This window comes from Ochotona curzoniae, unplaced genomic scaffold (genome assembly GCF_017591425.1).
Source record: "Ochotona curzoniae isolate NIBS_2020 unplaced genomic scaffold, NIBS_Ocur_1.0 contig_3498, whole genome shotgun sequence".
NCBI classification, from domain to species: domain Eukaryota; kingdom Metazoa; phylum Chordata; class Mammalia; order Lagomorpha; family Ochotonidae; genus Ochotona; species Ochotona curzoniae.
Window position 1 is genome coordinate 41,178,037 of NW_024465885.1, and position 72,089 is coordinate 41,250,125.

Below are 72,089 nucleotides of genomic sequence, written 5' to 3' on the forward strand. Positions count from 1 at the left end.
GAAACCTCCACTGCCAGAACTGAGCCAATCCAAAGCCAGGAACCTCTTCCAGGTCTCCCAAGTGGATCCAGGGTTCCAAGGCTTTGGGCCATCCTCGACTGCTTTCCCAGGCCACAAGCAGGGAGCTAGATCGGAAGTGGGACTGAAGAGATTAGAACCAGTGCCCATATGGGATCCTGGCCAGTTCAAGGTGAGGGCTTTAACCGCTAGGCTATTGCACCGGGCTTGGCTATAAGTGTTCTTAGCCATATCTCAATTACATGCTACTTATCTTTGAATCTATTCCAAATATTATTCCTATTAGATACATTTCCTGGTTTCTCAAAGTAAGGGATATATAATAGATATATAATTCAACATGAAGAACACTACATCCCCAGGTCATCATTTTAATAATCAGACACTTATTCAATATAATGTTTGCAGTTAAAATTTAATCAAACTAGTACACATAACACAGAGATTTTCTGAATAATATACTTCCCTAGGGAGTAATGAGGAAACATTATCTTATTTTTTGGAATATATTGAATAGGGGGGTTTGTTGGGAGATCGATGGTTATAATGATGACTGTCCTTGCATCCCAAATCAAAGTGCTGTTTATCATTATGGTATAACACTTCTGATTGAGCTAACATGACAGGAAACACAGCGGATGAAGGTTCAAGTAGGTGGGGACTCTCATTCATGTGACAGACTAGAATGATGTTTGTGGCTTCTGGCCCAGCCCTGCCAGTTGAGGCCTTCTAAGGAGTGAAACAATAGGTGCAAGATCTCTCCCTCTACAGCTGTTGCTCTGATTTTCAAATCAATAATAAGTTCATCTCTAAGAAAATGTATATAAAAATGTTTCCACAGCACAGATTCGACTCATTTTAGAGACTTCCTAAAACATCATGTAACTGATGACATGGATAAAAAGGTCTTGCTACAAGTGTTTGGGGCTGAAGTATATCACATTTGGAAACATTCACATGGACATTATGAGATTCTTTGAGAAATGGGCCCAAGTTGGACCAGAAGGCTTGTTTATGTATCAATAAAACCTTATTCATATAGACTAAGGTCATTTTATATAGTACATTCAATGCCCCTTAATGTTTTAACTGTGACCTGTCATGAGATAAGATATGGAAGTTCTTATCCATAGTATCATACCAATGTTCAAAAAATTTTAGTTTGGGGCAGTTCAGACTATTCAATGTGTACTGAAGAAAAACCTTTGAGCATGTATTCTGAGACCAGACTTAATAAAATATAACAGAAGGACATTTGGAAAAAGTGTTCATCTCTGATGAGGTAAGCATTAAAATTCAAGTGCCTAGAGTTGTTCCAAGAGAGAATGTCCTATGGATGTTGATCCATTAACTCTTGAAACTCAGAATTTCAGACTAGCTGGTGTACAGATGATTGGCACCTCTGGATCTACGTGTGGCCAGCAGACACTTATCATCTATATTAATTGCAGCGTTGTTGTATTCCACAGAAGAAAGCAGCTGGTCACCATCGTTGGAAAAACGTGATGGTCTAGTGCTAATTGTTTGAAGAGTGAGATGAACTTGATGACAATTGAAATCCTCCAAACTACATCTTGTTACTAGAATAAATAAATACATCTACATTCTAGGACATGTATTTTCAAAACCTCGGAACGAGGGAAGGTGCTTTACCCTGAGTGCAAATAACATGGTTTCAAAACAAAAGTCATGAGTTGATTCTAAAACGATCATTTCCTTACGCAACATCACGGATAATCATGATATTTAGAGATTTTTGATTCCCATTACTTTGTAAGCATTTCATAACGCTGCTATCCTGTAGTTAGAATCCATTGTGTTATATTTAGGGATATCTTTGTTTACAGTTTTTGATGATATGATATCTTTTCATGTGTGTTCATATCATAAATCTTAAATCCTGGTACTTGTGCATATATCAAAGATGAACAAATGTTGCAGATAAAATGCAAGTTCATAATCATCAGAATTTGAGGAAGTTATTTTGGATTACATGGGTAGGCATGAAGTAATTCTAAGTATCCTTAAGAGTGGAAGGCAGAAAGGAATGACAGAGAGCTGTAATATGAGAATTGCTTGACTTACCACCTTTGGCTGTGATGCTAGGGGATCATAATCAATGCATTTATGTAGCATCTGCCATCTTTGAAAAACATGTTATTAGGTTTTTCTGTGGATCCTCTAAAAAGTATAGCCCATCCAGAAACATTAGTTTATCAAGATAAGAATATAAGCATTTTAGCCTACACAATTATAATAAAATTTTAAAATCAGTAAATTTTATCCAACGTGTTATGGTTAAAATAGAAAATTAAGACACTATAGAAACTCTTCTACTTAAAAAAGAGTGACATGCTGACACATTGATCATGAGTAGAAAACATTACATGATGGAAATGCATGTAATAAACCTAACCTACTTCACATTTAATAAACTTGAGCTATATCACATCATATCTTAGAAACTAAGTGGAGTCCCTTTTGGCTTATTGGGAGCTTCAGCCCATTGATGGCAAGAACAATGAAAAAAGATTAACTGCATATTGTCAGCATGGGAAATAAGTTCAAAGTTGAATTTCTACTTAATATATAAGTGTTTTTGACATAGAATAGTTTAAACCATGTAAAACACAGAAAATTTGGGATTGTCTCTTGGATTTCTGAAAGGCCGGGAACCACATTTATATCTGTAATCTGTAAGCAAGAACAGCGAACTTAGCATCAGACAGCAGCAGAGACCTCAGCCTGGCCATGAACTAGGACTGTTCCCCATGCAAACACTCCCTCTACCTGTGTTTTGGACTATGAATGGGCTTACCTCTCCTGGAGGGATATTTACAGCAAGGGCCAATTTGGTTCATTTAAATTAAAAATAAAACATTGAGTTTTGTGCATGCCAAGTTTACAAGGGCTTTACTTTTACCATTTAAATATTTTAAATATAATTTCTAGTGAATTTTATTCCATTTTTCTCCCGTTTTCCCACTAACTGTTCAGATAGCATGCTTGTTTCCTGTGTTTCCAATGTGAGTGACAAGGATAAGAAAGGAAGGGAATAGAGAAGAGAGGAGATAAGGCAGAATGTCATAGTTGAACAGAACCAGTAAAATAAATTGGATAGAAAAGATTAGTAGTTCTACTCATAGCTCAATATGTTGCCATGTATTTTACAATTTGAGCTCTGCTGTTTCAATTTCTACTACTGCAGAATCAGTGTATTGAATTTGATAAACTCTGCAGTTCCTTTAGTATTTCATATTTTAATACTTCAGTAATAAAATAAAAGTAAGGAGAACATGATATTATGAGTGTCATATAGATATATAACTTTTTGCCAAGTATCTTATATTCTCCATTCAGTTTCTGGTTTCAGAGAATGTATGAAGATGTTATAAAATAAAGAAGAGGGAAAATTGGACATTCCCTGTTCTGAATAAATATTATAATTTTTATAATATATACTATCTCAGTACTTTATTTTCTGTAACAATTAAATATAAGGGAATAGAGGGCATAAATACATCCCATTCAATTTTATTTCAAAGCATAACTGAAGCCATTATTTTTATGACATTCTTGGGTATATCAAATTTACATGTTGGTAAAAATTCAGGTGCAAATTCATACTAGGCCTACTTTTTTCCAATATAGTGTTTTTATCTATTTAATACAATTAGACATTATTTCAGAAATTTGCAATAGTAATTTGAGTAAAGGGAATTAACTAACTAAAATAGTAGTACTATACACTATGAATACATATGGCACATGTGCTTTGTTTATATCTAAACATTAATCTTTCATTTTAATATCTTTCAGACACAACTTCCAAATTTCTTTTAAGTTTGAAGTTGAATCTTGAACAGAGAAAACATATTGATTGAGTAGACAAGCACATTTAAGGATGTTTAGGTTTTGATTAACAGAAAGGTTAACCTTGGAAACAAGGCTCATCCAGAACACTTCTGCTTAAAGAGCAGAAAATACCTAGAACCCAACCAAAGTGTGTGCACGTATGCCACATCAAAGTTTCAAAGTACAGCAGTAGAGCAATGGCAATACAAATCCTACTCAGTGCAACACATATCAACAGTGTTAATATCATATTTGAAGATGGAATGAATACAACAATTTGACGTCCAACTCATTCAAATACAACTTTCTTGTTTGACACAATTACTGTATCAAACAGCGTTTGAGAACTAAGGAGGAAAAAGATGCTGGTGATCAAAATTATGATGAAAGTTGAATGTGGAGGAGCTCAAGCTTACGGAACTGTCTACTTTGCTTGAGTGTGTTAAGTGCAGTGATGTGACTGCCATTGGAGACAATCCCATCCTATACTTCAATGCCCGTTCCAGTCCCCTCTCTGCCCCGATTACAGCTTCTTGCTAGCAGTCATTCTGGGAGATGGCAGCCACAGCTGAAGTCCTCAGATCACTGTTATAAGGTGACAGATCTGGAGTCCAAATCCCTGGCTGCATCCTGATTCAGGTCCTTGGGGACTGGGCCAATAAATGAGAAACCTATCTCTGTTTATCTCTATTGTTGCTCTCTTAATTCCCCCTCTCTTTCCCTCTCTCTCTCTACTTACTCAAAAATAAATAAATAACCTAATTGCTAAGATTAGATAGATAAGTAGATAGATAGATAGTCCATTCCTAAAAAGACAGGACCATGTTACTACCTATGCATATTAACCCTGAATGTGAAGGGATACAACTAAATCAAGCAAACATCATAAAGTAGCAAACCAGATAAAAAAAATCCAGATTCATATATCTATTGACCACAGAAGACACATATCACCAACAAAGATAGGCAGAAATTGAACCTGAAAGGATGACAAAAGATATTACAGGTTAACGAAAAGGAAAAATGAGCAGTTATACTCATTCTTATACCAGATAGTACAGACTTTGAAGTGAAAAATATTAAAGGAGATGAGAAGGGGTACCACATAACAATCAAAAGATCCATTCAGCAAGAAGATATCACCGTAATATCTATACACACCAAATCCAGGGCACCTAGCTATGTGAGGCAAATATTAATGGATTTAAGGGGAGAAATACACTCCAATACAATAATAGTGGGTGGCCTTAGTACCTCATTAACATCAATGGATAGGTTGATAGGACAGAAACTCAGCAAGAAAACAACAGAGATTACCCAGACACTACAGCCAATGATAATTGATATCTGCAAAACCTTATATCCTACATACAGAGAATACACTTTTTTTTTCATGAGTACATGGAACTTTCTCCAGGATTGACCACATCATAGGCTAAAACACAAGCCTCAGTAAATTTTAAAAATCAATATTACAATATGCATCTTTTCAGACCATTATGGAGTGAAACTGAAGACCAATAGCTCAAAATATCCCTGAATACCCATTTAGGCAAATATAATGGAGACTGCATAATATGCTACTAAATGAACAATGGGTTATAGGGGAAATCAAAGGGTAAATATAAAAAGTTGAAATAAATGATGGCATCAACACAATATATCAAACCTAAGGACACAGTGAAGGCAGTGTGAAGAGGAACTTTCATCTTAACCAATGCTTATGTTAAGAAATTGGAAAAGTATCCATTAAAGGAGCTAACCATACATTTGAAGGAGCTAGAAAAACAGTAGCAAGGCAACCCCAGGATTAGCAGGAAAAAAGAAATAACCAAGAAAAGGGAAGAAATAAACCAAATAGAGACCAAAAGTACAATACATTGGATTAATGAACGGAAGAGCTGAATCTTTGAGAAAATCAGCAAAATAGATTTTTGGTAAACTAATTAATCAGAAAAAGCAGGGAGAAGATGCAATTCAATAGCATTAGAGACAAAAGCAAAATATAACAACAGATACTTTGGGTATACACAGATTTATTAGGATCTCTTGCAAGCAGCTATATGTCAACACATCAGATTACCTAATAAAAATAGATAAATTTTTGGATTCATACACGAGCAACATTAAATCATAGGCAATTAATAATCTAATTAGAGCTATAATCAAGACAGGGATTGAATCAGTAAGTAAACCCTCCCAACAAAAGAAACCCTGGAGCAGAAACCTTCAGTACAGATTTCTACCAATGTTTCAAGAAAAACTTAACCTAATCCTCCACAAATAATTCCAAACAGTAGAAGGGAAAGAAATTCTTTACATTCTATGAGGTTAATATCACCTTAATACCAAAGGCAGGTAGAGATAGAACAGAAAAGAGAACTACAGACCAATATCCCTGATTAAGAAAGATGCAAAGAGCAGCAAGAAAATACTAATCAACAGAATCTAACAGCACAGCAAACAGATCATTCACCTGGGCCAGGTGGAATTTATCCCTGGCATGTAGGGATGGTTGAACACTTGCAAATCAATAAATGTGATTCACCATTACAACAAAAAGAAACATAACATCTGTATGAGCATCTTAACAGATGCAAGAAAGGCATTTGATAAAAAAGAAACTACTTCTATTTTCATCTCTTTTTCTCAAATGGATCACAAGTTGGACAGTAGATACAAGATGTACATAATGGCCACTAACAAACTAAATGGATACTTTGGTTTTACTTTTTAAAATCTATTATTTCTACATGACAGTTCTATTAATTATAGGGTTCTTTCCCTCTCTCTTCTACATCCTTGCTAAATCATTTTCCATTTGCCCCTGTGCCATACTTAGTACAAATAGAAACTTTAATAGGAAAGCATTCTGCAGTTTAGATACTGGATTTGACTTATGAAATGGGAACCACTGACTCTGTATTTCAAGAATCTCATGCCACTTTGTCCACAGCCCAGTACAATTCTGGGGACTGGCCTCTCCTGGATGCAAATTTTTAAGTCACTTGAAACCAGATAGTTCTCACAGAGCCTGAGTACATGCCAAGCTTGGTCCCATTACCAAAAGAAGTAGATTTTCCAAGAAAGGAATGCAGATTCTCAAATTCCCACATCACATAAGAAATTAAACATTGAAAAGCAATGAAGACCAGTAAGACAATTATATTTGTGAAAGTGAATAAATTTATTCTGGTCAATACAAGTAAAGCTACATGCATTTTGATAGAAGAATTTATATATTAATGAACATTTGTTTCAAAAGTACAGATATTTGGCTCTAGATTTCATCGTTAAATTCTCAAAGAACTAGGCTGTCCACCACCACTTAATGCCAAAAAAAGAATGAAGAACTGATCATAAGAAGATTCACTTAATGTGGCATGCTAAGTAAACACTGAGATAGGTTGTTTAAAAAGTATGAAAATTCAGCAAGTTGGTCTACAATAGGATGACATATTGCTTGATGTATAAGAAGAAGACTGGCAGCTCCCTGAAGCCAAGGATGTTGGACATGAGATTTCAGATCCATAGCCCAAAGAAGGGAAGCCAGAAGCTCCACAGCCTAGGGATCTGAAACAACTGGGTCTACGGCCCGGGAAGTAGCAGCTCCTTGATCCATAGCCCAGGGAACAGGAATGTTTGGAGCCATGGCCCATCCAGCTACTGCTGCTGGACCCAAAACCCAGAGAGACAGGGTAAGTCGTCTTGTAGGGACTGCAGGGTGTGGAGGTTCTCAGGTGGTAGCGGGATGTCTGGCAGGGGCTGGATGACAGGCAAGATGGCTGGCAACCAGTAGGTTCAAAGCAGGTCTCGTGGCAGTCACTGTAGAGAGAGGAGCTTGTCTGGTAGTTGCTGGGAAAGCAGAGGTCACTGCTGTGAACCAAGCTGCTGGGGTAGTAAGACGTGCAAGAAGAGGCTGGGTAGTGTAGGGACCTTCCAAATGAGCTGGAGGAGAAATTTCTAGCACAGCAGTTGGAAGACATGGTGAAAGACGATGTGAGTCCAGTTCAATGTAGCCGAGAAGATTCTCAGTTTGACTGCCACCTTTGAATAGGAGCATTTATATACTGTCAGTTATAGGTGTGGTACTGAAACAGATCATCCTTTGCCTATTTGTGCTCACTCACTACCAGGCGTGTAACTCTGTAATTGCATTTGAATTATTTTCCACTTAAACAGTATTTATGAGCTCTGTAATGTCAGCAGCGCAGTAAAAAGCCAAAGAACTACTCCTGTGTCAGGGATGCTATGAGTGTTTTACTGTTAACACTGATTCCCTCCCATCCAGGAATGTCCCTCTTTTTCCTCTTGGCATAATCTCCAAGAGGTTTGTTGCTGGCTGTTCTGCATTCTCTAAAGTGTTTACTTGTTACTTGACATTATTGCTTGTGTCTACATCTAGCACAAGGGACAAATATCAGTCCAGACAAAAATGAATAATGTAGATGCACAGGACTAGAAAAATCCTAGACAACTATTTGGAGACATGACAGTGAAGGACAGAATTAGCACAGAGTCTCAAGTGGAAACCAATGTGGGCTCTTACAAAGAGAACTGGAGCAGTAAACCTTGAGATGGAACAAGTGGTCACAGAGTCGTGGACATAACATATCTGACAAAGGTCCTGTGGCTCTGAGGGACTTACATCTGTATTTGTACTGTCCTGTAGAATTCACTGTATAAGTCTAAATCTGCAGGAAGCTTAATTCATAGTTATCTTTACTTGTTGCTTTATAAAAATGAAACATGCCATTGTGCAGAAACCTCTAATCTGGGGCTGCTCTCACGCAATTACTGAGCAGAGTGGGGAACAGGATTGTTGGGAGACACTGGGCTCCTTTAGTGGTCCACTGGCCTCAGTTTCCCCAGGGATGTTGGAGATTGCTCTAATCTGCTCATTCTGCAGAGCCTTCTTTCCCTATGTTCTCTTGAGAACCTCTCAGTCTGACAACTTTAAACTTCTCTCAGGTAAGCTTCTGGAGAGAAAACAAGCAAATATAAAACGATGTGACTGTATTTAATCTTGCTAAGTTTGGGGGTGGGGAAATAAACAAATTGGTTGGTGGATCACAAAGTGTTCAGACTGGAGATTTTAACTTGAGCATGGCAGCCAGAGTTAACCAAGGTTGTCTCAGGGAGAGTTGGTCTACAAATTAGGGTGCCTGCAACCCACCTTAGAGATCTTAGAGTTGATTAACATTCTGGATCCTGTCAACACAGAACTTGCTGCTAATGCAGCATCTGATCGGCAATAATTGCTCAAGGAATCGAGTCCTTGCCAAACTTCTGAGAGACCTATATTGAGTTCTGGCCTCCCAGCATCAGTCCATGCCCTGGCTGTTACAGGCATTTGAAGAGGAAGCCAGTAAATGGGAGATCTTTCTCTCTCTCTCTCTCACCTGCTCTCTCCCTCTCTCTCTGTCTCTATCTCCTTCTCAAATATTCTTAGACTAGACTGTTAAAATCATGACATCTACCATTAGCAACAAAATAGTCCCAAGTGCAGGCCACTCTGCTCAGTGAAATAAGCTAGTCCCAAAGGGGCAAAATCTGTACGTTCTCTCGGATGCAAGGCAAGATTCATGCAAAATACAAAACAGACATATAATAACATGTTTGTACATATGTTCTCATAGATAAACTGTATAATGGAGACTAGCCTACCAGGAAGCAGGACACATTACACCTAAACGAAAGAACTCCCCATGAAACTGTTAAATATACATTGACGATATACAAGATTTCTACTATTCCCTATGCTTACAATGCCAGCATATGCTTAAATAGCAGAATGCTGGACTTGTGACAGTTGCTCAAGGAGTCTACTACCGTAATAACATGGGAGATGGTGAAGGGGGCAGATGGGAAGAGAGTGAAAGGGGAGGTGGAACCAGGAATCCCTAGACCTGCAAGATGATGTCATGGAAAATAATAACAAAATAATACAAAAAATAAAAATAAATAAAAGAGGAAAAAGAAAATTATTTCTATTGCTTAATGATCTAAAAAGGAAACAGCAACCCAAACTTGGAAATCAGGCTTTATATCTGTGTGCAGATTGTCCAATGTCTTCTGAAGAATATCTTTAGTCACCTCCAGTTCAGACCATGTCTACATGGGCTTTCTCACTCTTAACTTACATGTAAAGTTTATGCTTTCTTCAATGTTGAGAAGTTCTCAACTGTAGTCTATCAAAATATAATTTCTGACCCCATTCTTCTTTCATTTCTTTTTGCAGTCCAGTCATGTTGGGTACACTTTTTAACTAGATTACAAAAGAAACTGTTTACTCTATTTTTAGTTTTCTCTTTGTTATTTAGTTTGAAAATGTCCTTCTGTTCCAACATCAATTTACTAATTATCTCTGTAGTTGTTTCATCTTGTTGAAACCCATTCATTACGATTTTAAATGGATTCATTATTGTAAACTTCTGCAATGTTGATTAAGTTCTATTATGCAGAGTTCAGCTTCCTGTCAATATTCGAACCTCATCTTTCATTCTTTAAATACAGTCACTCTATAATAACAGCCTCTTTCCAGTTGTCATTATGAAATTCTTTGTGTATGATTTTAACACCTGGTTTTAATAGGTGCTTTGTACAAATTTTGAGACTCCGATTTTATTTTATGGCGTTCCTTTGTGTTTAATCTTGTCATATTCTTTCTACATTTTGAAATAATAACAGATACTTTGTATGAAAGATGTGATTTTAGCTACTTAGGAGAGAACTCACTTATTTACTCACCCACCTTTGTTTTTCCGACTGCTCAGGATATGGATACCATATTTACGGCACTTTATTCTGAGCAGGGATTCAGCTCACCTAAACCAAAGCTTTGGTTTTCTTATGAAGGTGTTTGAAATTCAATTTTGCTTCTGAGCTTCGATTTTTTTTTTAAGTCTGGGCTTTTTCTCAGTGCCAAATCTCTTTCATAAGCACTAAATTCCAATTTTGCTTCCCAATGAGTCCATAGACAATTTTCTCAGCGGTTAATCACTGCTCTCAAGATCAGATATCATTCTGAAGGAATGGCAATGTGTTCTTCTTTGTCTTTGGTTTTGTCTTACGGTATATCTCTGTATTTGCCAGGATTTGGCATTACCCTTCCATTTTTTAAAAACGTACATATATACGCATAAATGCAGACACACACAAAAATGTATGTATTTTATCAAATACCTCTATTGTTGAGAAGAGTGCAAAATTTTAAGCAACATGCAATTGTTGATTTTATGCAATTTTGCTATATTTTTGTTCAAAGTATATAGGAGTGATTGAAATAAGGAAAAAGCTACCATGAAGATGATTATGTAAAAATTCACTGTTAAAGGGGTCTCTATTGTGACACTTGGGTAAATGCATGTAATGGAAGCGTTCTATATGAACACCGCTTCCTGTCCTGGCTGCCTCCCTTCAGATCCAGTTTCTTGCTAACGTACCTGAAGAAACTTTGAAGATGGCCCAAGTGCTCCCACATGAAAGACATTAATGAAGTTTCCTGTTCCCGGCTTTTGCCTGGGCCATCCCCAGATATTATGAACCTTTGCGGAGCAAACCAGCAGGCAGAGGATCTCTTTCTGTCTACCTTTTTCTCTCTACATTGCTCAATTGTCAAGAGTAAGCCCTTTAAAAAAAATCGTTTTAAATGCTTCAGCAGTTTAAGTGGTTGTAAATTAACTACTACAAAAATTCTGAGAAGTCAAGTGGTATGAGTATGTAATGAGTATGTAACCTGTCTTTATAGTTCTGCTATTTCATTATTTTTTTCCTGATTTTCTCTCTCTTTCTCTCTCTTTCCACTCTTTCAAAAGGCAGAAAGACAGTTTTACCAAGATTCACCATCTACTGTTCACTTCCCAAAGGAGTGTGTTTTTGAATACATCAGATTACAATTGCCACAGTTAGGTCGGGCCAACGCCAGGAACCAGTACTTCAGTTTAAGTCCAACACATGGGTTTCAGGAACCCAGCTAGTTAAGAAATCACTAGCTTCCTCCCTGGGGGTTATTAGCAGGAAACTTTAATTGATAATGGAGCCAGAATCTAATTCAGGCACTCTGATATAGAATGGTGTATCCAAGAGATGGCTTAGCTTCTTAACCAAATGGCTGGCCTCTCTTACAGTTCTTATATACCTGCTTTACATGGTGTTGCCATATGATGTAAACTCATTATGTACCTGAATTTCATTCTACCTTTTCCTTCAATGCCATCTTATTCCTGTACATATTCACTTATGCTTTACAAAGTGACAACCCATCCCTCTACAGTGCCTGTTAAGCCCCTGCCTGTATCCCAAAAAACATCACAGGGACATGCAATAGACTCAGGGTATTTGAAGATATTTGTATATTTCTGGTCTTACACTCTGGCATCTTTTGAGTGTGGTGAATTCTTGCTCAGGGAATTTTCCACTAGCATAGTACTCTAATCTCCCAAAGCCATCCTGGTTTAAATAGCGTGTCCTATAATATAAACCTCCCAATCTGTCAGGTATTTTTGAGACTATCTTCTAAAAATCTGGTATTTAAATCCAGGTTTCCAATTATTGCTTCTGGACAATTCATACAATAAGAAATGTCTGTGTGTCTCATTAATTCATTTGCTGGGAAATATTCACTGTTTGTTTTTTTTTTTTTTTGCAATACATAACATTTTAATATGAATATCCCTAAAGAAACAAAGGTTATTTCACCAAGAGAAATGTGTCTTTGTGTTGCCTGTCACGTATATTTCCAGTGAAAATGTAATTTAGAAACTTTCAAATTTACATTGGGTTATAAGAAATAATATATTTTGAGGCAAATATTAGCATACATAATACCAATTAGAAGAGATCTTTTGCTGTGTCAAATATTGGCTTTTGTTTATCAAGTTTCTAATGTGTATGATTTGTAAATGCAAGGTCACCAGGAAGTTAGGGGTAGATAGACTGATAATTGCACCAGAGAAAATGGGAAGATGCCCCCCAAAAATGTAACTTATAGTCATAGAGGCCATTCTAATATAAATACATACAAGAAAGGCAGAGTTAAACAGAGTCAAGGAGACACAGAGCTTCCATTTGCTGTGTCCTTCCAAATGGCCAGAATCACTGCAGCAAGAAACAAGTAGTTTCTGCCAGTTCTCAACTGTGGGTCCAAGGAACTAAGGACTCGTGCAAGCCCCTGCTGCTTTCCCAGGCCATTAGCAGGGTGCTGGGTCAGCAACCAGGACTAAAACCATCACCCACATCAGATGCTTGGACCACAAGTGGAGGCCTAGCCTGATACAGCATCGCACTGACCCCAGAGGATATGTATGTTATACAACAAATAATTTGTTGTCAGAGATTAATTATGTACAAAGTTGCATTTTAACAAATTCTAGATCTCATCTGCATTTGATGGAGGTGAAGTTCTAAAGACTTAAAGGTCAAAGGAATAGAAGAAAACCTTACATATTAAATGACTGACTGAGAAAAGGATACTTGCACAAAAAGACTGGAGTAACTGAGATCAAATTCATTAAATAGGAGGGCTGCTGTTGTGGCTCAATCGGCTAATCCTCAGCCTGCAAGTACTAGCACCCACTATGGATGCTCATTCCTAGCCTGGTTACTTCACTTCCCCTCCAGTTCCCTGCTTATGTTCTAACAAAGCAGAAGAGGAATGCCCAAAGACTTGGGACCCCACAACTGTGAGGGAGACGGACAAGTGCCCAGCTCCAGGCTTCAGATTGGCTCAGCTTTGGCGGTTGTGGCCACATGGGGAGTGAGTCAGTGGATGGAAGATCTTTCTCTCTGTATCTCCATCTCTCTGTCAATGTGGCTTTCCAATTAAAAAATTAAAAATCTTTTAAAAATTTCCAAATTTTGCACAATTAATCATGGTCTCTAATTAACCATCCAGTTTTAGATTCAGATCGTGTTGGAGTTATATTTGGAGCAAAAAAGATTAGAGGAGGAATAGTGTTCACATTATTGTTGGGATGGGATACTCACGGAAGAGAAATCAAATAACATGCAGATTCTGGTTTCGAAGAACAGAAAATATGAGAATCAGACAGAGATTTGTGTGCTCTGTGCATACATAGAAAATTGAGAAATAAAGTTTTTCTTTATCTACGCAGGAAAATCCAGAGTGGTGCTAGTGGTACAGCTGTCAGAAAAGCCAATGAAAATTGCTGTGAGAACCAGCTGGGGAGTGGGAGTGGCCTAATAGGGAAATAGTGAGCACCTTCCTCTTGGGTTACCACTCCCACTGGACAGCATGAACACCAGGACAGGGACGGGGTGCTAGACAGAGAGGCACCTACCAGTATGTGTGTGGACTGGATAGAAGGGCTGGTTGGGTGGAACTAGGCTTCAATGCCCATTGACATGTACGAGAGCTAAATGGCATGTGGGACAGACTGAACAAATCTGTGGCATATACTGGCAACATGGGAACCAGGATAGGGGGCAGGCCTGGTGGGGGTGATGGGGAGTCGCCCTGTCGAGGCTGCTGCTCCCACTAGTTTGCCTTGGGACCGAGTATGAAGTGGGCAGGATGGGCTGGACTGCAACACCCATTGGTTCGCGTGGAAGACAGGGCTGGAAACAAAACTGACCCAGCAATTGAAAAGACCAGCGTGTGCATAAGCTGGTTGGGGTGACGGACTGTGCCAGACCTTGTACTGGCACTCACACACAAGAATCACGTCTGGGATCACCTCAGGCAAAGTTTCTTTGGAGATTCCTCAACTGAACTGCTGATCCCAGAACCCCAACCATGAAGAGATTATGTCAGCCAGTGGATCCTGAATAGATTTCATCACACTTGGAATGGCAAGATGGGCAGCAATTTAGAACTGCTGAGCTTTCAAAACTGCTTGAGTGGGACCTTCAGAGCATGCCCCACATAGGGGACCTGGGATGGGTGGGAGGTTGAGTGGGGCTTCTCCCTTTGTTTCTCCCCTGACCCCAGATACCGCGGGCAGTGGTGGGGATTAGTGTGGAAACAATGGTCTTACCCACTTTCCTGTAACCCTTGACCCTTTGTGCCCTAAGATTATTAAAACAAAAAAAAAAAAAGGAAAGGGAAGGAAAATATGCTGTGAGACGGTACAGATGGACAAAGGAGATCTAGGCCATAGTTAATTAGAAATGTCAACGATAAAACGGACAATACATCAAAATTCATAAAACATGCTAAATTTAATATAGTTTTATTTACAGGTGCTATGAGTGTATCAGAAACCTTTTTCGGGCCCAGCGCCATGACCTAGCGCCTAAAGTCCTTGCCTTGAACGCGCCAGGATCCCATATGGGCGCCGGTTCTAATCCAGGCAGCTCCACTTCCCGTCTAGCTCCCTGCTTCTGGCCTGGGAGGGCAGTCAAGAACGGCCCAAAGCTTTGGGAACCTGCACCCGTGTGGGATACCTGGAAGAAGTTCCTGGATCCTGGCTTTGGATCGGCATAGCATCGGCCATTGCGCTCACTTGGGGAGTGAATCATCGGATGGAAGATCTTCCTCTCTGTCTCTCCTTCTCTCTGTATATCTGACTTCGTAATAAAAATTAAATAAAATTAAAAAAAAAAAAAGAAACCTTTTTCTACTCTCCATGAAGTACACTCAGCCCACATTGACCTCCCTTGTAAACGTTTACCTGAACTTTATTTAATCATCTTGCCTTTACATATGGGTAGCTGCAGTGCTTGGTGCATTTGTTTTGTATTGTCTTAAGACTTTATCTCAACTTTGGAGAATGGAAATAAATAGAAACCAGGTGAATAGTTTCCATGAGGATTTGCCCCCAGATGAACATTGTTGAATTGTTTCAGATGAAATAACAAAATCAAAGCAACAGACCTTCTCTCGTTCCTTACTCTTCAAGAGGAATGTATCCAACAGCAGGCCAGGCATATCTACAGAGAGAGAGAGAGAAGTCAGGTGCATATCACATGGGGGAAGTGTGGAACACCCTTGCCATGATGGGGCAGGCATTCATATAAAAGAGTTGCCACATTTCTGGCATGGGAGTGCTTCCTTACTGCTGGCTGTAACAACGGATTTATGATATCCTTAAACACAGTACGTGGAAAACTATTCCAGTGTGACTGCAATTACAGGAATTGCAGTGTTATCCTTAGGAAATGAGGGCGTGGAGATATGTAAGAAATGACCCTTCCGGGTGCCACGCCTATCGTTGCGACTTCAGAAGCGGCCTTTTGCAGAAGGTAATCAGTTGTGTTCAGCTGAACTCACATCTCCTGCTCCATGCCCTGTAACTATTGCTCTTAAAACTCCTCTGACTCCATTGGGAATGTCTGTGCTACTCAGTCTCCTCTTCCTCCTGTGTTTTGTGCCACCACCAGCCTCTTCTCTCCAAGCAGAAGTATACCAAAGTCCTGCTCCAAGCCCATCAGTTGCCGTGTGTTCTGTGCGGTGTCCAGCCCCTCCCAGAAGCCCTGCTACCCACCAAGGACGCCCATGTTCTTCTGCAGGCCCTACAAGTGCACTTATGCTGGTTTCCTGGAGGGTTGGCTTCAGCAGCTGCTGCATTCCAGGCTGTGCATCAAGGAGCTGTCACTCTTCAGGCTGTGCATTCAGTAGCTTCAGATCCATGAGTTCTGGAGTCCATGGCTTCCTCTCTCTGAGATACAGATCCAGACTCTATTCCCCAGGATATTTCCCTAATAGCACCTGCTGATCTTTCTGTGACAGACAAATCTGTGGTTCCTGCTGCTTTTGACGGTCTTGCTTGATCTCCACCCTCACTATGGCCACTAGTCTCATTCTCACCTCTTCCCAGTCTCCTTTTATTTTCATGGTTATCATTTGCATCAACTTCTGGTAGACCCTAAAATTAATGAGTAGCCACAAAGTAGTTCTAATATCTGAAAGATTGATAGATGTATGCTATTCTGTTTTCATCCAAGATCATTTGAAATCAAAGATTTTTTTATGAGAGAGATACATTATCTAACACGCAAATATATTATCCTAAATCATTATTACTTTGTCCATAGTTTTCATATTCTAGAATTTGGGGTGTTTCGATTCTCATCAATGTGATTTTCTAGTTAGGATTTGGGCACATATAATGTGATGGCTTGGAGAACACTCTTATTGGCACTAACTAGGTGCCCAACAGAAAGTAATCATTCCTTGTAACACATTGTACTTGCATGTTTAGTCTTGAAACCAGCAATGAGGATTACTTGAAAACTAAAAACATAACGTGTTGTGGATATAGAAAAACAAGTAATTTGGCAGATAAACTGTAAATATAGAAAATAAAATAGGATATCCTTTTCATATGAGCTGTATATTTAAATAAAATGTACCAAAACATTTGATATATCTGAGTGTGAATTTTAGCAAAGAGAGAAGTGAGTGCTCAGCAGTTTTCTGGAAGGGTAATTTGTTCTTTCTTGGTGGGTGAAAGCTCCGGAATTTCTGCCTGCCAGAGGTGAGCTGGCACCCGGCCTCACCTCCTCATATGTGAAAGGAACTCACAGGGGTCATACTGGGAGTAAACTGGGTCTGCAGGTGAGAGTGAAAACCTGCTACTTTCAAACCTCAGTTGCTATGGAGCGAAAAGCAACACAGTCTGAGAAGTGTTACAGAAACTCCTGCAGATCTAACTTCCTCTCATTTCTTGTCTCCCTGAAAGGCAGAGCTAACATTAATGACCTAGGTTTAGTACATTTTGCATCAATTCCTAAAAAGGATAAGAGATCATGCTGATGACAGAATCAAGAAGATTTAATGAAAGACAAGCTTTTGAGGTAATTTTATGCTGGGAAATAGAAAGTCTTGCATATATTATTGTTAAAAGTGGAGATATAAAATGAATCTTGGATTGTTTCACCCCACAATCTCATCAACAAAGTGAAGCATTTTCTGTCAACCTCTGTTTCCAAAGAAAATAGTGAAACTGCCAAACACCTCATTAATAGCTCCAGACAGATTCCTAGTTCTGTGGGTCATATTGAAAGAGAGGAGAGCCTGGCAGGACAGACTTAGGAACAAACCTGAGCTAAAGGGGCACCAGGGAATACAGGCGCAGTATAGGATGTGGAAAAAAGATTGCCGACCATGCAAAATCACGTGTCAAGCAAGAAACATAACACTGCTCAATGCTGTTTCCTTATAAAACGACACTACTAATGATTTCACATTGACAAAACAAGAGTTTAAAAGTAATAATGTAACAGGCAAAGGTGAAAGCAAAGAATTACAAAAAGAAAAAACTGGCAATATATGTTGGAGTATAGAAAATGTTTCTAAATTTTAAAATGCACAAAATTGTCTAACTTGTACAGTATTACAACTTGGATAAAAATCAGGACATTTCATTTCCATGATGGCAAAAGAATTTGTTCTCTATACATTTTTTAAATTATATTTTTATTTATATTTGTTTAAAATACCTTTAGCTGATTCAATGTGATTTGTATAAATAATAATAGCATAATTACATATTCTTCTTCCTTCCCAATCTCTTTGTTTCTCCCTCTTTCTACTTTTTAGAAAAATATTTGAGCTAACATTTAAAATGTAATATACATTTAAATGTATATAAATGCAGATTTAAATATATTGTAATATTAAAATAAGATGTAATGAATGTCAAATAGAAGTTGAACAAATAAAAAGCAGAAAGACCTTAACTTAGTGGGAAAATGGACAGTGGGTAAAAGCAACAAGCGAATGTAAAAATGTAAAAATGTAAAAATTTACCTATATAGTAAATTTTAAAGAAATCAGATTATTAAAGCTACAGATACATAACATTCTTAACCACTGATATGACAAGGATATAAAGCAAAATTTTGCAAAACTATTTGGAATCAACCAAGCTATCCACCACCGGATGAATGAACAAAAAAAATGTGTTATGCAACCACAATGGAATATCATTCAGCTGAAAAATGAACTTCCATAATTTTATTTTTAATTCTTATTGAATTTGAAACTATATTATTGAAATATTGCTTTTAAAATGAGCCTAAGGGTACAGGTAAGCGCACAGATTCTTGCTTCTTGATAACCCTTACAACCAATATTCAAGTTAAGAACAAAGTATTACTGGTACCCCTCAAGAAACCTAGCTACACCCTTCCTTCAACTCCTTTTCTCTAAGTGGAAGAGGTGTATACTGTCATTTACTTGATTCTGTGAAGCAATATTTAAATAGCTACCAAATTATATGACATGAATACACTCTTCATACTGCCTGTATATATATGAACTACCACAAAAAAGAAAAAAGAAAAAATATGTGATAGGCTCTGTTGGATCTGGCTTATTTCTGGCTTATTTCAATCTTCTGTCTTCTGTTTTGTTGCAAGTGTCTGGATTTCATTCATTTTTTACAGTGGGGAGATATTCCATAGCATATATATATATTTTTTTCTTAATCCCATCATCAGGTGATGGACATTAGCTGTAGTAATTTGGGCTGCTTTAACAAGAAAGTGCAGGTAACTTTTTGATGTATTCCCAGGACTGGGCTAGCTGGGTTATATCATATACCTGTTTTGGGCTTTCTGAGCACACTTCATAACATCGTCCGCAGTGGCTGGACCAGTTCATGTTCCCACAGTGTATTAGGAATCCTTTGTTCCACATCCTCACAAACATTTCTGGTTTTTGGAACACAGCCTGTAGCCAGTCTGACTGGGATGAGGTGAAACTTCATTGTTGTTTTTATTTGCAGCTCCCTCGTGGCTAATGATCCTGGACATTTTTCCATGGACTATTGGTCATTTATATTTCATCCTTTGGGAAATGGCTTCACTCACTTTAAGAACAGCCTAGAACAGCAGGGCTGCATTTCAAGAGGGTAGGTTGTCCCACAGTTTCTTCTGAGCAGCAATGCGAAGTGGCAGTCCCCCAGCACGCACCATCACAGCTGCTCTCCACTGTGCTGTGGACACCGAGGGCAAGGCACTTGGAAGAGGATGTCCAGCATGATGCCCAGTTGCAGTTGGGAAACTTGTGTTTGTCTACTACTTATCTTCTGATTGGAGGGATGGTGAGAAGTCTGCTGGAGGCCACAAGAGGATGGGGAGGTTTGCAGGACGCAGAGCGGACCCCCTTTGCCCTGCGCCTTAGTTGTGGACTGTGGCTGTGTTCAGTACTCCCATACGGCCTGATTGCAAACTCAGATCTTGCCTGCTGGATGGATCTCCTGTGGGAGTTGGGGTGCACATGGTGGAGGAGGTGGGGATGGTAGGGGGTGGGTGGATAGTGGGGATGGTCGGAGCTCTGGAGGCTGCACACGGGGGCTCAGGGAGATGCAGAGGCTCTGAGAGCCAGCAGGCTCGTCCTGGCACAGAGGACTGGGATAGTGCATGATGATGCCCCAACTCCTGACTGTAGCCAGAGGTGCCAAGCCATGCCTAATCTAGGGGTTACCTTGGACTCTGCTACCCAACAAGTGCTGGTGCTAGTTCCTGATCCCATTTAACACACCTCTGAAATTTAAAAACAAATTACCAAAGGAGACATTCATATATAGAAACATAAAAAAGGAAGGCAATATGACTTCTTAAAAAGAATACAACACAATCATGTTGCAAAAAAAAAAAAGCAGAATGATTTTAAAAATGCCTGAAAAATAATCTGAAAGAATTATTGTCAAGTTCTTAAAAATCACAAATAGCTAAAGGTAATAAAAATCTCAGCCGATTCAAAAATCAAAACACAATGGATCAAGGATGCAAATTTGAGACCCAAAACAATGAAATTGATACAGAACAACGTGGGGAAAAAGCTGCAAGCATTTGCCCAGGCAGACTGTTTGGCAAGAAGACAGAAAGATAGGCAATAAGAGCAAAATGGACCGATGGGAAGACACTGAGTTAAGAAACTTCTAAACTGCAAAGGAAACCCTCCACCAAGTGAAGCCACAACCTACAAAATGGAAGAATATAGTTGCATGCTGTTCATTCAATAGAGAATTAACATGTGGAATTTAAAAGAATCTCAGCATTCGAACAATCTAGTTAAGGAAAGGGATTTGCTACCATTCACAGCAAAATGGACTCAATTGGAATATATCATGTGAAGTGAAATAAGTGGAGTAGGAAAGACAAATATTATCTGTTGTCTTGTGTGTGGGAGCTATAATTAGAAATAAAACAAATTAAATTTAAAAAGGAAGAGGTGAGGTGTATATCAATATTGTTGCAAACGCAGTTTTCTATGGAATATACTTGCAGGATGTGGGAAAGCCAAGTGGTAGTTTAACCCACTATGCCACAGTGCTTGCCCACTGACTTGTTTAATCCATAGAGGTTTTTGTCTTTAAGCACAGGATCATAAAATTAATCGTTTCTTCAGAGTTTGTTTTATAGTTGAACAGGGGGTCTTAGGATTCAATGCAATAGTTATTCTACAGAAATGAAAATGCATGCACTAAAATATCATATCAACACACCTTTGCAGTGCTGACGAGAACTCTTCTTAAAGGTGCTGTTGTCTTTTGAAGTAATTCGTCTTATGTCCGCTGTAAAATCCTGTGTTTTACTTCACGTGTCAGAGACCTTTAACCTCATGCTAGATACCACACGTTCACTGCATCTTAACTGCGATCTCATTGTTGTGCAAATTATTCCCCCCAGAAGCTTGCTTCAGCAGTAGAAACTCGATAATTATCTAAAATGAAAAACGATATTTTATTTTGTGCTCATCACTCTTAAAAGGATTTTTTAAAATTTAAATAATAAAACAAACAGTAAAAGAGTGAATTTCAGCATGCTGATTCAAAAACTACCTGACGTCTTGCATGCCATAACAAGGGCTCGGGTTGGAGTCCCATTCGCACTCCTGACTCCAGCTTCAGATGGGATGCTCAGACGGAGCCCCTGGGTCCTGGGATTGGACTCAGCCGTGGTTGCCCTGAGGAGTCTGTGAGTAATCCAATGGATGAGCGCGCTCTCTCTCTCTCTCTTACTCTGCACCTTAGAAATGAAGTGAAATAAAGAACATAAAGAAGTGGAATAAAGAACAAACTAATTATGTATTTAAGTAAAAATTCTGACAAACCCCCCTACCCGGAGCGTTTAGATTATTCCTTGTTTGTGGCTGCCACAGTGTCTAGGTTGGAGGAAGGCTTAATGGAAATTTCAAGCTTCTCACTACCTCCACCTCGTGGTGGGTTGGTGAATGTAATGTATTTTGCTGTGCTTAGATTGTTGGCTCAGCACCACTGTTCGGACAGGTTTAGGGAAAACAAACAAAACCATCAGTAGTTGCACGGAGAAGCTGCCCTGTCAGTCGTGTATGATTGTCTTTGTTTCTCATGAGCTCTTTCTGCAATCTCTTTTTGACTTAAAAATGATTATTCTATTTTGTTCGTGAAGGGCAAGGAATGAAGAAATTCTTTATCTTTCAGGTTGCAGGATTGATTGAAGTAAAAGCGCTATCCAATGTACATGAAACTTCTACTCTGTTCCAAGATGAAACCATGTCAAAAGAATACAGGGGCTGCAGTTTTAACATAAGGGACTAAGTAACCACACATGATGAGATCGTCCGTATCAGTGGTCCCGGCTGCTCTGCCTCCAGGTTAGCTCCCTGATAACGCACTTGGGCAAGCAGCAGATGGTCCAAGGACTTACAGCCCTGCCGCCACAGGTGACCGGAGTGCAGTTCCAGGCTTCCGGCTTTGTCCAGGCTAATCCAGATTTGTGGCCATTTCAAAGTGAATCAATGGACAGAAAGCTCTCTCTCCAAACCTCTCTGTTTCTGTCTTTCAAATAAATAAAATGAATGTTTATGTATACATTCAGTGTATTGGTATACATAATATGTAGATATAGAAATATATATTTATGTAATATGTATACCCCACCTGCTCCCCCTCCAAAACAAACACACACACACACACACACACACACACACACACACACGCTAACACAAATGTCATTGCTGAGATAAAATTAAACAGAAACAAGTGCTTACCCTATGGCTGAAGATCTAGATTATTCGCACATGTAATAGCCCTGCCCTTGGTAAAATGTTTGTGGTTAACTTCTGATTCACAATTAACAGCTGCCTGAAGGTTTTGTTAAATCCTGAACAAGATGACATTAGCATTAGCTTTTGAATTTGCGTTTGCTCTGTTTTCACCTTTTCTTTAAGATGTATTGTATTTATTTGAAAGATAAAGTGCCAGAGAACGAGGAAGAAAGAGATCTTCCATCTGCTCATTCACTCCCAAAAGGCCACAACAGCTGAAGCTGGGCCAAGCAAAGCCAGAGCCTTGTCTAGGTCTCCCGCGTGCCTACAGCAGCCCAAGCACTTGAGCCTCTGCTCCCTTCCTGTGTGGATTTCCGGCTTAGCAGGCAGCAGCACACCACATTATGCCACAGTGCTGGTGTTGTTCTGATTTCAAGCAACAGCTGTCAAGCCAGCAAGTAGAAAAGAGAGAGAGAGAGAGAGAGAAAGCAATTTGAAACACTCATGTTTATTAAGCTGATTGTGTGGCAAACTTGGGTGTACTTGCTAATCAATATTGGATGGTTCATCTTATTTGCAGACTGTCTTGTCTGTCAGAAAAGCTGGGAACACTGGAATCTTAGCAAATTTAATTCACTAGCATTATTTGTTATAATATATAAATGATTATATATTGTCAATTTAATTTATGACATCATTTAGGTTATATTTTCTAAAATTAATTTTCCTTCCAAAATTATGCAAGGTAATCAGTTTAACACTCATTATAAATGATAAACATTTTAGATTAAACTACTGACATTTCCATTTACTTTAAAGTGAAAGGCCACAGTTGATAGGTTGTTTATAGTCTCAAAATGTGTATTCTGCCGTTGACCACGTGAGGACATTAACAGACACAATACATGATGAAAAGGTTTCTTTCAGATCAGAGAACAATTTGGGAAGATTTATACTGAAAAGCTGAGATCTTTAAATGTTAACTCCAAGGTACAAACAAAACCAGATATTTTTAAATAACTTTGGTGGCAGAGAAAAACATAAAAAATAAAACAAATATGCAAATATGATGCAATAGGATTTTATTTAAAGTTTCCATTTGTAAACTTTAATACAACTCAGCAGGAGAAAGAACTAGGAGATGCATTAAAAATAATGGATATTTCTGTCATTAAAACAAAGCAATTTTGGCAACTTTTCCCAATGGATCCATTTTCCGAAGACTCAAATTCAAATTATTCCTGGTCCTTGATGAGGTAACAGCAGTCAACTTTGTAGACTAGCAGTAGGATAGGAGATTTATGGTATAGATCTTAATATCGTGAGCATCGGTTTAAGTTTCTGGCTCCTTAAATACGTAATCAATAGAAGCTAGATCCACAAGCTGGTTGGTGAGAAAAAGATTGGCAGCTTCTAGAAGAAAAGAAGGTTGGACGGTAAAAGTTGGATCTGTAATTTAGAGATGAGCAAGTGCGGGGCCCACAACCCAATGAGTTAAAACCATTGGATCCAAAGCCCGAGAACAGGGAGCCACAACCGAAAGAATGAAAGCCCCTAGACCCACAGCCCAGATGCGCAGCGTAAGTCGCTTGGGAGGGACTGTAGAACACCGTCCTGGGGCGGTAGTAGGATGAACTGCAAGGGCTGGACGCCACGTAGGACTCCTCGTAGCTGTTGGGATCGCAGTAGGCCTCCTGACAGCTGCCTTGAAGAGAGGAACCCAGCTGACAGCTGTTAGGAGACTGAAGGTCCGTGCTGAAGAAGACGTTGCTGGGGCAGGAAGAGCCGAAGGAGGACCCGGGGTGGCGCAGGTAACCGCCGAACGAGCGGGAGGAGAAGTTTCCAGAGCAGCAGTTGTAGGACATGGTGGCAGATGTGGCTGAGAACGGCAGGGTTGTGAGTGCGAATGTCACATCTGAGACTGGGGCCTTTATATATCCTGATGACTGGATGTGTCATGCTCATGGCACATGAAAACAAGTTACTTGCCGCTTCTAATTGAACTGAGAAGATCCCCATAGTCATGCATCTGTAGCTTTTTGTGGTTTGCAAACTGCAAAGTGCATTAATGTTCCTGCCTTGGAATTCAGGCAGTCGCGTTGAACCTTCAAAGCCATTATTCATCCTCGCTTAGCAAAGGTCACTCAGAGAATTGCTTTAGGGTTGGACAGTATATAAGCTTAGAGAAGCAGGCTTAATTAAAAATAATTGATACCCGCTTTCACAATCCGTCTCAACACTGCAGCCATCTACTTAACCAATCTGTTCACTGACTTATTCACAGTCACTTCTTTTAAACAAAAACATACACTGGTGGTCGCAGCAAAGTGGCACGCTTCAATCACAAACAAACCGAAAACATCCGTGGTGATACGTAAGACAGTAGAATTCTTAGAACTCGATCTGAATAATGTTAGTGAAATTTTAACCGAGAGATTTATTTTGTTCTATTCCTGTTTAAAATTGTAAGTGGATAATTAAGAACCCATGTTAGATTTTCTTTTTGTGTTTGTGGTAAATATTATGCATGCTGTATGATTTTTTGTTTTTACAGTTAAAGATAATCCCTCCAAGATGCCGGGGAAGCATTCAATAGAAGAACAAAACATGCAGCAAAAAATGCCCGAAGTTTTCCTGTCTCGAATCTGTGTTTCCCACTAACAAGATTCCCCAGAACCTAGAAGTGTCCTTGTTCCACAGACCGTTTACGAGGAAACGGCCTTGACACATGGGCTACAAGCAGATTCTTCTTTTGCCTCCGGAAGCAGCATACATCACTTTGATTTAAATTGTTCTCAAGTGTTTCTGACAAGTATTACAAAATCCCTACAATTGTAGCCATTTTTTTTTCCCTGCTATATGATTTGTACTCCACTTCCATGGATGGGTGAAATGAATTTATCTATCTTGAGGTAGAGGAGAGATTGAAAAAGGTTTATCTTACTAGGGCCGCTGTGCCACTTGACATACACATTTTTATAAAGTGTACAACTTCCTAACAAGAGGGTGTGTGTGCAAGGCGACCTCTTTCCTCTTAAGAAAGGAATGTTCAAAATCTCTTAAAACTTGATTTCATAGAATATTCTTCCAGAGACGAATTATATCCGAAGAGGTGACATTGAATCAAATAAGCAAGTTCAATTTAGGTGAGCTGAACATCGGCGTGAATGTTTCGATGTGCGATGTTTTATTGACAAATAAAATAGAAGGTTTGGAATTTACTAGAATGGTGTTTGCAATGCCTAATTGAGATTCCCAAAGAGATTGTTCTTATATAAACCACAGGGAAAACCATGTTGCCTTATAAATGAAACATAATGAGAAACCAATTTTTATAATCAAAATATTCAGACTCATGCAGACTACCATTTGGAAGGGGTTTGTACAATTATCTGCAGTCTCGTATCCTATTGGAATCTCATTTATAATATCCTGATTAGGAGTTCCCAATCCAAAAAGAAAGGTGAAAATGGTATTATCTGAAGAGAGAGTTGCTTTAAATGTTTCGGTAAAATTTCTGCCTAAGATTTCCTAGTTTGTGCCTCAGCTTGTTTGCATTCTGCAAGGTCTTAGCTGTAGGGATGATTTCCTTCTGAGGTCAGCCCACTCCAGCAGGTTCTTTATGGGAGTTCTTGGACCCATACTGTCTCTATTTACAGCTCATTCTCCAAGGCTTGGAGAGAGAACAGAAAAAATCCTCATGCTGTCAGACTTATAGGAAGAATGTATGAGGACATATTAAAAGATTCATGGAAAACAGAATTAAACAATAAGCTTGTTTCAGTGTGAATTTTTGAAATTGATAATTTTTTCAATCACATACATCTCCCTGAATGTTTAAAAAATTTACACAATATCCATGCAATATTTATATTTATTTATGGCATCCCAATTAGTACAATGGTTGTTGTTTAAATCAATGTAACCAACTTTTTCTTGTTTTTTTTTCTTTCTTTTTTTTTTTTTTTTGCTTTATTTTATTAGTGGAAGCTTGGACATCTTTTATTTTTTTCATAAACTATATAGTGGTTCATCATCAGCCATGGTCCCACCGCTGCCCTTTGTAACACCAGGACAACATTCTTAACTCTGGTTTGGTCTCCATTATCCAGATTCCTTCCCCCCCCCCCATTCTTCCAAGCCTCCTGTATTAGTATTCTGTGTTCAGAAGGAGATTTCTGATTCCACAGAGGTGAGTCAGCACACGGTGCCTGTTTGTATCTGCTCTTTTCACATAACATCTTATTCCCCTGTTCTATCCTTTTTAGTAGACATGGTGGAACATCATTTTGTGGCTGACTAGTATTCCATTGTGCCTATGCACCACATCCATTCATCTGAATGGCCATCTTGGTTGAATCAATGTCTTGCCTATAACATAGTGAAGCAAGTATCATTTTAATACAATGATTTCATTCCTTCTGGATGCATAATTGATAATGGAATTGTTGCATAACAAGACAAATTTATTTCTTATTTTTCCAGTTAGTTCTGTTTATAATTTTCCACATTTTTAATCCCTAACATTTATCACTACCTAACATTTGGGTTTATACAAAGACACTTATATTTGAAGAGTTCTAGCACTGCTGTAAGCTATTTAGAGATATTCTGGTTACTTAAGGAGCAGCCGCTCAGCTTTCCACTGTGAATGTACTAATTTCTCCAGATCTGTGTCATTGTTTGTTGCTTTCTGTCCTGGTGATAGCTGTTATAACAAAGGTGAAATGGTAATTTCATTTTGGGTTTGATTTGTAATTCCCTAATGGATGTGATATTGAGGATTTTCTCCATATATTTGCATCAATTTATGTAACTTCCTTTGACAAGTTCTTTTCAAGTCCTGCGTATATTTTTTGGTTAGGCTTTTTTTTTTTTTGAGTCTCTAGTGTGCTGTGAATATGAAAAATTTGCCAGATAACTTTTCTTTGGTTCTGACATTGTCTCTTCACTGAACTTTTTGAAGAGTCTTCATGTATACCGATTCAGGCATGTGCACATCAGCCATCTACAATGCATTCTCCTTCTGTTTCATATTGCCCTCTCTGATACACTTGTCCCACTCACATTTCAACTTATGAAGGTCATTGGCAAGTAGCAATACCCCAAATCTCTCATCTTTTGGTGAGGTCCATATAAGGTAAATATGTTCGTCTTTTTATGCTTTCACTTTAGCAGAAACAATCCCATCCCATCTTCTGAGAGGAAAGAAAGAAATTAAGGTTCATATGTTATGTATAGTGTTTTTTATGTTTTTGTTATTTTTCTCTGTATAATTTTAATACCACAAAAATTTATTTATGGACATGGGTGATATTTCTAGTCAATATTTTTCGTAAGTTATTTCAGGGAACAAGTGACACTAGGAAACAAGAAATTTCTGGACTTGCAATGTAATTAAAATTTTTTTTTTAAATACTGGACCTTTCATTTTTGAAAATTTGTGTACTTTAGAGTACCGGGGCTATTTGTGTTCTAAGGAAGCTTGAACTGTATGTGACAGGCACTCCTTTGGTGTTCCTACCAATTAAAATTATTGGGTGATGTCTTGCAGAATGTTCACAAGATGTGGCAGAAGGAACAGCTATAGAAGACTTCTTTTTCCGTTCTCAATGGAATTCCCTTATTTGGAGCAATATGAATGTCACCTTCACTCTGCAGAATACCTTTCAGAGCTTTAAACGCAAAAGAACGATTCTGTTGTCCTCTTGACCCAGTACTTGAAGGACATGGTTAAGGAAACTTCAATCTTACAGGTACAATTATGGTGGCTTTCATTTTGGTCAAGCTAGATGAATGAGAAATGGCATTTTTGTTTCATGAACAAGTGCTTTGACAAACTAATGAAATTCTATCACTTAAAAGTCTGCATTCATAAAAAAAGGTCTTTGAAGGTTAACACAGTTCATTTTGACTGGAGTCTAATTAAGTATTCTCATTAAAACAGACACAGGATCCTACACTCGCGGCTGGAGTATATAAGTGTTCCTCTGCTGAAGGTAGCCTTCACAGTCACAAACACCTCACTGGAGCTTAACTGAACTCAGAGCTCTTAGCAACATGTCTTACAGCTGCAGCTCTGGAAACTTCTCCTCCTTCTCCTTGGGAAACGGCCTGGAGAACTCGGTCTCCCCTTGTGATTCCTCCCACCCCAACAATGTAGTCTACTCCCCTGGAACCTACCAGGTGGGCTCCTCTCTCCAGGGTAACTGTCAGGAGACATTCTCTGAGCCCACTGGCTTCCAGGCACCCTTTGCTGTGACCAGACCCTGCCACACTTCTTTCTACCGTCCAAGGAATTCCATCTTCTTCAGTCCCTGCCAGACAAATTGCACTGGATCTGTTGGATGCGGGAATACTGGTTTTGGATCGTTTGGTTGTGGAAACACCGGCTTCCACTCTGTGGGTTGTGGGTCCAACTTCTTCCGCCCAAATCATTTTTCATCCAGAAGCTGCCAGTCTACCTGTTATCAACCAGCTTTTGGCACTCGCTGTTTTGGATCAAGTTACTAAGTATGTCTCAATGACTTATGATTATATTTCTGCACGTTATGGAGTTTAACCATAATTCTATGCAATATTTGTGTTTAATGTCCGTCTTCATCACAGGACTCACCATCATCTTCTATGAAGTATACAATTTGGACAGTATCTTTGACCAGAGAACTTTCCTAAATCTAAAATGCTGTGCATTTTGAGTTTTAATTCTTGTAACAGGGTTCAGAAAGACTTCTGCTACCATCTTTCACAACTCATGCGCTTATCATTCTAAAATTATTTGACTCAAGCTTATTTTGCATAGATGCATCTTCAATAAATGAATTATCTGGCATGAATACTGACATTTTCTTTTCTTTTATGAATGTAATGCAGTTAGAGAAAATAACTCATATCTAGCCTGTGTTCTCAAGGTAAACATTTTGTGATTTTCTCCGTTTCATATCTTTCACTAATATTTGGTTGGACAGGAATGGGGAAGTTTGCAACAAAAATTTAAATGTATAAGATATCTCATGTCTTTGGAGATGAAGCTCTCTTTCTAGGTGCATCTGTTAGCATAATTGTTTTAGATTTTTAGATAGGCATTCATAAAAATGTGTGAAACTTCTCTTAAAAGCAGACATTGTGCTCAATGGATACAGTCTCTACCCTCAAGAGGATTGTAAACGTAAAATTCAAATTTACTGTCATTTGGTCAGTGCAAAAGTGGGAACAAAAGCAACAAGTGAGTTAAGGCACTGCTTGCAACGTTGGCATCCCATATGAGTGCCAATCCTTGGTAATGAACTTGTGAAAGCTGCAGAAGACAACCCAAGTGATTGGACCCACATACCCAAGTTGGAGATTAAGATGAAATTCCTGTGTCCTGGCTTAAACATGACCCAGCTATAAACATTAGGGCCATTTGGAGATTGAACTAAAAGATGGGAGTCCTTTTTCTTTCTCCCTCTCTCTATAACCTCACTTTTCAAACAAGTGAATAAAATAAATCTTGAAAAAATTTAGTAGGAAGACAAAATAAAAGATTTCAAAGATTCTGATAATTACACAAAATTGTTGTAAAATATAAAAGAATGCATTGCTAGTTCATTGAAAACAAACACACAAACAACAACAACAAAAAAGCCTGTCTAATCCATTGCTTCAACTGGAATGCTTTACATCACATTCGGCAGCTGAAGGCGAGACAATGAAAACGCCGATCATGGAAAATGAGGAGGCGGTTGCAGAGCCAGTGTGGTGATGGGCATGTCTGGTCTCCATAAAGAACACAAGGAAGGAAATGAAAAGGACAGAACTGGCAAAAATACCTCTGGGCAATTCTAAGGAAGTTTCTGCAGCAATCTATCAAAGGAAGTTCACATCTAGCAACAATGACCTTAGTTCTATTTCTATCCAGGTCATCCAGTGCTCAGGTGCAGAGAGCAACATAGCCTAGGATATGGAGGCTGCTGGAATTGTCTGTCATCAGTACCTCTGGAAACAGAAGTTATGACATGTGCATTTTCATAGTTCCTATATTTATAATATTTGTTAACTGGATCACTGATGAACAATAGTGAAATTAAATGGAAATGTCCATAAGTTACATATGGCAAAATTCAGTTCTCTTTCTTTGATCAAAAATTTGTCCTATCACACCCTATACAGGCCCTGCTACTTTAAAATCTACCACTGAAACTGGATATGAGAGCTATTTCAAACTTCTTAAATGACTATGGCTTCAACTGATATATTCAACAGAAGAGTTTCAATAGGGCAGAATTAAGAAAGGGTTTCATTTTTCTGACATTAATGAGCTTCATATTTGATGTGGAGACTTTAACTTCCCCAATTCTCTGTACAAAAGGAAAAAAAGAGCAACCCCAGGACCATAAGATCTTAAGAAACATTTCCATTTCACATTAGTACTTAAGTCTAATCGTTTATAAATAAAAACAAACCAGTTTGGTAACCACATGAAAGCTACTCCCATTTCCCTAAGCTCTGATCTGACATGGGATTCCACAGCACACTCGTGCTTTAGAGGAGGTTGGCAATATTTTTACACGTCCATCCTATGCCTTCACATTGACGTACATGCTGTTCCTGGCTCATCCTTTTGCAGCCAAAAAGAAATAATTAGAGGAATGGAAATGACAACCGGGATTCTTTGTCTCAATATGGTACTTTGACCTCATGTGTCAACATGATTTTGTTGTTTCAAGAAGCTTTTTTTTGGAAAAAGTGAAGATGAAATAGATAATTTACTTCTCTGTACACTTCAGAATATTCCTACAGATTGATTAAGTAAACACAGTTGCCCACATGGCAGGGCAAACAGCTCCCTGATGAAGCAATAGTAAGCATACCCAGCAAATCATGTCTGCATCGTCTCTGCTATGCACAATAGCTTTCAGACTTCCTGTGCATAATACATGTTCCCATTTGCACTTATTGTCCACCTTCTATCTATTTTAACCATTTGAGCCACACATCTCACTTCTAACACCCCACTTCGGAGTGAAGAGTCAATCATAGTAGCATCCCTCCTAACTACAGGGAATTTCATGTGTGTGGTTTAGCCTGTTTCACAGATTGATAATCTACACTAGTTGGGGACTGAAGTATTCTCAGTTATCACATCTCTGGATTGAATTTGTTTCCCTTCCTCCAATGTTAAAACTCAATATTCTGGAATTTGAAGATGGTGCTTTCAGAGAGTAATTAACTTATCAGAATGAAGTGCTTTTGTTGGGGTTAGCACCTGCATAGGAAAACTCATGAGACAGTTCTCTTCCTTTGCGTCTGGGCTCCCCCATCCAAAGATACAGAGAGGCACCAACAGTGAAAACATAAGAAGGCCCTGAACAGAAACTAAATTGGTCAGTATCTTCATCTAGCACCTCCCAATCATCACAATTATGCAAAGTCTATTTCTGCAGTTTGAGAATATTAGTTGGTGATATTTTGTTACAATAGTACACCCTGACTATGGCATTACAGATATCCGGAATTTAGAATCTTCCCTGGTGGAAAATTATTTGTTTTCTAGACGTTATCTTCTTACTACTTTACTCTACATTTATAGTTTGAGGTTTTAAGCTAGGCATAAAACACTTTGCTGTTGAAATACAAGATATATTTTATGTCATGGGACTTGTGTTTCATCAGGGATTATTAATTCACATAATTGCTTCCAAAATTGACTTTTAAATTCCCCGTTTACTGAACAAACTCCATTGAGCATCCAGAATGTATATTGTTTTATTGGACACAATGAGTTACTGTCCTCTCTTCTAGCAAGAAACATGCTTGGGAAGTGGCACTTGCAACCTCCTTTGACAAACAAAAAGGGACAATCTGTGTGTGCTTGAAAGACATGGCATCATCCTACCACAATCAAAGCTGTTTCAGGGAGCTTCTCTCTTATACAAAAGTCTATACTGTGAATCAGTACAAGGTTCACAAGGACCGTAGAACTGCTCTAGCCATCTCTTCTTTGGAACCGTGACCACAATTAGAACATGGTACAATTACAAACCTTTCCCATTGGCTTTGAGAATTCTGCCAATCTTGTATCCAGGCAAAATATAACGTTTCATGTATTTTTATAAAGCTATTCAAAGGAACTCAATGTACAAACTCAATATCTATGAAGTGATATAAATACTACAACTTTGCGTGAAATACCTTGGAAATTCCTAAGCATGCAGCAATGGCCAATGGGATACTATCAAAGAACAAATGATTTTCTGCACAACTTAGTTCTGTGTCACAGGGACAACCCAACAGCTGATGAGACAAGTGTAGTCACCACCAAAGTTCTATAGATAAAATCTTCTGAAACACAGCCACAAATATTCTGTATGGACTTCATGACAAAATGACAGAATTGGGTAGTGAAGAAAAAAAATCTAGTCTCTTACAGCCTAAAATATTTGCAATGTACTATTTTCAGAGAACAAAAAATCCTTGCCACCCTTCTTATATTGAACCGAATACAAAATTTCTACTCACTATAATAAAAAAAAATCAACTAATTCTTCTCACCCTGTTTCTTGGCCTCATATGTAATTTACTATATCATTTGAAGTCTTCAACTTTTAGGTAAATAGTTGTCATGTTCTTTGAGATTTTGAGTTGACCAAATTGATCAATAAAGTGTTTCCTGGTCATTACATTTTTCCATTTGACTGTTATGGTGTGTGCTTTACAAAGTGGGCAGAATTGGGCCTGGCGCAGTGGCGTAGCAGCTAGAGTCCTCATCTTCAAAGCGCCGGAATCCCATATGGTCGCCAGTTCTGATCCCAGTGGCCCCACTTCCCATCTAGCTCCCTGCTTGTGGCCTCGGAAAACAGTGGAGGACTACCCAAACTCTTGGGACCCTACTTCTGTGTGGGAGACCCAGAAGAGAGCTCCTGGCTCCTGACTTCAGATAGGCACAGTATTGGCCGCTGTGGTCACTTGTGGAGTGAATCATTGGACAGAAGATCTTTCTCTCTGTCTCTCCTTCTCCCTGTTTATCTGAATTTGCAATAAAAATAAATAAAAAGTGGGCAGAATTGCTCCTAAGCATGGAAAATTAGAATGTTAAAAAATATAATGCACCTATATAGGTGTGGAGAGCAGAGTGGAATGGCTCCCTGGGGAATGGCACAGGTAGTAGTGATTGATGACTGTTGCGTTCATGCCCAGGGAAGGAATCTGCTGAGTGACTTCCATGGTTAAGGCCACTGTATGTGTATGTGAGAAAGGGGCTGAGACCAAATGGTTTGGAGGGAGGACAGGAGGGCCTTTAACGAGCAGGTCAAAGTACGAGCAGGTGTGAGATACCTGAGCTGGGGTAGTTAGCCTCAATCACTATCAAGCACCACTCACTGGCACACACTAAAGTTAAAGCTAGGGCCTGCTAGTGAGAGTCAGAACAGGGGATGAGTAATGTTAGCATGGGCCATGAACATAGCTAAGACATGAGAGAATCGGATCTGGTAGCAGAATATGGGGGGGATATTTGGGCTCACCCCTGTGGAACTGCAATCTCCGTTAGCACACCCAAGATCTGTGAATTGTGGCAACAGGTCTGGCTGGAGAGTTAAGGGGACGCTCTAGCTGGGCTGTCACTTCCACTGGAGAGGACGAGAGCCGGATTGCTAGCTGCAGGCTGGGGTGGCATGGCTAGAGCCTCTAGTGGGACACGTGTGGACTGGGACTGAGGATTAGCAGGCTAGGCTAGACTCTAGCTCCCACTGATATGCATGATAGTCCAATTGGGTGTAACATGGACTGGGCTAGGTCTTGACTCCCACCTAACCATGTGAAATCTGTGTCTGGGCACGGACCAGATATTACTGGGCTGCAACACCCAATAGTAAGAACCAGAATGGGTGTGGGTGGGTTGAGCAAGGCCATTGTTCCTACCAGGACAGGAGGCGAACAAAGTCAACTTGGGCCAAGGACCTACCGGTACGTGTGAAAACTGTCACTGTGAGGAGACCTGATAGAGGAGCTTGGGAAACTGCTTTAGGATGCAGTCTTTGCAGGCAAGTACAAGAATCAAGGTGAGGAAAAGCTCAGACCATGCCAGGGGACAGTACCTACCAGCGTACATGTGGGTCAGGTCTGCGAACAGAGAAGGCTGGGCCAATTCATAACATCCACTGGCTGATCTGAGAACCAGGACAGGTTGCAGGAAGGAGCCAAGTAGGGCTGCAACACCAGCCAGTTCACTTTAGGGCTGGGACACGGAACAGGTTGTGTTGAGGTAGTCTGTAGCACCCAACAGCAGGAGATGGAACTGGGAGCAAACTAGACTGAGCCAGTCTGCACAAACTGGTAGTGAATGCTGAGGTGAAGTGAGTCATGCCAGCCTGGGGTCAGTGGGTGATGGATTCATGAGCCCCAGGGGCAAGGGCTTGGGTTACCTTACCTGGATCCTGGGTCTCTCTGTGAGGTGGGTGTTTGGTTCATAAGCCCCAGGGGTGGGGGATCCAGCGGAGCTCAGGTTGCTTGTCCAGGTCTCTTGGCCCACCTGCGAGGTAGTTGCCAGGTTTGTGAGCCTTGGGGATAGGCCATCTGCCTGGGCTCTTTGTGCCAGTCTTGGGTCTGTGGGCACACCTGCAGGAGGAGTACTTGGCTTGTGCGCCCTGAGGACAGGGGATCTAGTGGGGCTCAGGTCACCTGGTCTGGATCTTTGAACTCACCATGCAAGAACAAGCCTTCCTCAGTAAAAAAGGTGGAGCAGTGGATGCAGACTCTGACACACATGGAGAATATGGCAGCCCATTTGGTATCATAGCAGAAGAAGGAGAACAGAACAAGTTAGACAACTACCCCAGCCAAATGATGACGGTAAAAATCTGAGTAAAGGGATATTTGAGGTTGACTGTGCCAGCCAATGAACATTGGGAGGGCCGCACATCCTTGGATCAGCAAAATTAACAGCATTTCAGAACTGTCCAAACCGCTTGTTCAGAACCCTTGTAACATGCACATTCCAGGACCCTGGGTTGATATTAGGTAGCAGTTCCCAACCCCTGGTTCCTGGGAAATTTGGGAAGCTGGATATGGCTATCCTCTTTATCACCCTCCTTCCCCCAGAAACAAGAAGGAATAACAAACAGAAATAATGATTTCACCCACTTATCCCTAACCCTCAATCCTTTCCACCCTAATCAGCCATATAATTATCATGAAATACACACACACACATATATGTATACACAAACATGTATATATGTGTATATATATATATATATATATAATGCATTTTTATTATATGGTAGGAGCATATGGAATATGTGACATCCAATCAGTTCTTTAAGACACATTCAAAGACCTCTACTTTGGAGGTGAGGAAATGGTGGTTTAGGTTGATTAAATCAATTTCCCAGAAAAACAGCTTGACAGTTTGCTTAATCTCTTTTTATTTGTAATGGAAGCTGTGTTGTTCACTGCAATACTTGATAACCATTTGTGAATTTTCCCAATATAAATTTCTAGTGAATGACTCTAAGAGAGAACTGATTAATTTTGTTACTCCATACATTTTTTAAACTTTCATTTCTTTGTTTTAATGATAATTTCCATCAATGTTATCTTTCACTTCTTTTTTTTTCTTTTCTATTTTTAATTTTCTGGTACAATTATACAGGTTCTGATATTTCTTCTACTCCCTCTTCTAATCCCCTTCCCCAACTGATTTCCCCCACATTATTACACTAGTTTAGTGGTTCATAAGCAGTCATAAGTCCATCATTCTGTTATGTAAGTGTGTCCTGACATTGCTGGTACAGACAATGGCAGACAGGCCACTTCATACTTAGATTCCTGAAACTGATACACATGCTGTCTCTTGATGTTGAACATGCTAGTATCATAATTCAAATAGATAAACCTTATAATTTATCTAATTTTGATATTTAGTTATGAAAATAAACATGGGCTGAGAGATAATTTCCTTGGGTTTCTGAGCAGGATTGTTGAAAGAACTGACCTTACATTCCAAGTCAACACTCATTTATGTTTCTTTCAAAGGAAGGCTAATAATATTGAAATTTAAAGAATTATTTTCAGTTCAAGACTTTTTTTTCTGTAGAAGGAAAAGTTTAATGAAAAAATTGGTGCCCCACAAGAAGGGAAATCCCCAAATGTTCCAGGAAGTTCTTCCATAATGATATGAACTCACGCTGGTGTTGGCAAGGAGTACTTGGGGTCTTTTGGAATTACAAATGTTTTGTGCATTTGGGGGGTATATGCTAAATGACTCTACAGAGGTCAAAGTCAATAGCAAGAACATTTTATATGTCAATATCTTGAAAACTCTTAAGAAATCTCCAGTTTCACCCTCCTTCTTCTAATAATTTCTGTGTTGATAGTATGTTCTCTCCATAGCGTATTTCATGTTTCTTTCATTCTCTGTCTTCTTTCAAACCTTCTTTTATCATTCTGTAGTGTTCCTGTTTCCTGAATGAATCAATCAATCTCTCTCTTTGAAATTCCTATAGATCTTGGCACTATCAACACTTGATACTGGATTTTTTTTTTCTTTTGCCCAGTTTGGACTGTTTTTTATACTGTGAGATATCAGTCAGTGACTCCCAGGGTCTTCTAGTTAGATACAAACTGGTCTATCCAAAGTGGTCTCCAGACATTATCAAGTGTTCCTTGAGTGCATTGTTTAATAGAATCACCGAATATTAATAGATTATGTGGAGTTCAGAGTTGTGAACACGGTGGTTAAAATATATTATTGAACTGTACAGATATGATTTTATTCTGTCTCATGAATAAATAAATTTAATGAATGACTACAGAAAAAATAAACTTCAATTTCATGAATCTTAAATAATGGTGAAGTGCTTAATCAATATTATTTCATGATGTGTTCATGCTTACAGCAAAGCAAGTTCTATTGCCATCAGAGAAAATGATTTTTTTACATGATTCTGTATTCTAAAAGTGTCTGCAATATCTAACGGGGTCAAACAAATTCATGATTATATTAGACCAATGTTTGTTTCAGATCATTATCTCAGGTTGTTTCAAATAATCAAGTCCAATTATGACAATTTACGCAGAAACACTGAGACATACATTGAGATGCTGAGGCTATTAGGTTTAGAAGAAGGGTGAAGTTTCAGTGGATGAAGACGGGTGATAGTTTCAACTAGAAAAATTATTTGGTCATGAATACCAGATTAGAAACTTAGATCATAGCATGAGAAAGAGAGGATATCTTTGGAAATTGCAACTTGCTAAGGAATAATTTCAGTCTGTTACCTAAATGTAATATAAGCAATTATTCACTCTCTACCTGTTTACAATGCCTGTGGTTGGGTCAGCTCCAAGATGAATCCCAGGGCCCCAAAAGGTCTCCCACAACTGGCAAGATCCAAATACTTCATGGACAGGACTGCTTCTGCGAGTGTGCATCAACAGGAGGATGGAACTGGCAGCTGGGCCACTTTCTGAGTTCAGAAACTCCAATATGGGTGCCAGTGTTCCATGCTGCAGTGTTCGCATTTGGCCACATGCTGATCTCTGGCTCCTGCTCTCAATGTAAGTCATCTGAAGTACAGAAAGGCTCGTGTATTCAACATCACTGAATGAGTCAGTGGTGCATGAAAAGCACATGTCTACTTTAAAAATGTTTTGTTTCTTTTTACCAAAGCATTCTTCTGCAGCAGAAAAGCACGTGCGAACCAAAAAACCGCCATTGTAATGACAATGAAAAGTCACAGTCTCCTAGGGAACAAAATATCTATTGTTATTTACATTTCCCATTTCAAATAAATGTTGAGCACATTGGCTAGAAGAGAATGCAGTTATTGCAAATCTGCACCGTGAATAGTTCCATTTTACATAATCCATTGAGTTACAAGATGGATACAACCGTATTTTAAGGGTCCAACAGCCATACATGGTGAAGTAGCTAGGACACACACACACACACACACAACATCAGTGTGAAACAATGCAGAGTGTTACGCAATACTGATGCGATTGTAGAGAAGTTGTGCCTAAATTGTGTTGTCTTCACCAACTCAGAAGAGGGGCTCATGCAGAAAAATCAAGAGTAAGCTTGCCAGATAACAAAGAACACACTAAAATCACTTGGTGATTACATTCTTATAAATATTCCATCAGAGATTTCTAACTGTTTTGATATTAAGCAATTGGAACTTAGCTAAGCAGGGAAGAGGCACAAAGGAACTCTTAGCATAGGAGTCAAAATTCACTTTTGATATTAGCCTTTTATATGCCATGTAAAGAATATTCACTTTATTGAGACAGCAATGAAAACCTGTAGCTGTAAATTATATTTTTCAAGTTCATAGTAGTAGGCTGTTCCTATGTCCTACCCAATGTATTGAAAATTCTTACTACTCCTTTCAAACTGTCCTTTAAATAAGAATTTTGCACAAATTCAATCATGAGGAATTAAGTTCTTTCTATACTGAGTTTATTCGGTACCTCCACAAACCTCAAAGATGCAATATATTTGAATGGATACATAAATATTATTTGTTTTGTTTTTTATTCCGTTACACATATAATAATTTAATATTTAAACATTTCACTGGTGTGAATTATATTAAAAGAAAAGGTGTGCCCTTCTGAAAGTATGTTCTGGAATTCACAAAACTAAATAAAAAAAATTAATATGTATTTATTGAGAGACTAGGAAGTTTAGTATCCTCTGAAGTGAGTTATGGTAGGGTAATTTAATATTCCCTGTCTCGCTTTCCATACATTCTTCTGGAAAATCTATTTAACTGTTTATTTTTCTTTTAAACTCAGTTACCAAGTGTGAATTTTTTTTTGGTAACATATGAGCAGGTGATATGTAATAACTTAGCTCCTAGATCCAATTTCTTCATTTTTGTAATTGGATAAAATCATCTACAGGCTTACCTCACTGATATTTCAACCTTCAGGCCAGAGCAGTGGAATACAGTGAATATTACAATCAAGCGAGTCACATGAGTTTTTTTTTTTTGTTTTCCTTTCCTCGTGCATAAAAAAGTAATGTTAGTCGGGCCTGGCTCGGTGGCCTAGTGGATAAAGTCCTCACCGTGAACACACTGGGATCTGGTCACCAGTTCTAATTACGGCAGCCCCGCTTCCCATCCAGCTCCCTGCTTGTGGCCTGCAAAAACAGTCCGCATGGGAGAATCACAGGAGTTTCTGGCTCCTGGCTTGAGATCAGCACAGCTCTGGCCAGTGCGCTCACTTGGGGAGTGAATCATCAGACGGAAGATCTTCCTCTCTGTCTTTCATCCTCTCTATATATCTGACTTTCCAATAATAATAAATAATTTTTTTAAAAAAAGAAAGTAATATTGGCACATATGCAGTGATATATGTGCAATAGTATATGCCTAAAACTGTGCATACCTGAATTAAAATATTTTAAATACTAAAGTTATGCAAGGTTTCAACAAGTTACATTATTTTTGCTGTTGAAAGTCTTGTCTCCAAGCTAGTGGTTACTGACTGGTCAGGCTGGTGGCTACTGAGGCGTGGGCTGGCAGTGGTCACTGAGGCTTGGGCTGGCAGTGGTCACTGAGGCGTGGGCTGGCAGTGGTCACTGAGGCTTGGGCTGGCAGTGGTCACTGAGGCTTGGGCTGGCAGTGGTCACTGAGGCTTGGGGTGGCAGTGGTCACTGAGGCTTGGGCTGGCAGTGGTCACTGAGGCGTGGGCTGGCAGTGGTCACTGAGGCTTGGGGTGGCAGTGGTCACTGAGGCTTGGGCTGGCAGTGGTCACTGAGGCTTGGGCTGGCAGTGGTCACTGAGGCTTGGGCTGGCAGTGGTCACTGAGGCTTGGGCTGGCAGTGGTCACTGAGGCTTGGGGGGCAGTGGTCACTGAGGCTTGGGCTGGCAGTGGTCACTGAGGCTTGGGCTGGCAGTGGTCACTGAGGCTTGGGGTGGCAGTGGTCACTGAGGCTTGGGGTGGCAGTGGTCACTGAGGCTTGGGCTGGCAGTGGTCACTGAGGCTTGGGGTGGCAGTGGTCACTGAGGCTTGGCGTGGCAGTGGCAGTTCTTTAGAAGAGACGAAATGATATTGGTTGAATGAACAGACTTTTCACAAAATGTTCTCTACTACTAGCAATGCCACTTCACAGTATCTTGTGCACAATACAGTTTTTCCCAAGCTTTAGTGAATCCTCAAATTCTGCAGTGCTTGTATTAAATAAATTTATGCCTTATTCTAAGTCATTTTCTCAAGTCATTGATGTTTATAGCATCATCACCAGTAGTACATTACAGCTCAAAAACTGATAAGAAGAAACTTCTCATCTGTAAAGTTCTACCATGAGAGAGCAGCTACTCAGACATAGCTTGGATTTCTAACTCCAGTTCTCCTGTTATTTCCACAACAATCGCTTTTACTTCTTCCACTGATGTCACTCAAAATCACAATCTTCCCATGAAGGTGGAAGTCAACTTTCTCCAATTTCTGATAATGTTGATATTTTGACTTTTCATAAATATTAATTATATATGAAATAAGGTCTATATATTTATATAATACATATTTTATATATATATAATCATATAATAATAAGCATATAATATATATCATATAATATATAATATGCAACATATAATATATGTAATGTATAATATATAATGTACAATACATAATATATAGTATATTTTTGTGCATTGTATATTTATATATTATACAAGCATATGTAATATACAATCTATAAACATATATTATTTTTTCTTTGAGGGAGGAAAAGAGAGAGAGACCACATACTAGTTCACTCCTCAGATCACCATGATGGTGGGAGGAGGGCAAGGCCAAAGTTAGAAGTCCAGAACTCCATACTCCATCCAGGTCTCCCACGTGGGTGGCAAGGACTCAAGTACCAAGGACAGCTTACATCTTGTGTTGCCCTCCCAGACACATTAACAGTGGGATGCACTGAAAATGGAACAGCCAGAAATGATCAGTAGCAGCTGGGACTTGAACCAGTGGTGTAAGATGGAATGCTGGTGGTGCAGTGGCTTACTGTGCCACTCCAGTCCCCGAAAATATTATCAATGTCACATACAATGGAAAATCATTTCTCAGAGATTTTTGATCCACTTTGTTCATACTTGGTTGAAGAATCAGAGTCACGGTGCCAGCCTTGTGGAATGTACTTCTTAAATAATGAGTTGTGATTTTCAAAATTTCACCTTAACCCTTTTTTCTGCAGGATGGATATTGTGTTTGCAGGCATGAAAGCAATTATGCGCCACTCTCGGGTCTGCTGAGGAGCTGAGTGTGTTGTCAATGGGCAGTGATATTTAACAGTAATGTTGTTTGTTGTTTTAGGCAGCAGTTCTCAGTGGTGGGCATTAAATATTCCAGAAAATGCATTGTAAACAATTATGTTGTTATGCAGATTTTGCTGTTCCATTTACAGAGCACAGGCACAGTATGTTTACACACATACTAAAGACTCTAGGATTTTATCAATGAAATGAGGGCTGGCGTCATCTTCAATCCACCAGGTGCATTAGCCCTTAACATAAGATTATCTTATACGTTAAAATAGTGAGTTCCGACATCAATTTTTGCCCCTCTTGCAATGCAAACCCTACTTGTGATTTTCCAATAACTGACAGCTCCAGGCACAGAGAAAATACTGCTGCCCGGTAGCCACATTCATCAGTTACTCAGAATTTCATCTGGATGGTTTTCTGCTGCTTCCACATCAGCTCCTGTTCCCTGCCTTGCACTTCTAGACAGTAAACACAGCCTGCTTCCTTAAATCTGGTGAATCAGTCACCCCAGCTTCAAATTTTTCTTCAGCAGCTTGCTCACATCTCCCAACTTTCATAGCACTGAAGAGATTTAAGCCCTCCCACTGGATTAAGCTTCAGTTTAAGAGAATGCTGTGGCTAGCTTCATTCTCTATCTAAACCACACACACTTTCTCAGCATCAGCAAGGATGCTATTTTGCTCTCTTGTGATTTTTGTGTTTGTTGTAGTGGTTCTTTTAATTTCCTTCAGGAACATTCTGCATCCCCAACTAGGCTGCTCTGGTACAAGAAGCAGCATTCAGCACTAGTTCGATTTTTGGAATGTCTTCCTAACTTTATCAGTTCTAGCTCCAGGTGTAAAGAGAGAGATGTCCTATTATTGGCCTAATTTGAATATTGTTGTGTATGAAGAATCACGGTCACCAGAAGGGAAGGAAACAGAGGAGAAATGGTGTGTTGTTGGAGTATGCAGGGCACACATATTTATTGATTAGATCCACTGTATTGCATGGCCCTACTTAATTACAATAGTTAACTGATCACTCTAACCCATGTAGAAGTAAGGAAAAGGTGCAAAATGCTATGAAAATCACCAAAATGTGACACATGCTGAAGGATGTACATGCTTTTATAAAAATCACACCGCTAGAATTGCACACCACAGGACTGACAAAAAAAAAGATTTGATTCAGGGCCCAGCGCGGTGGCGCAGTGGTTAAGGTCCTTGCCTTGCATGCCCGGGATCCCATATGGGCGCCGGTTCTAATCCCGGCAGCCCCGCTTCTCATCCAGCTCCCTGCCTGTGGCCCGGGAAGGCAGTCAAGGACGGCCCAAAGCTTTGGGACCCTGCACCCCTGTGGGAGACCCGAAAGAGGCTCCTGGCTTTGGATCGGCATAGTATCGGCTGTTGCGCTCACTTGGGGAGTGAATCATCAGATGGAAGATCTTCCTCTCTGTCTCTCCTCTCTGTATATCTGCCTTTCCAATAAAAAAAATAATAAAAATAAATCTTTAAAAAAAAAAGATTTGATTCATAAATGTGTAAGACCCCACAAAGCCTAAGAAAATAGACACATCCAAATGGGGAATACCTGTATTAGGAGTTAATATGGATATTACATGAGACATTTTAGTCAAACACATGTAATATAGTGTAAACCAGACAACAAGTGTGGAATAGCTTACTATTTCGTTTATCAATATGGCATACATGCTCTGAACCATACAAATTTCTTTAATACATCTTTATAATTGATGGAATGTCAGGAATATGGCTGTCATATATTTGGGTTCATAAAGATGAAGAAATCTAATTTCAATCTTTCATATAGCTAGAACAGAAAGCTGCATGCAGACTTAAGTGCTTTAGAAGCAATAGGCTGCAATGAGTCCCAGCAGAAAATCGCTTCTAAATGAGGTGACAATGGAAAGGACACTTCTCGTGGGAATTGTAACATTTGTTTCATGTATGATGCGGAAACCTGTATCCAAGACCAACTTTCCTACATTCCCCTCAGCCCTGGTAACAGTGGACCTGGTCAGCAGTCAGAACAAACAGAGGTTCCTGTCCTGAAGCAGGTGCCAGATTTGTGTATTTTGCCCTACACTTGGAACATGCATTGTTTCTTTTTCTATGTGTGTCTCTTTCTTCTTCGTGTTATTCTGTCCTATCCCATTCCACCATATATGATTCTAGTACATTGCATCTTCTAATTAACTATCTAATTATCACCTGTGGGTCTTGTATTTTGAAAATGTTTCAGAAGTATCATTTACACAGGAATTATTACGATAGCCATTTTTATATCTTCCTCTTTAAGTCTCTAGCTCTGTATAAAACAGTGCATATTTTCTCTGTCACTGAGAAAATGGAACAAAATTTTTACAAAAGCAAGGTTCAATTACCGCATCATAAGATTCCCACACAAAAATTTTAGATTTCTAGATATTCATTTTTTCCCCAATTGTTGTAATGTCAGATATACGGAGAGGATGAGAGACAGAGAGGAAGATCTTCCATCTGATGATTCACTCCCCAAGTGACTGCAATGGCCAGAGCTCCGCCAATCCCAAGCCAGGAGCCAGAAACTATTGTGGTTCTCCCATGCGGGTGTAGCATCCCAAGGCTTTGGGCCATTCTCGGACTCTTTTTGCAGTCCACAAGCAGGGAGCTGGATGGGAAGTGGGGCTTTCGGGATTAGAACCAACATATATATATGGGATTCGGGTGCGTACAGGGCACAGACTTTAGCTGCTATGCTACCAGGCTGGACCTTAGATTTCTAGATTTTTAATAGATAGAATCACAAACTATAGATCTAATAATAACTCAGAAAAAGTAGCAATCTCTATCTTAAAAAAGAAAAGAAGAATCAAAAACAGTGCTCTGGAGGACCAGGATAGATGTAGAACAGACTAGGCTAGGTCTCTCCCCCTACTGAGCCACGTGTGAGCTGTGTCTGGGTATGGGCAAGCCTTGCCTGGCATGAAACACCCAGCAATAAGAAATTTAAATGGGTTGAAGGCCAGTCAGGAAAGGCCACTGTTCCTGCCAGGACAGGAGGTGGACTAAGTAAGGTTGGCCCACAGACCCACCAGTATGAGAAGATCTGGCAACGGGAGAGGTTCTGATGGAGTAGCTGGGACAACTCCTCTGGCAGGACACAGTCCCTGCAGGTGAGCACAAGAACCACGATAGAGAGCAGCCCAGACCAGGTGAGGGAAAGGTATCCAGCAGCACACATTTGGCATAGGTTGTGGGCAGACCAGACTGGGCCTGTTCACATCACCCAATGTTGAATCTGAGCAACAGAAGAGAGTGTGGGTCAGGCCAGGTTTGGTCACAACACATACCAGTGCACATTACAGCTAGGACAGGATGCTGGCTGGGCTGGGCTAAGCTGTAAAGTAGAGCTGGTTGGATTGAACTAGCCTTCAATGCACTCTGACATGTATAAAAACCGAATGGGATGTGGGACAGACTGGACAAGTCTGCTACACATACTGGAAAGCACGGGAACCAGGGTAGGGGGCAGGCCTGGTGAGCATTATTGGGATTTGCCGACTAGGCTGCAACTCCCACTGGTTTGCGAGAGGGCCAAGTGTGTGCTGGACAGAATCAGGCTTGACTGCAAAACCCATCGGTTCATATGGAAGACAGGTCTGGAAACAGAACTGACCCAGTAAAAGCAACCACCAGCATATGAATAAGTTGATTGGGGTGACAGACTGTACTGGACCCTGTACTGGGCATTCACACACAAGAATCAGGTCTGGGATCACCTCAGACGAAGTTTCTTTGGGGATCCTTCTACTGCACTGCTGATCTCAGAACCCCAGTCATGTGAACTGCAGGTTGCATGGTCTGACTATGGAATGCATGTGTCAAAGCTGAGCCTCCTCAGAGGCTCAGATGGGACAGTGGACAGCATATCCAAGTACACACGGAAAAAAATGACAGTCCATTGGAACCTGCAGAGGATACCTGGTACCACAAGAGAGGATGGAGGACAGAAGAAATTGATCATCTGCCCCAGTCATGTGTTGGCAGTGAAGATCTGCGCAAATGGAGACTCTAAGGTGGACTATGTCAGCCAGTGGATTCTGGAGAGATTTCATCATGCTTGGAATGATGAGATTAGCGGCAACACAGAACTGTTGATCTATTGAAACCACATGAGCAGTGCCCTCGGATCATGCCCCATGTCGGGGACCCTGGGATGGGGTGGGAGGCTGGGTGGAGCTTCTCCCTTTATCTCCCTCCTTACCCCAGATATACACACACAAAATATGAAAACAATGGACTTACCCACTTTCCTGTAACACTTGACCCTTTGTGTCCTAATCAACTACGTAAATATTATGAAAATAATATTTTTTAATTCATAAAAAAAATCAGAAACAGATAACAATGACGTTTAAATCAATGTTATGAAAATCAACTTTCACAATATGTCTGATTGCATTTTTTTTAATCTAAAATGGGTAATAATTCCATGTATACCCATGTTTTGCTTCTTCCAAGTAGTGATGTTAACAAGGCTAACCTGCACATAGTACTTCACGGTCTGTCTAGTATCGCACATATCACATATATCTAACCCTGTGAATGCTATTTATTGGAACATGAAGACGCTCATTATTTTATAAAGATATCACTTTACTAAGTAAAAAAATAATAAATCACTACTACTCAGAGATTAGATAGTTTCAAAATAAAAAACTGCCAGGACAATGACAGGGAAACGCTTTACACTTGGTAGTTAGAGTCTTCATGAATTCATAGCAAGGTGACCAAGTTCTCTGCCCGGAGAGATACAACAAACTCATCAAATGCTAAAGACGGAACTCAGTGTTTCTCTGCACGTAAGGCGGAGTTCACTGCAGAAAAGAACTTCCCTGGTGAGGGTGGGAGAGGGTGAAAGATTTGGCTGGAAATAAAAGTATTGGATAGAACACAGGTAGCCAGTCACCTGGCAGAAAAATTATGGACGTCACTGTAGACTGAGGAACCAGAAAGACACAGAATGCGGGAGACAACGTGGACAGATGACTGGAGAAGAGAGGCTGAAACAAGAAATCGGCAAGCGTGAGGGCGTAGTTCCCTGCACAATGGTCATGGATTGCCACCACCTTTCTTAAACCTCTATTTAAAGTAGCTGTGAGAAACCCAAATAACTGAAAAATCCACAAAATGTGTTTTTATAAAATTAGTCATTATCTGAGGATATAACATACATTCACATTGACCACAGAGCGAGTCACAAAGGCCCTCTATTTCACTTAGTCACCAAATGAGCAATTTTTGAGACATGATCACACGTCAGGCACATGTTGTGAACAAGTCAGAAAGGATTCCTGACTCAGAAAGTTTACATTCCCAAGTTGAGTCAGTAAGTCAGCAGTCATATCAGATATTTGTGCTGTTGCTTACTTCAGAACACAGAATTGCTGAAACAGATACAGGGCTGTCCAGGGCAATGGCATGTGAAATGACAGACCTCAAAACATTTGCAGAAATATTAAATTCAAAGGTATTTGTGCTATTAAAATGATTTTTAGTTCATGCGTAGGTAGTATTATAGTCTGCATTTTCCTATAAATCTTTGAGGTTATATATATTTGTGGCCTCTTTTTACCTTGTTCAAATCTGAACTTTCCTGGTGAATTCACCAAATTTTAGTGAAAAACAAGGAACGTTTTTGAAAAATTAATTACATCAAATTTAAAAGTGAAACTGAGAAATTCCTCTCACTGTGTCATTTACACATATTTTATTTGCTTTGATCACTTAATTCTACCAAAATGCTTGTTCTCATGTCATTGAGCCCATCTTAATCATCAAACTTAACTATTTCTTTTTCTTTTTTTTTTTTTTTTTAAGATTTGTTTCTTTTTATTGGAAAGTCAGATAGACAGAGAGCAGGAGAGAAAGAGGAAGATCTTAGTACCATGGATTCACTGCCAAGTAGCCGCAACGGTTGGAGCAGAGCCGATCCAAAGCCAACAGCCAGGAGCTCCTTTCAGGTCTCCACGGCCATCCTCGACTGCTTTCTCAGGCCACAAGCAGCCAGCTAGATGAAAAGAGGAGCCATCGGGATAGGAACCTCCGCCCATATGGATTCCCAGTGAGTGCAGGGTGAAGGTTTTAGCTGCTAGGCTATTGCATCAGGTTCTCCTTCTATCTTAAATGTACTTGTCCTTTATCAATTATATGGCATTTACTTCAAACTTCCTCTTCTCTTGAACTTGGAAGTCATTCATCAAATGATGAGGCGTAATCTCTCATCATCATTGCAGTATGGATTCCATGTCTATTTTCTTACACCTGATCCTTCAATGTGGAACATCATCCTCTGTTTTACTGAAGTCCCAAGATGACTGCACGTTCACATTTTTAGGTATCAGTTTGTCAAAACAATGTGAAAGCTTTCATTTTACAAAGCAGCTATCAAAGAAAAGACCTCAGGTATCAGCAAGCTCACAGCTAGCTTTAGCAACACATACTGACTAGCAACGTTTCAAATGTAGCTTGTTAAAATTAAACTTGTAGGACTGAATATAGTGGCTCAATGGCTAAGTCCTCATCTTGGAGGCACCAGGATCCCATGTGGACACTGGATCATATCCAAGCCATTCTTCTTCCCTTACAGATCTCGACTTATGCTAGGGGAAAGCAATAAAGGACGGCCCAAAGCCTGAGATCCTGCATTGACATGGGAGACCTGGAAAATGCTCCTTTCTCCTGGCTTCAAAACAACTCAGCTCCTGCAGTCACAGCCATTGGGGAGGGAATCGGTGGGTGACAGATCTTTTTCTCTGTCTCTCCTTCTCTCCATATATCTGTTTTGCCTTTCCAATAAAAAGAATACATCTTAAAGACAAGAAAAAGGAGAATCAAAATGGGCACGTTTAAACAGATGGAGAAATATTAGCCAGTGTGAAGCAAAGAGGGCACATTCCAGGAAATGTCCAATGGCAGAGGGGCGCCTGGAAACTGATGGACGCAGGAAAGCAGCAGAAACAACAGGGTGGTTTTGCAGTGACAAGACACCCTGGTGGCATTCAGCCAGCAGTGATCTGTACCACACCAGTAGCTGAAATTTCACCAGCAACCAGGTGGGAAGTGGAGTTCGCTGAGAACTCAGGAGATGATCCCAGAGAATTACCCATCCTGCAGATTTGTTTGGTTTGGCCAGGAGCAGAGACAGAGCAGCAATTCCAAACAGGTAGTGGGGGAACAGGGTGAATTTCACAGACCAAACCTGCATTAGAGTCAAGTAGGATGCCAACGTGTGTTGGAAGGCAAAGGCTATGAGACAAGACTGTGCATGCACTAAACTGGGGGTGAATTCATTTTTGTCTCAGTGAACTGCAACAACTTGGCATCCTAAGGTTCCACCCAAAATAGGTCCGGGTAGCTCCCAAACCTAATGGCCAGCAGATCAAGAGCATGAGCAGTGGCACATCAGGCACCATTTTGTACAATGTGGCAAAAGCTTTGAGACTGCAGGGACAACAGTGAGATGTGCATGTGCTGAGCTTGGAGCAAATTTACTAAGCTCAGTGGAGCGTACTGGTTCCACATCAAAAATAATAACTTTGGCATCTCAAGACTCAAAATAGGTCTGTGTGGCCCTCAGACCTAATAGCAAGCAGGTTCCAGCAAGATCAGCATCGCCAAAAGCCTAGCTATTTAGGGCACCTGATGTCTCCCTAATCCTGGGAACTGCTCCAACCAGAAGTGACAGAATTATTGTACAGACAATGGTGCAACCATTCAGCATGGGACCACAGGAGGTAGAGTGCTAAGACAGGAGCTGAGGCTATGGAAACCACCACGGTGAAGCATTACGTAAGAGCCTGGGTCTGAAACTCTCTGGAAGGAGTGGCACAAGTGACGGCAAGTGAAGAGTTCTGTGCCAACCATAATAAGTAAAATCGATTGCAGACCAGTGAGTGACACAGCTTGCAAACGTGCTTTAAGAAGAAGAATCTGCTAAGCAGAAGCAAAATGACCAAAAACAAAAGAAGAGACAAAGGCACAATGAGTTTTACTGAAGACTCCCCTGCAAAGGAACAAGAGGCTTTGACAACCTCAAACTGAGGAACACATCAGGAAAAGGGGGCTACAGAATTCAAAGCACTTGTTATAAAACTTCTTATTAACAATGAGAAGCACACGCAGGAGCTGAAGGAATATGCCACACAGAAAATAGCAACATTGAAACAAAATCTAGCTGAATTATTGGGAATGAAGGATGCAATAAAGCAAATTTAAAATTCAATAGAAAGTCTCAATAATAGAATGAAGGAGACAGAAGAAAGAATCTCAAAATTAGAAGATATTTCCTGTCACCAGGCGGAAACAATCAAAAAGTCGGAAGCAGAGCTGGGTCAAGTTAAAACAAAGTATTCAAGAATTGAAAGACACTACGGAAAGGCCAAATATAAGAATTAACCAAGTTCCAGAAGGTGCAGAAAGAGAAACTTTATTTAAAAATATGCCTAATGAAATAATAAAAGAAAATCTCCCTAATCTGGAGAATTGGGAAACAACATCCAAGAGGGGCACAGAACTTTCAACAGGGTTAACCAAAAGTGATCATCACCCCGACACATGATAATCAAGCTCTCTTCAATCAAACATAAGGAAAAGATCCTTAAATGTGCAAGTGAAAGAAAATCAATTGACATATAAACGAATGACACTTAAATTCACAGGATACCCCCCACAGGAAACTCTACAGGCAAGAATAAAATGGATTGACATATTCCAGATTTTTAAAGAAAAAAAATTGTTGGCCTAGGATAACATACCCAGCAAAACTGGGTAATAATAAGAAATAATATAATAAGAAATAAAATTCTTTAATGGTAAAGAAAAGTTAAAATATGCCTCTTGCAAACCTAACCTACAAATGATACTTAAAGATGTTCTCTTTTTCTCTAATAAGAATAGCACCCACCAAAGCAAAACACATTTGAAGAACATCCCAGTGAAATAACAAAAGAAGACTAAATCAAAGAACAAAACATTGCTAAATGAGAGGACCAAATTACCACCTGTTCATATTAACCCTGAATGTAAATGGCTTAACCTCATCAATTACACATCATAGATTAGTAGACTGTATTAAAATCATTAAACCCAACTTTTTTTGGCTAGAGGAGACACATCTCACCACAAAAATCAGCAGAAACTATATCTCATGGATTTTGTTGTTTTGTTTTTAGCTTCCTTTCTGCAAAACACTTTTTTTTTCTCATTAAATTCTTCAGTACTCATAAACCATACAGTAGCATCATTTTTTAAACAAGGTTCTTAATTTCCTTTCTGTGTCTTCAGCAACACATTAGTCGTTCAGTACCATGTTATTCAACTTCATGGCGTTATAGATTTCTTCTTTTTTCTTCCTGTTGTTGATTTTCTTTTGTAGGTTTTCATTTAAGGAGATGTATGTAATTGTGTAATGGAGACTGTCATATTCAGTAGCATGTTGTTTAACTTCGTGGCATTATCAATTTCTGTTTTTCTTCCTGTTGTTGATTTTGCTGTGGCTTCTCACTTAGGGGGTATGGATTTATAGTGACTGTGTAGTGAGCACTGAGATGTCCAGATGTGAGAATACAATGCAGTGTGTATCTCTACTTCCAGATCGAGGATGGACTCCCAGTGAAACTGTTGGACGTGTCTTGACAATGGGCTGCTCTACTCTCTGCCATCGTCCATGCCCGCGATGATGGACTTACGACTGTCTGTGAAGAACTATGCTGCTATAATGACTTGGGAAAACTCAGTGTGTGTGTGTGTTGGGGGAGGGAGTGATTTGGGGAGGGGAAAAGGGAAATCCCAGGGCCTATGGAACTGTATCATAAAATGATAATAATTAAAAAAAAAAAAAAGAAAAAAGAACTTGGTAGTAAAAGAAAAAAACCTGATGGAATGAATGTTTTAAGTAACAGTTCCAATGATGTTACTTTCATTTCTTAATTTATGGCTGCTAACAAATATACATATTATGATATGATATTCACTTTACTTGTACTCATAGAAACAGAGGATAATGTTGTGATGAGGTGAGAGGTTAGTATTATATTTGGTTTATATGTCTAGTTTATAGTATATGTCTAGTGAAGTCTAAATTGCTATATGAGTGGGTAAATACTGAAAACTACATGCTGACATTACCAGGTTAGCACTGACGCTGAGACCACAAATAGCAGTGTCTTTTGCCAATTCTTTTGCCTTTTCACTAAAGTTATAGCCACAAAATTATATTCTACAGTTCTATGTTTCCTATTGAAAACCTTGTTGCTAAACAATGCTTATACAAAGTTTTGTTTTCTGAAAACCTACTTTCCTGAAAATGGTATAGGATTTTTAAAAAATGGATACTTACTAGAGTCTCTTGAGAAATAAATCACAGCACAACCACAAAGCTCCCCTTAGCCGTTTGCATTTGATAGGAGGTGAGCGTTCCACCCCCAGTAAGATGCCTGCCAGCAGAGACCATTCCTGAGAACCACGGCGTGTATAGCTCAGCTCAGACGCTGTGTCAGGAGCTCTTCTGCGCTACATTGCTCGCTCTGATCTGCACGCTGTACTTACTGCACCAACACCGAGATCCATGAGCCACATAGAAAACCGTGTTTTCCATTAGGGAGGCACAACCTCTGCTTTTGTCAAGGTCAAGTGTCCAATATCAGCTAGCTGACAAATCTGTTTGTCTAGAATATTAGGACATCACACACTGGCACTCAAAAACAAACAAAAAAGTTAACAGAAACTTTCAATTTGTGGATTTGATTTTTGTCTTGAAGTCAGATGTGTGTCTGTGCATGACAGTGACTGAGTGATAGTAATATACATACATATATATTCTGTATACATACATATACATATAGCTAGTTATATAAAGATATGTATATACGTAGATATATACTCATAAATGTATGTACATATATATGTATTTCTGTTGACTAAGGCAAAAAGACTACTTTGATATCTTATGCACAACAAGGGTATGTTATAGTTGCTTGTTACCCCTATGTTTATCACGTCTCAATTTACAGAAAGTAAGAGATGAAATAAACACAGACAATTCATCAACTGAGAACTGAATAAAGAAAATGTGATGCAGCCCTACACACGTTATAGAATACCGCATGGCCATGGAAAACAGCTAACTCCAGTCTTGTGCAACCAAATGGAAGCATCTGGAAACGACGATGATTAGGGAAATAGGACAGTCTCCAAAAGTTAAACCTGTGTTCTGTGACTTGCGGTAGTTAAAGGAGAATACAAAACAAGTGTGTAAGAATGAGATAGCAATTTTGGAATATGCCTGTAAGTTTCAGACCTTATTTTCAAGCTCGTGGAACTTGGGTCTTATTTCTTTGTACTTACTCAAATGTATGGTTTGTGGTATATTAAGTCTGTAAATGTAGAGTGATTAAACTTGTTTTAGCAAAATCTGATGAAGAGAGGGAGGGGAAGAGTGATTGCAGAGACAGGGGAGTGTGGGAACCTAGGCTGTCTCCTTGGAACTGGACCTGTAAAATTCATAAAATGTATTATTTTCAGTAAGAAGTCAAACAGAAGATATTCTTTTCACTAATGAGCAGTTCTCCTGCAGGCACCAAACAGCATTCTGAAGTCTGTTGTAACCGTTGTTATGCCTTTATGTGCTTTTGGTTCACCATTGATTATGCTGGAAATCATTCATAGTAAGCTCTAAGACATCTTAGGAAAAAGTAACAGCGACCACATGAAGCGTGTAAATCATGGAAAAGTCTGGGTTGCCTTTTCTAATACGCAGCATTTTCTCTCTCAACACAAATGTCAGGCCTCACAGAGCAAACACAGTTTGGTTTTAGAAATAACTGGAAGTTTGAGCAGTTTTGTTCTAAGCTTATGGCTCTCCATCGTCCTATCGATGACACTTAGCAGAGAAACTAGCAGTCCACTTCAAGTTTTGGGATCCATGAACAATCTGAGGGCAGGCTGGGAGAACTTTTGAAAAACACCCACAAGATAAATGAAGAGGAAAAGGGTGAATGAAGGCAAAGATTCAGAAACGAGTTTAAAGAGCTCAAAACCAGCAGGCGTGCTTGGCACAATGACTAAATCCTCACTTACAAAAATCAGGACCCCATGTGCGCACTGAGTCATGTCCCGGCTGCTTTACCTCTCTTCCAGCTCCCTGCTTGTGGCCTGGAAAAGCAAAATAGAATGTCCCAAAGCCTAGGGACTCTGTATCCACACGGGAGACCCAGAGGAAGATCCTGGCTCCTGACTTCATATTGGCGCAGCTTCGACTGTTGTGGCCACTTGGGGAGTATAGCAGCAGGTGGAAGATCTTTCGCTCTTTTTCTCCTTCTCTCTGTAAATCTACCTTTCCGAGAAAAATAAATACATCTTAAAACAAACAAGCAAAAAAGGGAAGTGAAAATTTGTAATCTGCCCCCTAGTGTACATATAGTATCACTGCAGGCTCTTTGACATTCCCTTACAGAAACTGACAGCAATAAATTTATATACATAGCTGGGTTTCTAGAGACACTTGAATTATGATGTGTTTTATATACTCTCCACAATCATGTTTTTCTACTTCTAAATACTATTTTTCTTATAACTCCATTTAATAAATAATTTGCTTATATTATCATTGTTCCTCAAAACCTCTGCCCTATGTCACTATCCAATCACATTTGACTCAAAATGCTAGTCTTTATGTTTTGGGCAGAAAAGATATCTGGGAGTTAGCTTCTTCCTTTGATTCAGAACTCACTCAACACATTTTGGGTTTCCCATTTGCATTTTCTACTTCAAAAATCTATCCTACCTGACAAGCAACACTTCATTGTCCATCCTGGAGGTGTTGCAACACAATTTTTCCTGAAAGTTATGGATACGTTTGTAGGCATCATGCATGCAGTAATAAAAGAAATAAAAGAGAAACATGAAAAATTGGAGTTACTTGCTTATTTGTTAGCTCTTCTTCATTGTATTTCAACAGATTTTGTCCTACAGGCACTGGATGGATACTTTAATGATCTGCTTCCAAACTCCTTGTTGACGGGTTGGAGAAAGCCACAAAATATGGGGCATGTGCTTGGGCGCTTGCCATCCACAGGGCAGGCAGGGGAGAAGATCCAGCGTTCTGGCTTTGACCTGGCTCAGTCCCATTCCCAGTCCCAGAACCAAGTCAAAGCTAGAAGAGGAAAACGGTCATCCTCTCTTCTGAGGATGGCAAGAACTCAGCTACATCAGCCATCACCACTGCCTCATATGTCATGCCCTGGCAGGACCTGTCAGCAGTTGAAAATGGGAATCAATCCTGGGAACAATGTAAGCTAATATATTAGCAGCTAGCATTTATCATCTTCCCTACAACTATATTTCTCTCCATATTTATTTGTCTCATAGGACCAATATTTTGTTCAATTACCCATGGAATATTCTGGAAGCTGGGCAGCATGGCAGAATTCCATTGCATAGGAACTACAGAGTTATGAGTCACTTTATTTGGGTCTAGAAACCTCATGCTTTTTAAAGTCCTAGTCATAGCCCTTTGCAGTTTGATAAGATCATTGCTTACATAAGCTGGTACCCGCATGAAAGACCAGCATTGCTTGTGATAACTGTACCCACTGCAAAACAGCTCTGGCCCCCTTAAAAGGAAAGGAGACATTTTTGCTAAGAGTTGGAAGAGCATGTATTTTATTTATTTCATTATTTATTTTACTTTTGATGGAGTTACACAGAGAGGGTGAGACAAAAACAGATCTTCCATCTGCAGTTTCATTCCACAAAATGCCACAATTGCCACAGCCGGGCCCGTCCAAAGCCAAGAGCCTGGAGCTTCTTCCAGGTGTTTCACAAAGTTACAGGGGCCCTACAAGACAGATGGGAAAGGAACTGGCACCCACATGAGATGCCAACACAGCAGGCCGAGGAACATCCCTCTGCATGATTAAATTTGCTTTTAAAAACACTGTCTGCCCAGTAATCAATCAAGTGCTTACCCAGTCATCATAATTAAGTGCATATGAAAACATTATGTATTATGTTAGAAAAAGAAATAGCTGTTCACACTCAACCCAGAAAATGTATGATTCTCAAGAACAATTGCTTTGCATAGCAACAATAGGGAGATTATTAAAAACAGAGAATAGCAGGACCCACAGTCTTTACAAAATATTTTAACTTAAGAATGCAGTTAAGGTCAAGACAAAGCAAATGTTCAAAAATTATTGAACAGTACAGTCATGAACCTAATGCTTGACATGCTTGCGTTCTATATCAGAAAGGCTAGGTTGGAATTCTGGCTTCACATCCAACCTCAGTTTCCTGGTGTTGCAAACCTTGTGAAGCAGAAACTGTGGCTCTGAGACTTGGGTCTGTGCCAACTCCATGGGTGGCTTGCACTTAGTCCCTGCCTCCCAGCTTTAACATGCCCCAAACTCAGTTATGCCACACATGGGGGGGGGTCTTTCTGTGTTACAATTCTTCCAGAAAAGAATCCACCCGAAGCGTCATCATGAGAACACTTCCTGAGTTGATTTCTTCCTTCCCACGAAAACCTGCTTCTATAAGTCTCCATGATGATTTAGGTACAAAGCCTAGACAGCTGTGATATGGTTTGTAAGGTAACAGAGTTGAGATTCATCATGTGACAGGTAAAAACTCACAACAGTTTGAGAAATCAGAAATATGCTTTCGATATCCTGGTCTGCAAAGAATTCCCAAAGCTCACAGTGATGACATAAGGACAGGAATATCTCGCTGAGTGTAGGATTTTAGCACCTCGTTAATGAATGTGGAATGGCTTCCTGAGGACGTATGCCTTCTAGCATCATTCTGACAGTAAAATGATCCTTCCCCCTTTGCTTCAAGCTTGCCTTCTCCACAGCCAAAACTAGAATGATTTGACAAACCCTTGAGGTCATAGGGCGCATCCCGAAGCTTCTGGGAAGCCTGGCTTACCAACATTTGCAGCTTCCTCTTTATTAGAGGAATGAATCCCGTCAGTTGGTATAAGCCACATTACTTGAGTTTAAATGTCACTCTATGAACAATGCATTTATAAGTCCTCAGAAGTGAGGTTTGAAACTCTCAAGCCTTCACATCTCAAACGGCGCCTAAGCCCCCCAAACCCTTTAATATTCTCGTGATTCCAGTAAAGGAGGCCCTCTCGCATATTAACCATGTTTGAATTCAGTGTTCCTTTAATCAACTTTGTGCCTATTAGAGCTAATTTTTTCCATCCTCAAAGCCTTGGCTTTTATCTGACCCTGGTTGAGATTCTCATAAATCTGTCCCAGGATATGAGGTAATACTCCAACCACATTTCAAAAGATTATTTTGGTTTGCTAATTACACACGACTGCTTCTGATAACCTCTGTAAAAAGACATTGCGTGTGAACATCACCTTCTGCCCATCATTATTCCAAACCAACAACCAGTAAATTGTTAACCACTTCAACCGAGCTCCTGGGACAGACAGCCTTCAGCTTGACAACAATAATGGTAAGGATAGCAGCTATTCATTGACATACATTAGGTGAGACCAACTGCCGATGTATTGATTGTTTAACACAAGCTGCCAGACCACTACTACTATCAGCAAAACTCCACGGATGCTTTAGAATCATTCAACAATGACGAGTCCAAGGTGGGTATGTTGGACTTGGAGTAAGATAAACAAACTGCACTGAGTCGTATCATTTTGCTACATTTGCAAATCACAGAGCTTTGCAGACAATAAACACCTCTCGCCGGCTTTCTGCGACATCCCTGGGTCCCCCTCAAGGCACAGTTTTTGAAGAGAGGTTTATCTTTATTAACTCCTCATCCACAATGGAAATCGCATTTCCTTTTCATCTCTAGCCCTTATTCCTGTCACTTCCAATCTCAGGAGATCAATTTCCAAGCGTCAGTTCCTGAAGGTCGATTCTCCGATCTTGTCACTCCCAGGGAGCCTGTCCTCCCTGCCTCACGTGCCTGGTTCAATTTCTCTTTCTCTTGTCTCCTTTCCTTCCCAACGATGGTGTCCTTGATGTCCTCAGGGTCAAGGGGAGGAACATCTGCTATGTTTGTACTTCTCACCATGGCCTTGTGTGCTAGGTGGGGATTTGATGCAGAGGATGTTAGTCTTCCTAGAAAACTGGAGGAATTGTTCAGGAGCAAGAGTTGAGAAATAAATTAGATTTCTGTAGCACTCATGCCGCTCAGTTGAGAAGACCATATCCTTATAGTCGGGAGTGAAACGGATATGAAATAAAATATGTAGTTTCACTTTAAGTTAGCTCTAAGTCATTGAAATGTGTGTGTGTGTGTGTGTGTGTGTGTGTCAGGGGACTGCATAGTGTCTAATAAATATGCTTATTTTAAAAGGAGAAATTATCATTTCCCCCAATGCAGCCCATAAAGTGATCTTGACACCTTGCCTCCGTTGTTCTTGGTGATGTCATAAGCATGCTAGTTAGGCAGGACTAAATAAATGTTCCATTTGGTACTGGATCTTTCACACAAGAGCACAGGATGACTTGGAACTTCGAAGAGCAGAAAAAGAGGGCACCCACAGTGGGCAGAAGCAGCATCGCCTACAACCCACCCTAGTGGAGGTTAGCAGCAACTGCAGCAACCACTGCATCACTGGTACGCTGCTGTATTGGTTACCCGGAAATGTCTGGGTCCGTGGACACTAACATTCTCGTAAGTTCTTCAAGCTACCTACAAAGTCCCTCTCCCACTCTCAGACTACCTTTAAACTTTGCCCTTCTTTCGGGAAACAGATACCCATCCATCACTTATTCTTCCATCTTCCATTATTTTTGTTACTTAGTTGGCAGAGAAACAGAAGGACTGTGTGTGTGTGTGTGTGTGTGTGTGTGTGTGTGTGTGTGAGAGAGAGACAGAGACAGAGACAGAGACAGAAACAGAAAGAGAAGGCCTTGGACCATCCTTGACTGCTATCTCAGGTCATAAGCAAGGAGCTGGAATGGGAAGCAGGGCAGCCGGGATTAAAACCAGTGCCCATGTGGGATTCTGACACATTCAAGGTGAAGACTATAGCCACTAGGCTACCGTGCAGGGCCCTAATTTACATTTTTTGAAAGGACAATTCAATGAGTAAGTGTCTGTCCATTTATTGATTCCTTTCTTATTAAATAGTAGCATTCTAAATTGCCTGAATAGAGGCTTACAGCAAAGGGGATAAAAACAGCCAAGGTAGGGACCCTGGCCTTGAGTTTCCTGATACAATACATCCCACTGCGGCAAGCCTTTAAGCCAGTCACTGTACTTATACATGTGTGGACCATCTTCCTAGGAAACAATATGCTTAGATACTTTTGAAAAACCATTTCATCACATGTTTTATAGGAAGATAGAGCATGAAGTGCTACTTCATTCAGGGACAGTTCAACTTTGATAGCCACTGAGTATTTTATCCAGGAGATTCACCTGTGATTCTGTAATGGATTTTAATTTAGATACATTAAAGTTGGGTCAATGCAGACTTCAACAAAACAGTTGGCATTTGATCAGCAGAGAAAGATGAGTAATATCATGAACCGTCGGAATCATTGTGTGGAACGGAAACGTGCAGAAAGAATATAGTGGAGGAGAAATTGCTTAGTTGCTGTTGATCATGATGTCACCGTGTTCCTAACGAGTAGAACCCTGTGGAACGAGTATTTGGGTCTTCGGGATGAACCATGGGCAACTGTATTACAAGGAGAAAAAGCGTATATTAACAATAGCCACTCCTCTGTCCATTGTGTTTGCCGTGTGCTCCGTGCCTGGATATTCAGGTTATGCTTTGTAAACATTAGCTCATTTGATTCCTACCACAATGCAGGGAACACCAACATCGCCATTTTTTTTTTATTTGCAGGCAATAAAAATGAGGCAAAATTAATTTCCTCATGGCCACAGAATTAACTGAGCAGCATCCTGACATGATAGTTGGGGTTTCACATAATAATCACATTAATAATCACAACTGAGATGTGAATGGAGCAAGTGGTGAGTTAGCAGAATCCTAAATGGAGAGTCTCATGATGAAGCGATAAGTGGATGTGCAATCAGGAAGGTGAACAAGTGAAGCCGGTGCCAGGACCTCTGCCAGGAACATGTTATTGTCCAGATTAGAGAGGTGCCATAGCCAGTGAAAAGGGGAAAAGTGAATTATTTTCCTGACTTTGGAATTTTGATTTTGGTGTATAACAGAGAAACTCCTGGAAGAGGAAGACAGGGAGACAGAAATATTATCCGTAGAAATGCTAACCTATTGGTTAGGACATGTTGAAGCCTGAGTGATTGCATAAATATAAAATATATATCAGGAGAAAGTTAGATTTGGAGATGTGCCAAGCTTGGTAAAGTTGCAGGATGCCTTGTTAAATTTGAATTTTAGATAATCACATTATTTTAACATGATTGTGTTTCTTTTATAATATTTTGGCTGTGTTTTCATGACAAATATTTTTGCCATTTATCTGTAATTCAGATTCCCCATGGAATCTTTCATCATGTCTGATATGGACCAGTCTGAAAGTACAGATCTGAGCGCCAAGAGTTTGCAAAGGGAACACTGGATACTTGGTGGGTAGGATTACACTACACACAAATGATACGAAAATGAATTTCCAAAAGAAGAGTCTAGATAGTGGACCTTGATTTCCAATACAAGGCTTTACTCTCCCTCCTCTTTTCCTTGTCCTATAAATGCGTGGTGTTCTTCCACGGGCCCTGCTTCACTTGATTGATGAGCCTGGCTTGACATGAAGAGCTGGGCCTGTTTTGAGTGCACATGTGCTTGCAAGCACTCATTTCATCATCTACCTGAGAACACACCCAGCCCGGCCTAATTAGATAGACGTATGGAGCAGAGCCAAGTCCCTCATCTACTCGAGAAGTCGCCCTCCCCCACCCCAATCACGAGTGTCATGTGGCTCCAATGAAGCTGCTTCACTTTCTCCGCACTAGAGAGGGGTGATTATTGTGTTCGTGTGTTTTACATTGGTGTGACAGGAAAAAAAAATCTGCAATTGAAATGCAGACGATTCTAAAACAGAATGACAGTCACTAACATAGTAACATGGATTACGGGTTATATCAACGATCTTCAAATGGTTCATGGGAAATTAGAAGAAAAACAACTATCCATGGATTTAAAAAATCCTTTGACTAGAATAAACTTGAATTTTTTAAAAAAAAGATTTATTTTATTTTTATTGTAAAGTTAGACACAAAGAGAGGAGGAGAGAAGGAGAGGAAGATCTTCTGTCCAATGATTCACTCCCCAAGCAGCCACAGTGGTCAGAACTGAGTCAATCTGAAGCCAGGACCCTGGAGCCTCTTCCAGGTCTCCCACACGGGTGCAGTGTTCCAAGGCTTTGGGCCATCCTCGACTGCTCTCCCAGGCCACAAGCGGGGAGCTGGATGGGAAGCGGGGCTACCAGGATTAGAAACGGCACCCAGATGGGATCCTGGCACATGTAAGGTGAGGACTTTAGCCACTAGGCTACTGTGCGGGGCTCAAACTTAACTTTCAATATTACTTTTTCACAAGCATTTTGAAAAACAAAAAAAAGCTCTTACTTCATTTTGTCTTTTTTTTTTTCTTTTTTTGCTATCATATTAGTACTTCCCTCAACATGAACAAAGATGGAATTGATCTCTCTTGAATTGCCAGCTATGGCCCAGGATCCTATGTGCCAGTCTTTAAAATCTCTATGAAACATTTGCATATTAGAAAAGTAGAACTTAAGGCCAGCATTGCGTGACGGTGGTTTAAATACTGGACTTGACCTGCCATTTGTGGCCATTTGTGGAATGAACCAGGAGAAGGAGGTTTCCTCTCTCTGTCTCTCCACTCTGTAACCATACATTTCAAAGAAGTAAACTAAATCTTAACAACAACAACAAACTAAAGCATAATCTAAAAAGGTTAAAACACATTTTTGTAAGTTGGATTTCTTTTTCTTGTTTTGTTTTATATGAGGTAAAGCTGCAACTTCAGCTTAGGAAGTCCAGAACAGCACGTCAGGCAGCTCAAGATGTTCAAGGGAAAAGAGCATTATTGAAAAAACAAAACATGAATTGCAAAATAGGTTGACATCAAAATCCATTCACCTTCAACTTCCCAGGTGCCTTTAAAGTACGCCTTTGAAGATTAAGATGATGACGAGTGGAAAAACAGAAAAACTGAGGGAAAATTCCTCAAAAGCAGTTGAGGAAAAGTAGTTGAATGTGTCTTTGGAAAGTGAAAGAGGAATATTTGGGTTATACTTCTTGAAAATGCCATTAAATAAGTTTCTCTGCTTTCCCTGGGCCTTTAACAGGACTTTGAGCCCCGTTAGCAAGCGCAGAATCTTCTCCCTGAGTGGTTCCTTCCTTCATCTACTCAGGTGAGCAAGCACATGCTTATGATCCAAGTCCCTGTGTTTTCTGATTTATTGGGTCTGCTATTGCCTCAAAATTCACTATTATGTAATTAGGGATAAGTTATCAAAAGTCTCTAAACTACACATTTTCCACCTGTTACATAGGAAAGAAAAAATAGCAGTTGCTTTATAACGTCTGAGGATCAAATGTGATAACCATATAGCCAAAGTAAGAATTTGCTGAAATGAGTTATTAATTATCTCAAGGTTAGCTCGTAATTATGTCCTTGCACTTAACAAAGTATTCAGTGTACTGTAGGAAGCAAATTAATATCTACAGAAAATAAATAGAACATGATAAAATTATATATTATTTTTATTTTGACTCAATAAAATCAGTATTATCATGAAAGGATGCATAATGCAAAAGGAAAACTTAAACTTTTTATATATCTTTATTTTCAATGTATCTTTTGAAGTGGTCAGATTCTTGTCAGGGTTTATGTTATTGCATAACCATCAACTTTCCTTTATCATTTTTTGTTCAACATGCACTGTGAAAAAGCAAACTTCCAGCAAAAGGAGGAGGAGGAGATACAGATTTCCTGCTGCTTAGAGACTGCTTTCTTCAGAACATGACTAGTTGCATCTTCAGAGACACTCCGGAAAGGAGGCTGCTGATTGCTTTTAATTTTCTGGAAACAGGAAAGAAAGGCAGAGATAAAGAACTAAGACTTGCACAAGATTGATCGAGAAGGCTTAGAGGAAATACGCCTTCTGTCAACATCACCAAGCCAAGGGACTCTGCAGTTCCGATTCATTCCTCTGTTTAAGCTCTCATGTCTCAAAAGGTGCTGCTCTTGAATACTTTGTACATCGGTTGAGACCACTTTGTTCTTCGTCAAGAGCAAAGTGATAAGAGGCTCATACCTAAACTTGCAAGTGATTACCTGAGTCTCCCCAAGGATGCTAGAGCCATGGGTGAACCCGAAACTTCAGCATGGCTTCCCGACTGCCAAAGGCCAGTCAGTGACATCACACATAGCTTGAAAGAAAAGTAGGCTTTTAATGACTTTGAATCCTTATTTTATACATACATAAAATGTTCATTAAACTATTCTTTCATATTGACAGAATTTTAATTAATACATGGGTTTGAATATTGGTTTTCTTTTTTATATTTATTTTTATTGTTATTAACATTATATTATGTGATACAGTTTTATAGGCACTGGGATTCCCCCCACCCCTCTCACAACCCTTCCCCCGTGGTGAATTCCTCCACCTTGCTGCATAACCACAGTTCAAGTTCAGTTGAGATTCCTTCATTGCAAGCATATACCTAGCACAGAGTCCAGCATCTTATTGTCCAGATAAGTTCAGCAGCTTCTTGGGGAGACCCTCTCTGGTCTGAAGGTAGAGCTAACAGTGTAAAATCCCGGTCAGTAAAAAGCCCCAACAAAACATCAGCAACAATATACAATATTATGGAATTAATTGACATAGTATTGAGTAAACAATATGTTAAAAATAATGCAAGTTCAATTATTCAAAACACATGGGTTGAACAGTATCAATGACAGGTTCAAAAAGAAACAAACAAACAAACAAAAAATACAGGTGAAATCAAGGCAAACATTTGGTATCTAACTTTTTGGGATTCGCTCATTTCCCTTAGCATTATAGTTTCCAGTTGGGCCCATTTAGCCACAAAGAACTGCTTTGTTTTTTTTAATAGCTGAGCAGTATTCCATGGAGTAGATGAACCAAAGCTTTCCAATCTTCTGCTGATGGGCATTTCAGTTGCTTTCATGTTTTTGCAATTACTGTGCTGCTATGAACATAGGGATGCATGTTGGTTTGTCGTGAAACAGGTGGAAATCAGTCTGGAGAACACTTAAACAACTCAAAATCTGCATACCATATGACCCAGCAATAGCACTCCTAGGAATACTGGTTTTCATGACGAGGTTTCTCATGATGATTGCAGTTCATGTATAAGATATGAGCATGATTTTGTCTCTGAAATCATTCTCAGTGGAGGTAAAACTTTCACAGTTTGGATCCTTGTTTGAAAAACTATTCAACTTCTGCTTTTATTGTTTGACATATATGTAGGATCCTAAATTATACAATCACTACTTACTAGCAGGGCATTCAAGACTATCACGCCTTCTTTAAGGCCTGTGGTTCGCACCCAGAGTTTCCCCCTACTTGCATTAGGATAAAGGGTTTGTCCTGCTATCTGACTGATAGAATAGACATAAGCAAACGTCCAGCTCTTCATAGAAAATCTGCTTGTGTCTACAATTTGGAAATGTATTTCCTGTTGTTGGTTTCCAGTTATTTAACACTCTAACCAATGAAAACAGAACTTTAACAGTATGCTTCAGGGGAACACTAATTACATTTTGATGCACATCAAATTTAATAGCATCCTGACAGTTCATAATAGAAATCATTAGTTAAATGTAATATGCGTGCTATACAAGGTCACGTTTAAATGGGCATAATAGCTGTTTGAAGACAATTCAATCGCATGATCATTTGCAAAGTAATATACATTGCAAAATAATAGCTTCCTAAAAGTGCTCACACAAGTTAAAAACATTTTTCTGAAAGTTTTTTATATAATCAGATTCCTTTTACAGAAAATGTGAAAACACATTCATGCATTATTTAAATTTGGAGTTGACCTTGAAAAAGCAAATATCAATAATATGTAGAATACTCATTACAGCTATTATTAACCTACAGATAATAATTGATTTGAAATATTTACTTTATTCTTTTAATTTACAGAGAGACAGTGAAGAAATCACATATCCTCCCACACATCTCCCCCCCACACACATGCCCAAAGAGTTCTTCCATGCATTGATATACTCCAAAGAAGTCTTCAAGAGTCAAGGTTGGGATTGCCCCAAGCCAGGAGCCAGGAACTTTATCTGGGTCTCCCAAGTGGTTGGCTGATACCCAAACACTTGGGCTGTCTTCTTCTCCTTTTCTCTGGCCTTTAGTATGAGGGTAAGTGGAAAGTAAAGCAGCTTTAAAGTCACCTGGCCCCCATGTGGAATGCTGGGGCAGACAGTGGCTTAGCACACCTAGCCACAACACCAGCCCCTACCTCCAGACAATTCCATTGTACTCTTTGGCTAAAGTATACAATAATTCTGAGGAACACTTTTCTATTTTGTCCAAGAGCTTTGGGGCAACCTAAGCTTTAGATTTCTAACTTCACTCGCAGCAACATTAAAAGCTGACAGACAATGTACACTGGATAGTGTTTGATTGGATCCTTCCAGCTTACTAGCACAGGCATATCGCTTGCCTTTTATTTTCATCTCATCTTCACCTAAATATGGACAACATTCTGTGGAAGGGACTGTGTCCTTTACCTATGAACTCTTCTTCCTTCCTCACCTCTCTCTTTCCCTTCCCTCCCTCCCTCTCTCCTTCCTTCCTTCCTTCCTTCCTTCCTTCCTTATCTCTCTGTTTACTTCTCCTCTCCTTTTCCTTAATGTTTCCTCCACATCTGTGCTTAGTTTACTTAATGTGAAATTGAAACTCTAGTATTTTCAAAAGGTAATTGGATTTCTTGTCGTGTTCCTCTTTAAGTTTATACAAGGATAAGAAATTTTCCCAGAGATAGCAGTAGAGATCCAAATTTGAACCTAAGTATCACTCAGGCATGTCTCTTCACGTCCGGAAAGCTAGTGGAACGGGTTTCTCTAGTCACTTTAAAAGTCAGTTAGTTAAGCAGTTTACTAAAGAAGAGCTCAATCTATTCACAACTGAGGCTTTAAGATGCTGAGTCTAGCAGTAATTGAGGAAACAGTATGAAAGAAAGTTAGTTACTCAAAAGAACTAAGGAGCTTTCTGGGAGAGAACAAGTCTCAAGATGTCTAAGAAATCAAAGGTGGCAGACAAGTGTCTTACCAGCGAAACATCCTGTGTGCTGGTAACACATGCACTTGATTTCATCAGTTCTTCATGAGAGAAGATACAGCAGAAAAATAAGAAAATGGTGCTATCTCCTACTTTACATAGTACAGAGTGACACTAGATTCTACTGCATTGTAGCCTCGCTGGGTTAGGCTTTCTGGATAATAAAAGTGAACTGTGATTCCAGTCTCTTCCTTTCTCCCAAACATAGGGCTCAGCAACATCATCCCTAGTCAGACTTGTATCAAGAAAAGATTCAGTTACCTTAGATAAAGAGTTAAAATCAATGTCTGGAAAGAGGACAGTCTTTGGAACAAACGAATGTTTGTTCTGGAAACATTAGATCTCCATGCACAGAAACAAAATCAAGCATGTCAATCAATAATCTGATATCATCAAATTACTAGAAGAAATTATCAAGTAAAATGTGTCACAATCACACAAGCAGAGTTTCCTAGAAATGAAACCAGAAGCACAGGCCAGAAACGTTAAAACAGACAAATGAGATTGGAACAAGGTAGTGTTGATTTTTAAGGCTTATATTGTTCTAATTTCATTTCATTTCAATCCCCTTTTTAGAAAAATCAGCAAAATGTTAAAATGACTTTTTTTTATTTTCCAAGTCACAAAATATTATTAAATAATGTTGCATTCAGGACTTTTCATTCTTTTTGTGTAGTTCTGCCAAAGCTTCTTAATTTGATTAAGTGCTTTTCTTGGTTTTTGACACATGAGATTGTTTCTATAGGTGTAATTAACATGAAATAAAATAAAATCTTAGTAATATAATACATGCTAATTATATTATGAAATGAGAAAGTACCTATGCTATGCACAATTTATTTATTCATTAATTTGATCAAGTCAGAAAAAAGTTTGAAGAATATGTAATAAATCATGTTTTTCCAAATTGAAAAAAGTCATTGAAACTTTCACTGAGTGGTGGTGATTCTTATATCCAACTAAGTCAAAATTCAAGTTGTATTTATTTATTTATTTGTATAAAAGCATTATGCAAAGGGGATAGATACAGTTCTCCCATCCGCTGCTTCACTCCCTACAGGAACAGTGCAGTCAAGACTGGGCCAATTTGAAGACAGAAGCTTCTATCAGGTCTCCCAAATAGTTGGCAAGGTACAAACATCTAGACCCCCTTTTTTTTAAGAGTCATTTATTTATTTTATTGGAAAGTAAGATATACAGAGAGGAGGAGCGACAGAGAGAAGAAATCTTGTGCCTCCGTTGATTCATTCCCCAAGTGGCCACAAAGGCCAGACCTGAGCCGATCTGAGGTTAGGAACCAGGAGCCTCTTCCAGGTCTCTCACATGGGTACAGGGTCCCAAGGCTTTGGACCTTCCTTGACTGCTTTTCCAGGCCACAAGCAGGGAGCTGAGTGGGAAATGGGGCTGCCAGGACATGAACTGGTGCCCATTTGGGATCCAGGAGTGTGCAAGATGAGGACTTAACCCACTAGGCTACCATTCTGGGCCTACCTGGGCTTTCTTTCACTGCTTTTCACTGTGAAAAGCACAGGGGTCTGGATTTTAAGCTGAGCAGCTGGGACATGAACTGGTACCTATTGGGAAAACTTATATCAGAAGCAGCAGCTTCACACACTATACCACTGTGCAAACACTTGTAACCATCATTTTCAAGTACATAGCATGACCTAAGTTTCTACTTTAAGTCGATAGATATAAAGGCAAACATAATCTCATATTTTCTTCTTAGGTAAATAACTTATTACAAATTCTAAGCATTTTCTCTCACCTCATACATGAATTAATAAAATTTTAAACAAGATGAAATTATGATAATATTATACTAAGAATGTCAAGCTCAGTAATAATTTTATTGACTGCTACTTCCAAACCTCATGCACACTGTCCATAGCAGAATATGCCCAGTGAAATATCTTTTATTTTATGCGGTTTTCTAGAAAATCCCTCAACTCCTTCTCCCCTGCTCATTTTGCTGCTATAGAATATATGTACAGAGCCTTACCCCTGATAACACTGACTGAAAAGAGAAAGTATATTGCTAAATCTACATATAAATTTTGAAATTATGAATTGATAACTTACAGTCAAAAGAAATGATCAAGAAACTGAAGCTAAGAAATGGAAAAACTCCATAATATCAGTTGTTACTATTAAGGTATCATAATAACTTTGGCAAATACATTCAGAGTAATTTATTTAAAAATGTTTAAAAGAACATATATTTAAAAGGAATGCAGTGTATTTTGATATTTTGAACTCCAGAAAACAGGATTCTGGTCTTAGTCTTGCTAAAAAGATTTATGGTAATATCAAATATTCAGAGTACCCCTGCTTATAAAATTATAGGAAATATCTTAGGATTTAATGATTCTTACTAATCTTTTATTTTATTGCATACAGGATTTATGGAAAGAAATTTGGGTGTAATCAGAGTATTAGTGATACCAAGTTCATTTAGTTAAGGGATGTTAGAATAGTTTATGAAGCATCGTTACTCCTGAGTGTGCTTGGAGATATTTGAGCTGGTGGGAATAGTATAGAATGTCACCCCATCAAACAGCTGGAAATCTTCCCAACTGTTGGGGACCTGACTAAAGCAAAATGTCAGAAGGAATGTGTTTTCGTAAGTGAGACACCTGTTTTGTTCTGTCTTTGGATATTGAACTTTCTAATCAGAACCTAGGAGTTTAAGCAGCTGGATTCCCTGGTTCTAAGGCCTTCAGTCTTGGGAACACAGCACAACACTGAGTTTTCTGGGCCTCCGACTTGTAGAGAGCAGACAGTGGCACTTTTCAGGCCACCTCCATAATCACATGAGAGAATCCTCATAACAAATTCATCAATATACATTTATGTGGCTTTTGATGGTTTTGTTTCCATAGAGAACCCTTATTAAAACAGATACATCATTTTTGTAAATATGTAGACATAACATGACTTCATTTTGTTAAACGAAAGAAGAAAGTAAAATGTTTTGGAATGAATTAGCACAAAATCTTGCACTCTGTTGAAAGTTGAGACAGTTATGAAACATGTGAATAATTATTTTTAAGAATGCATAGGGACTTAAAACTCCACAATTGATTTTTTCTTTTTTTGCTGTCAAATTCAGCTCCAAGATTTATGTAGCCAAAGAGAAAAAAATTCTAATGTTTTCAATGATCAATTTTCAAGCTATAATTTGCAAGCAGCATATGCATATGATTATTGCATCAGGGTTGGCAGTAAAGCCCATGTTTGCATGTACACAAAAATGAAGGAAAGAAACCAAACTGAAACTGTATTTTCTGTTATAAATTAGATTATTTATTGAGACTTGAATATAAAAGATTTCTTAAGCCAACTAATGAATATGCGTGGGGAGATGGTGTACCACTCAAAAACAAAGAATTTATGACATTTTTAGATTTGACCTATCAAATAACATATGATTTCAGAGCACCAACTTAAGAATGTTTTAGAGAATGCATTCATTGTAAAAAGATGCTGGTTTATGAGAACACAAGTTCAGTAGACGCTAGAGAAACCATAACCACCATGGCACTGTGGGTGACAGCAGCCATATCTGAAATTTCTAAAGCCGGAGCCATATCCACAGCCTCCAAATCTGGAGCCATATCCACAGCTTCCAAAGCCAGAGCCATATCCACAGCTTCCAAAGCCGGAGCCATATCCACAGCCTCCAAATCTGGAGCCATATCCACAGCCTCCAAATCTGGAGCCATATCCACAGCCTCCAAATCTGGAGCCATATCCACAGCCTCCAAATCTGGAGCCATATCCATAGCCTCCAAATCTGGAGCCATATCCACAGCCTCCAAAGCCGGAGCCATATCCACAGCCTCCAAAGCCGGAGCCATATCCACAGCCCAGTTTGCGGAAGCTTCCACAGCCACAGCCATGACCATAGCTCAGACCTCCCAACCCTCCGTGGCCGAAGCCAAGACCTCCATAGTATCTGCCATAGAAGCTCATGGTGTCAGGAGCAGTGAGTCAGGTTCTGTGTAAGACACAATTCTGAGTGTGAATGTCAGTCTGTGGAGGGGGATGCTTATATATCCTGAGCATAATGTGTGATGAACCCTGTGGCCATCTTTCATCATTCCAACTTGCTCATTCACTTGAGGCAGCTCATTAATCTGTTTGCCAACACAGAGGGCACATTCATTAAAATTTTTGAAATTGCTTAGTTAGCCAGTTAGAGCGAAATTATCACACTACTTTTTTTTTTCTGGTGAGAAAATAAGTATGTTCTCAAGTGACGAAATTTGAAATTGCCTAAGTAGAATTAATTATTAAGAATTTTGTGTCATTCATATTTACTAATATCCTAGTAAATATTGTCATGTTCGTATACTTACACTAATTGGTATGGCTCCTGCCCCTAGAAACAATATATTAATCATGTGTAAAACTCTTAAATCAAGAAATTTCTTCAAATATCAAACACGTGTTTCAGATTAAGAAATGAAAACAGTATTTTGAGCAAATAAATCTGATCACCTGTGAACTACACAAAGTAACAAAGAACGAAACTGGAAACATTTTTCATCCTATCAGCCTGAAAAGCACCCTTTTAGCTATGAACATAATAAAATTTATTCCAAAAATTAGGGAGTCAACTAAAAAAGCAAATTTACTTTTATAACCAGTCTGAACAAATGTTCCAAAAAGTTTATACAGTTTTTGTATTTTTCCAAAGTAGGAGCCACCTAAAGTGTTATCTGCAACACCAAATGACTTAGGCTCATTTCTGAGAGGCACCGTTTTCTTTCTTTGCCTTCTCTTTGTCTGATTTGCATGTCAGTGTCTTCCTCTTTACACTCCCTTTTGCATTCATTTCCAATGTTTAATATCAGTGAGGTGTCTCACGCTTATCAACTTCCCAGAGAGAATTCTTTCCTTCTACAAATATACTTCATTTGATCATTTTTACCCTTAGATTTTGTTTTCCATTACCATGAGCTTCACTTTCTTATTTTTTTTCAAAATTCAGAAAAAAAAATCTATGACGTTACTCTTTGATAATCTCAAAAAAATTAATTCTGTCATACAGTGTGATGTAAAATATGATAATGCATTCTATTACTAGTGTCAGCTACAATGGTTATCAATATTATGACATTAATCACTTTTATTTTTACTTCCACAGGACACAATCATTGAATTTACTAAATTTGTCATGGTACACAACCATATCTCACAACACTGTAATTGGATTAAATGGAATGATAGATAATACCTTGTGCAGAGTAAATTTAAGTGTATATTCTCTAAATGGAGACTGTGATCAGTGTATATTAATACACATTTAGAAACATCTGAGCATCCATTTGCATATTCAAGAGTGGATAGGAACATGCAGATATCAACATAAGTAAATTATAAACTAGTGTACTTTGAGGTTCAATCATGTTTACCAACATCATCAAATATTATAGAGATCATGACTATGTAAAATAGGATTTTTTTACATCTTTCTAAATTTACATATATTCATAGAAACAGAGGTTAACTGTTAGAATATCTAGCTGCAGGAAGCGAGAAAACAGACCAGGAAAGCAGGTGGCATTGCGGCCTCTGGGTACAGAAGACCTTGGTGTTGGTCCTGATGGTGTCATTGAGCTCAGGTACTCCTTAGTTCATCCCATTGCCTTTGTTTGCTTTTTTAATCTGGAAGGTGAG

The 72,089-nt window shown here is 39.4% G+C and overlaps 3 protein-coding genes across 3 annotated transcripts; all 3 read right to left on the bottom strand.

Annotated features, from left to right (window-relative positions):
- Positions 1-7,301: 7,301 nt before the first annotated feature.
- LOC121156653 (keratin-associated protein 13-2-like) lies at positions 7,302-7,859 on the bottom strand. Its single transcript, XM_040980429.1, has one exon. It carries the CDS (start codon positions 7,857-7,859, stop codon positions 7,302-7,304), a length of 558 nt encoding a protein of 185 aa, XP_040836363.1.
- A 16,315-nt stretch (positions 7,860-24,174) lies between these two features.
- On the bottom strand, positions 24,175-24,678 carry LOC121156892 (keratin-associated protein 14-like). Its single transcript, XM_040980876.1, has one exon. The coding sequence runs from the start codon at positions 24,676-24,678 to the stop codon at positions 24,175-24,177; it is 504 nt and encodes a 167-aa protein (XP_040836810.1).
- Positions 24,679-69,911: 45,233 nt separating this feature from the next.
- On the bottom strand, positions 69,912-70,379 carry LOC121156893 (keratin-associated protein 19-7-like). The gene is made up of 2 exons (XM_040980877.1): positions 70,262-70,379; positions 69,912-70,003 (listed from the first exon to the last, which is right to left on the bottom strand). Exons 1-2 carry the CDS (start codon positions 70,377-70,379, stop codon positions 69,912-69,914), a joined length of 210 nt encoding a protein of 69 aa, XP_040836811.1.
- Positions 70,380-72,089: the final 1,710 nt, after the last annotated feature.

What these genes read in the sequence shown, in the direction of transcription:
- LOC121156653 (XM_040980429.1), bottom strand. Translation starts at nt 7,859, where the DNA reads ATGTCTTCCAACTGCTGTGCTAGAAATTTCTCCTCCAGCTCATTTGGA.
- LOC121156892 (XM_040980876.1), bottom strand. Translation starts at nt 24,678, where the DNA reads ATGTCCTACAACTGCTGCTCTGGAAACTTCTCCTCCCGCTCGTTCGGC.
- LOC121156893 (XM_040980877.1), bottom strand. Translation starts at nt 70,379, where the DNA reads ATGAGCTTCTATGGCAGATACTATGGAGGTCTTGGCTTCGGCCACGGA. An exon ending in CAAACTGGGCTGTGGATATG is followed by an intron (nt 70,004 to 70,261) that starts GCTCCGGCTTTG and finishes CCAGATTTGGAG; the next exon opens with GCTGTGGATATGGCTCCGGC.